The 72,089-nt window shown below is 40.6% G+C and overlaps 1 protein-coding gene and 1 long non-coding RNA gene across 4 annotated transcripts; one reads left to right on the top strand and one right to left on the bottom strand.

Annotated features, from left to right (window-relative positions):
• Positions 1-41,827: 41,827 nt before the first annotated feature.
• LOC105526105 lies at positions 41,828-46,822 on the top strand. Its single transcript, XR_001004021.1, has 3 exons — positions 41,828-41,925; positions 43,464-43,589; positions 45,218-46,822. It is a non-coding gene; the product is annotated as an uncharacterized LOC105526105 (long non-coding RNA).
• Positions 46,823-48,468: 1,646 nt separating this feature from the next.
• VSIG4 (V-set and immunoglobulin domain containing 4) lies at positions 48,469-66,688 on the bottom strand. 3 transcript variants are annotated; one of them, XM_011961994.1, is made up of 8 exons: positions 66,507-66,688; positions 60,213-60,569; positions 59,210-59,491; positions 54,782-54,844; positions 54,185-54,262; positions 51,764-51,868; positions 49,568-49,589; positions 48,469-49,228 (listed from the first exon to the last, which is right to left on the bottom strand). In XM_011961994.1, exons 1-8 carry the CDS (start codon positions 66,574-66,576, stop codon positions 48,991-48,993), a joined length of 1,215 nt encoding a protein of 404 aa, XP_011817384.1. In that variant the 5' UTR covers positions 66,577-66,688; the 3' UTR covers positions 48,469-48,990. The 3 variants fall into 3 exon arrangements, with proteins under 3 accessions (XP_011817384.1, XP_011817385.1, XP_011817386.1); XM_011961995.1 differs by having other exon boundaries at positions 48,469-48,894; XM_011961996.1 differs by lacking the exon at positions 59,210-59,491.
• Between the last annotated feature and the right edge of the window lie 5,401 nt (positions 66,689-72,089).

Below are 72,089 nucleotides of genomic sequence, written 5' to 3'. Positions count from 1 at the left end.
AAAAGAAATATTCATTGCACTTTCTTTTTAGAATGTGTGCTATTTTTCAACTTATCTATAAGCTTGAAGATTTTCAGAATTAAAATATGGAAAGTGAAGAAGGACCTGTAAATTGCATTCTACAGTGTTTGGTATATGATAGATGGTCAATAAATACTGCTGAGGAGGAAATCTGCCAGGCTGATCTGGCTGTGGGTGATACTGTACTGCAGAAGAGCATAATCTGACACTTTATAAAGAATAAATAGCTATATTTTTTAATAGCTATTTTAGGAAAGTTAACCACTCTTAGCATTATTTTCTTAATCTGTAGAGTGAGATTGTTAACCCCCATCTTTCCTTCAGGGTAGTTGAGAAGTTCAGTTTGAAAAGTACTAAGTCCTTTCTAGGCATAAAGTATGGAAGTCTCACATGCTGAGCACACAGATATCATCTATTTAATAAGTGCTACTCTATGCCTGTGCATCAAAGTGAGGTAGATTTGTCTCCTGGGTTAGCACGAGAAATTAACAAAATGTAGGGATCTTAAAGTTTTAGAGGTTGATGCTAACACGGCAGAGGCGTCCACTACTCCCTCTTTCAACTAGAAAAGGTGTAAGATTTTGAATCTTCCTTAATGGATGGTAGGAGCACCATAAGGTTGGGCTCCAAGGGCAACTAAGTTCAATTACTTTGAATCTTCACAAGTCAATCACTCTGCTCCTACTTGAACACCACCAGGATTGGAGAATTCATTTTCTGTCAAGGCAGCCTGTTACTTCATCATTCAGGGGACTCCGATTTTAGAAAGTTCTACATTATACTGAACTGGAATCTGCTTTCAGGTCTGCTCCACCTGACCCCTTCCTAACTCTGAAGACTGAAACCCATTCTCCTATGGCTTCTTGGCTTCAGGATAAATAGTCCCTTCTCCTCAGACCCTTTTACCTGAGACCTGGATTCCAGCCTCCAGTTTAGATTCCAAGTATTTCTCAGGATACAGATGCACAGGGCCAGAACCAATCCCCTGATGCTTCCAATACGCATGACTGAGGAAGTAGTACATCAACTGTTTTTCTTGTGGAGTCCGAGACCTAACTTGGGTAGAAGAAGTGACTCTGAAACCAGAGAGCGGCATGCATATATTATGTACCTTTTGCCTGCCTCCTTCCCACAGGGCCAGCCTCTGGAAACAGAAAGTGGTGGCGGCATCGTGCATGCCTCCGTTGCAGAGCTCCCTGTGTGCCGCGGGATCACCCCCTCGCCCAGCAGCGCTTCCTGGCTGGGTCCCAGGGGCCCTGAGGCTTCCCCCGGCTGCAGTCTCTTTCTTGTCTGAGGGGCAGACGGACGGCAGGGGCTGTACCTGAGCGCCAGCGGCCAGCCGCGGAGTGCTATGCCTCTGGGGTGAGCTTGCCCATGGTGGGAGAATCCTTGACTCTTCCTCCCCACTGAGTCCTGTTAGCTTAGTGCCTCTCCTTCCCTCTTGTAGTATTGTTCATGTTAAAAAGAGGAGAAGAGATAGGGAAGCAACTCTGCTTTCTCACCCTGGTTCAGAATACCCTGGTTAAAATGGGAAGAGTGTGCAGGAAGCAGCTCTAAGTTAGGGAGAAACAATTATAGATTGGCCTCTGCACTTTCTCTGCTTGAGTTGTGCCATCAGTCACAAACATTTACGGAGCACATAAAACAAGAGAGAGATAAGGAAGACTTCATTTATTTTTTCAAACATTTCACAGCAAAGGATAGAGGCACTGAGGGAATAACAGATATGCACACGGAATACAGTATAATCAATCTTCTTAAAGATGGATAAACTGCATTTAGGAGGAAGCAGCTAATTTACCCTGGGAAATTTGGGGAAGATTTAACACTTAATGTGATATTCGCAGTGGGTTTTTAAAATTGAGCTTGCTAAGCACAGAAGCAGGGATAGAGCATGCTGGTATACTGAGGGAACATCATGTGCAAAGAGACAGGTGAATGAAAGGACATAGCAAATTGATAGTAAGTTGTAATTACTTCAGATTAGGGCGTGTATCCAAGGGAAGAGGCAACAGGATATAAAGAATAAGAATAGATAGGAAGTTTGGGATCTAATTTTGATGCTACACTGAGAAGTTGGTCTTATCCTGTTGATTGGGAATCATTGCATTTTTATCAGAAAAGTGACATGAACAGAAATGTAGAGGATTAATAGGAAGTTGAAGTTGAAATTGCAAAAGGAAATTTTGTTAAAAATTAAACAAAGGAAAAAGGAAATAAGTATATAAATTATAAATACATGAAAACAGATAAATGAGAAGAGACTCTCTATCTAAAGAACTAAATTGTAGTCACAGATTGCTTTGGTTGCTCTAATACCTGGCTGTGTAGATCCTGAGCGGGTGGTAGAAGGGGGTTCTTTGATTCAGACAACCAAAACATATTAAGAAACTATTGTATACCTGTGAGCATGCTATGCAATTTTACATACATTAGATTATTTCCATTTGGTTTCTGAATATCAGATTTGATTGTTCCCCTATACTAAGTTAATAGTCATCTCTCTTCTGCATCTCTTGCCCCAACCTGGATGTAGGAACAAAAGTACTAGACCAAGAATCAGAAGGCCTATGATCTAGCCCCAGTTATTAATCTAATCTGCTGTGTGACCCTGGGCAATTCTTTTTCCCTGCTTTCGGCTCCAGTTTTCCTCATCAGTACAAGTAAGGGTTTGGATTAGTCTCCAAGGACACTTCCCACCGTGTTACACAATTTCCTGAAAAAGGGATACAGATTCAGTGACTGCTACATGGATTATAAGCAGGAGAAGAACCCTATGGGCTGGGATGGTCAAGAAAGACATCTTGAAGGAGGTAAAACATGAACAAGACCTGGTAGAAAGCTAGGTATGTCTTTCATAGATTATTTTCCATTTCCTAGAGCTGAAGGGCAGGGACACTTGTAATAACAGTATACTGTAGTGGCAAAAACATAGGCTTGGAGTTGGGCCTGGAGAGAGATACTGGCTCTGCCACTATTATGTGACTATGTGATTTTTCAGATTATTTTCTATAAAAGCAGTATAGTAGTAATACCTCCTTGAGAGGGTTTCTGAGAATAAATTTATAAATGGCAGTGCTTAACCTATCACCTAGAGTAGACGCCCAAATGCAGCTTTTCTCTTCCTTGCCCCTTTCCTGTGCTTCTCTGCTCCATGGTTTAGGCTGATACAGGGGGCACCTAGCAAGCTCTCTGTCAACGCTGGTTTGTTCATAATTCAGATTGACTGCTGTGTCTGTAGTCAAGCCTATGGAGGTACCTAAAATGTTTTTGAACTAGTAAGTGGGTGTGTGGTTCAGAGTGTAAATGTTCTCCTAGTACCATAACATTAATTCATCAAATTAATCAATTCATCACATAAACAAGGTCCCTGCTGTTGCTCATGGCTTAGCAGAGACTGGGAGTTCTTCCTAGCAGGAGAAGGATGATCATAACAACGAATTGAAATCCATATAGCCTGGAACTGAAAGTACAACCCTTTGTGATATTTTCTAAATAATGGCAACAATTTCATACAATTATAACACCCCATTGAGAAGGGAATATGATCCTGTGGCCATGTTTTGCTCCCCAAGCTACTGGATTCAAAAGGAGTTGTGCTGGAAAAAACAAATAGCAACAGCAATAATTACACAGGTAGGTTTTCTACACTTTGAATATAAATAGTTGTAAGGCTGAAGTCATGTGGCACTCTGGAGGACATGAAGGGTTGTGGGAGAAATTCCGTGAAACATAGGTGTCCCCACCCAACCATATATGTGCATAGTCCCCCTCTCCACCTCAATAGAGAGACATGTATGTATGCACATATGTACTGCCCTATTTCAAATAAATAAATGTGCACATAGATGTAGATTACAGAAAGCAAGGACTTTGCCATTGCACAAGAGAGGGAAACTGATTGGCTGAAACATCCCAATCCTGGTGCCAAGGTGCAATTGTCATCTGATTCTTCTTATTCCTAGCTTTGATCCAGACCAGAAGATAAACCTGGAAGGGTCTCTAAATGGTTGACTGCAAGCCTCTCATTGTACATATGGGTCAGCCGGAGTTCAGAGAGGGAAAAGGATTTGCCTAAGGAAACAGAGAATCAGTGACAGGGCCGAGACAGGAAGAATCCAATCCCTGACTACAATATGTAGCCCAACAGTGTTTCCTAAGTTGTTGTACCAGCACCACTGGTCTGTGATAAGCAAGACAATTTTAGGTGGTATATGGATGACTTTTTAATTTTCATAGTTATGTATATCTATTTGTGCTGTATTAGGAAAAAATCACTAGCAGCTCAGAGCAATGATTTCATGGATAGTATTGTTTAAGATATGGTAGAAATCATGAAGGTAGTATACCAAAATTTGTGGTTGGTGAAACACTGTGGTGGTATAAAGGGTCTTGGGGCCAGCAAAGCCTGGGTTTGAACCTAACTAAGATGCTTCCTACTATCATGGATTCTTGGTCAAGTTTTCTTCTCTCTCTAATCTTCCAATTCCTCATCTATAAAATAGAGATAATGATAGCTACCTCCAAGGTAACTGTGAGGATTAAGAATAAGCATCTATAAATACCTACTAAAGCTAAATATACATGTGATCTATGACCCAGAGATCCCCAGGAGTAGTCCTGGGGATGCACTCAATTAACGTGAGTGTTTATAGCTCCATTGATAATATATTTTCAATAGGCAACAGGAAATTGAGGCCCTCAGTCAGCAGCCTGCATGTAACTGAATGTTGCTATTAACTACCTGAATCTGGAAGTGGATATTTTCCCGTTCCCAGTTGAGACCACAGCCTTTGCAAATATCTTGATTTCAGCTTTGTGATATCCTGAAGCAGAAGACCCAGCCACGCCATTCACAGACTCCTGACCCACAGAAACTATGAGATAATAGATGTTTGTTATTTTAATGTGCTAAGTTTCTGGTAATAATGTTACACAGAAATAGATGACTAATATAATGGAACAATATAAATGGATTTCAAAAACATGCTTAGTGAAAGAGACCAGACCCAAAAGTACACATATTGTGTGATTACATTTATATGAAGTTTAGGCATTGTATGTTCATACATTATATGAACAACAAGTAAAACTAATCTATGGTGATAAAACTCAGAAAAAGGATTACCTCTAGGAAGTTATCGAATGGAAGGGGCATTAAGGAAGCATCTGGGAACAAACAAAATATTCTATATCTTGATCTGAATGTTGACTACCCAGGTGTATATTTTAATCAAAACTCATCAAATGTACATTTGAAATTAATGCACTTTACTTACCATACAGGTATTTCAGAAGTTCAGAAGAAAATAAACAAAATGCCCTTTTTAGGGATTAGAATTCAAATAAAACTGCAAGCATGCTCTTTAAGTGGTAAGCCAAATATAGGCTTTTATTAAAAATTAAAAATACGTTGTTGCTTAAAACGCTAACAATCATCAGAGCCTTCAGCAAGTTATAATCTTTTTGCTGGTGGAGGGCCTTGCTTTGATGTTTTAAGTTCAGGAGTACACGTACAGATATATTATATAGGTAAACTTATGTTGTGGGGTTTGTTGTACAGATTATTTTATCACCTAGGTATTAAGCCTAGTATCCATTAGTTATTTTTCCTGATCCTCTCCCTCCTCCCACCCTCCAGCCTCTAATAGGCCCCAGTGTGTGTTGTTTCCCTCTATGTGTCCATGTGTTCTCATCATTTATCTTTCACTTGTAAATGAGAACATGCAGTATTGAGTATTTGGTTTTCTGTTCCTGCATTAGTTTGCTAAGGATAATGACCTCCAGCTCCATCCGTGTCCCTGAAAAGGGCACAATCTTGTTCTTTTTTATGGCTGAATAATATTCCATGGTATATGTATCACCTTTTTTTTTAAAATCCACTCTATCATTGATGGGCATTTAATTTGATTTCGTGTCTTTGCTAGTGTGAATAGTGTGGCAACAAACATAAGCGTGCATGTGTTTTTATAATAGAATGATTTATATTTATTTGGGTGTATACCCAGTAATGGAATTGCCGGTTGGGTGGTATGTCTGTCCTTAGGTCTTTAAGGAATTGCCACACTGTCTTCCACAACGGCTGAACTAATTTACATTCCTACCACCAGTGTATCAACCTTCCTTTTTCTCCATAACCTCGCCAGCATCTGTTATTTTTTGACTTTTTAATAGCCATTCTGACTGGTGTAAGATGGTATGTCATTGTGATTTTGATTTGCATTTCTCTAATTGTCAGTGATGTTGAGCTTGTTTTCATATGATTGTTGGCTGTATGTATGTCTTCTGAGAAGTGTGTTCATGGCCTTTGCCCATTTTTTAATGGAATTGTTTGCCTTTTTTGCTTGTAAATCTGTTTAAGTTCCTTATAGATGCTGAATATTAGAACTTTGTCAGATGCATAGTTTGCAAAAATTTTCTTCCATGCTGTAGGTTGTCTGTTTACTCTGTTGATAGGTTTTTCTCTTGCTGAAGCTCTTTAGTTTAATTAGACTCCATTTGTCAATTTTTGCTTTTTTTACAATTGCTTTTGACATCTTCATCATGAAATCTTTGCCTGTGGCTATGTCCTGAATGATATAGCCTAGGTTGTCTTCCAGGGTTTTCATAGTTTTGGGTTTTACATTTAAGTCTTTAATCCATCTTGAGTTAATTTTTATATATGGTGTAAGGAAGGGGTCCAGTTTCAGTCTTCTGCATATGGCTAGCCAGTTATCAAAGCATCATTTATTGAATAGGGAATCCTTTCTCTATTGATTGTTTTTGTCAGGTTTGTTGAAGATCAGATGGCTGTAGGTGTGTGATTTTATTTCTGGGTTCTCTATTCTGCTCCATTGGTCTTTGTGTCTATTTTTGTGCCACTAACATGCTGTTTTGGTTATGGTAGCCTTGTAGTATACTTTGAAGTCGGGTAGCATGATGCCTCCAGTTCTGTTCTTTTTGCTGTCTCAGCTATTTGGATTCTTTTTGGTTCCATAAGAATTTTAAAATAGTTTTTTCTAGTTCTGTGAAGAATCTCAATGGTAGTTTAATAGGAATAGCATTGAATGTATAAATGGCTTTGGGCAGTATGGCCATTTTAATGATATTGATTCTGTCTATCCATGAGCAAGGAATGTTTTTCCATTTGTTTGTGTCATCTCTGATTTCTTTGAGCAGTGATTTGTAGTTCTCCCTGTAGAGATCTTTCACCTCCCTTGTTAGCTGTATTTCTAGATATTTTATTCTTTTTGTGGCAATTGTGAATGGGAGATCATTCCTGATTTGGCTCTCGGCTTAACTTGTTTTGGTGAAAATATGAGCTTTTGATATATGCCCTGGTCTCTCCTTGCCCAGGGCTCATTCTACCACTTTGAGCTGTTTTCTATCTCTTCCTCAAATGTCTGAGGGGTAGTGGGCTAGATGGGATAACCTATGGAGAATTAATCTAGAGAGGCCTTATTATTTTTGGTTGCAATTTCAGGCCACTCACAGGTGTTTCAGCCATCCTACCCTTTTCTTTACAGCTTTGAAAACCACCTGCACTCTCACTCTGGGTAATGAGTGGCTGAAAGATGTGCTAAACACAGCAAGGTGAAAGATCTAAAGTTGAAAAACCTCAGACCACTGGAGCCAAGTATATCAATCTTCCACACCATTCACCCTGGCTGGCCTCACACTCAGCCCCATACGGAGGCAGAAGCCTGACACCACACACATACACACACACACACACATACACAGAGAGAGTTGCCCAGCCAAATTCTTTTGGATTTTGATATAAATCAACAAGATGAATATTTCCTTTTGGACTTGCTTGATGCTCAACTCTGTATAAGGATCAGTGGGGTTTTCAAACCTCACTTTTGTCACACTGACCTTTAAGTATGGTTGGGAAAATTCTTTGAGATAATAGTTGAGGAAACACCTGAAAAACTGGGATATGAGATAGAAAGAGATGTGAGCAGCAAATCCTTGCATATTAAGTGCTTGGGTAAGGTTTTTACAAACCAAAAAGAATTGAGAACTGGTGTCTCTGGCCAGTTTTTTTTGTGAGGTACCTGGTAATGATGCCTCCTTGTTTCTGTCCTGCCAGCTTCTGAGTATAACTCCAGCTGAGGTTCAGGCCAACATTTAAGTTAATTCCTCCACAGTGATATTGTCCAGCTGTTAAATTACCTCCAGTCTTGGAGTCCTTCAAATTCTCAAGACATTGTGAAACAGAGACAAGCCATCTCCACTGTACCCTATTCCAATTCTTTGCTCACAAAATCCATGAGCAGAATAAAATGGTTGCTTTACATCTCTCTAGTTTTGAGGTGGTTTGTTAAGCGTCAATAGATGACTACCTTCTCCACCAACCTGAGGGATCCTTGTATTCAGTGATTGTCATCTCTGCAACTTTGGTGCCTAGTGAAAGGTCTGGCATGCATTCATAGTCGGTAACGTTTGATGAACTAATTTGGATTGAAATAGTTGTTGGATGGATAAGTGAATGGAAGAGATAATGAATGAAGAAAACCATACCAAGGGAGTGGTGAGCAGCAGAGCATAAGCGAAGCTGGTGATAGGAAGAGGCAGGACATATGAGAGGTACTTGGAAGTGCCCAGTCTCCCAGGGAAAGACACATCTGAGAAATAGAGGAAGGGTCAGATTGCCACAATAATTAAGTGGTGCTGGATTAGGTTTGGGCAAGCACTTATGATGGGTTAGAGTAATAAGGATGCATTGAGCATTCTACTAGAACCAGCAAACTTCACCCCAAAAAATTCTGAAAGGGCTTAGATGTCTCTGTGTAGTGTTGGAGCAGGAGGCTGGTCCTTATTTACTGAGACCTACACTGAGACTCAGATGGAAGCTCATCTGGGTACCAGACAGGGCTCAGGGAACAAAGCAAATTCAAAGAGAGGCTCATATTATCTCAATGAAATGCTAATAGAAATTGTGTGCTGCCTCTCACACAACTCTGCTCTTCTTGCTATACAAAGATGACACTATATATGATTCTACCTCTGTATCTCTCATCATGATCCCCCAATCCAAATCCACTGCCACTGTTGCAGTTCAGATTTTTATCTTCTCTCACCTAGCCTATTGTTATAGGAACTGCATTTTCCTCATTGAAAATCTACCTATCCACAGAATCTGACATGGGGACTAACACTTGAACTGAAATAAAAACAAACAGAACATACAAAATTAGGATTGCTCTGGAAAATTCAGACTAAATGAGGACCTTCATTGTTTATATAAATCATTAGCCAACACAGTATCCACCTTTCTTCATTTATTTATTTGAATATTTATTTATTCATTTCTTCAACATAGATGTATTGATCATCTATTAACTTTCATGAACTGTGGTAGGAACTGGATGGAGAAAGAATGAAGAAATAAAAGAGAAAAATGTAGCATCTAAGGAACTGATAATTTCTCAGTGAGCATAGACATTTAAACAAATGATCTTTATCAACTTTTTAGTCTTGGGTGAGTTATCCAAGTGCAGTTAACCAATAGGTATTTGGAAATAGAGAAGAGACTCTGGAGTGATACAGAGCTACAGGAAGATACATGGGACTCCTTTGAAAACAAGTAAAAATTAATACAATAGGAATAATGGGAGGGCCAGGAAGAGGGTTTAGAGAAAAGACAGGGGCCAAGTAGAGAACTTTGAGATGTGCCCACATTTTCAAAAGGGGAATGAACCAGTAAAAGATAAAAGGTGCAGTCAGGAAAATTGGTAAATGATGGGGAAATGAACATTTATTGGTAATGTTTATTATTTGCTTGGGATTTTGTCCTTTTTTTAAAAAAAATAACCCTGTGAGACAGGGCTTTATCCGTCCCATTTTATACATGAGGAAACTGAAGTTCAGAGAGCCTAAGTGACTTGCCTGACATCATAGGATAAACAGTAGGGATTTAATACCCTTACTCCATTCTTACAACGTGTCTAATTTTTAGCCTACTGTTAGAAGGAAGCTCACCTGTCTGGGTTCAAGACCTTGATAAGATATCCCAAAAACTTCATTAATTTGCTCTCATACTCATTTCATTCTCTCTGGCTTACTTGGCCCAAACACTAAGAGGCTTATGATTCAGGCATACTTATCCATGGTGCTAGTGAAATAATAACAGATTTAGGACCTGAATTTTATCCGGGGACCATAGGATCTTATTTTGTCTTTGAAAATGACGCTAGAAACCATCTTTCAGATCACCACACATATAATTTTATGTGTGTGTGTGTGTGTCTACATTTATTTATGGTGAGAGAAGTCAAAGAAGTCACCAAGATGGTCATCTGCACCAGACAAACATGGAATTCTGGAAGAAGAAAGAGAGAAACAGGAGAAATGTGCTAGAATAAGGGATCTTCAGACCCACAAATGTTTCCTTTCCCAGAAGATTTGGGGAATAAGCAAGAATGTTGAACAGCATTTGGTGTCATGGAACGAGCGATCAATTTGGAATCAGAACTCAAATGTTCGTATTTTCTCTGTAATAAACTAGTGAACTGGGGTACCTCTTGTCACTACTCTGACATTCAGCTTTCTCCCTATAAAATGGGGCAGAACAACTGATCTCCAAAGTTCCATATAAGGAAGACCCTGTTTAAAAATTTTGCTCACATTTGTATGGGATCCAGGTTCAGGGACTGTAGAGAATGTTTATCTTGGCTGGAATAACTCAGTCTCTGGTGCTCTTGTTAAACTGTGATGAGAATTTGGCTTAGATTTGCTTAAAAAAACAAAAAACATATCTTTGAGTTCAAGCCCTTGCATAGTACCTGGCAGCCCCAATCCTCTCTACCATTGCTCTTCCAAACAGTTCCATTTCTACTCCAAACCAATGTCTGAACATCGAGGACTGGTAGTTTCTGGTGCCCAGCTGCTTTTCCTCTGCCCAGCTCAGCCTCAATGCCCTCTGATCTCAGAGCTTCTGAAAGATGGCTTTTCAACTTGCAGAAAGAAAACTGCTGTCTGGAAATTATTATGTCTGTTGTATTTTCTTCTTTCTTTTACCCTTTGGCAGCAGTAGGGAAGAAGGGGAAGAGACAAATGGAGGGAGTGGGGAAACTTTTCTCTGGGTAGTTACAAATTGCTTAGAGGTCTCAGAGAAGCTCATTGGTTATTATGCTTGTTGCTAAGGCAAATGTTCCAGGCTATGAAAAGACTTATGCAAAAGTATACATGTTTGAGATGAAGATTAAACAACAAATGATGTCAGATGGGGGCCTGTTTATTCTCTAAAGTGAAGAGTAATCACTTGTTAGCTAATGCAAGGCATGATGTCTTGATTACAGAGAATGTATTCATTTCTCACCAAATATCTTATGAGTTTAGGCCCAAGTCTGGCTCCAGATCTATGATCATGGACCAGTCACTTTTCCTCTTTGAGTCTCAGTCTCCTCAGGTATACAATGAGATCTGGATCTTCCTTAGTGTTCCTTTTCAAACCAGCATGCCAGAGACATATGTCAGATCTCTACCGTTAGAAGTCTCAGCCACAATGAAGACTGTTGACAGTTTTGAGAAGTGATATGTTGAAGAGTTAAAAGAACACGGAACTTTAAGTATCTGGTCTTAGTTCTTACAATAGAAACTGGGTGGCTGCAATTGCTGCAAAAAGAATAAATTACCAGTGAAGACAGCTAACAAAGGATGTGAAGGACCTCCTCATGAAATACAAACCACTGCTCAAGGAAATAAGAGAGGACACAAACAAATGGAAAAACATTCCATCCTCATGGATAGGAAGAATCAATATCATGAAAGTGGCCATACTGCCCAAAGTAATTTATAGATTCAATGCTATTCCCATGAAACTCCCATTGACATTCTTCACAATTAGAAAAATTAGAAATTTTTAGAATTTTTAAAATTAGAATTAGAAAAATCTACTTTAAAATTCATATGGAACCAAAAAAGTGCCCGTATAGCCAAGACAATCCTAAACAAAAAGAACAAAGCTGGAGGCATCACACTACCTGACTTCAAAGTATACTACAACGCTACAGTAACCAAAACAACATGGTACTGGTACCAAAAGAGACACATAGACAAATGGAACAGAATGGATATCTCAGAAATAAGACCACACGTCTACAACCATCTGATCTTCAATGAACCTGACAAAAACAAGCAATCCAGGAAAGGATTCCGTATTTAATAAGCAATGCTGGGAAAACTGACTAGCCATATGTGGAAAACTGAAACGGGACCCCTTCCTTACACCTTACACAAAAATTGACTCAAGATGGATTAAAGACTTAAATGTAAAACTCAAAGCCATAGAAGAAAATGTAGGCAATACCATTCAGGACATAGGCATGGGCAAAGACTTCATCATGAAAACTCCAAAAGCAATTTCAACAAAAGCCAGAATTGACAAATGGGATCTAATTAAACTAAAGAGCTTCTGCACAGCAAAATAAACAATCATCACAGTGAACAGACAACCTACAAAATGGGAGAAAATTTTTGCAATCTACCCGTCTGACAAAGGTCTAATATCCAGAATTTACAAGGAACTTAAATAAATTTACAAGAAAATAAACAACCCCATTAAAAAGTGGGCAAAGGACATGAGCAGACACTTCTCAAAAGAAGACATTTATGTGGCCAACAAACATATGAAAAAAAAGCTCAACATCACTGGTCATTAGAGAATTGCAAATTGAAACCACAATGAGATAGCATCTCACGCCAGTCAGAATCACGATTATTAAGTTATACCTGATATAAATGATGAATTGATGGGTGCTGACGAGTTGATGGGTGCAGCACACCAACATGGCACAAGTATACATATGTAACAAACCTGCACGTTATGCACATGTACCCTAGAACTTAAAGTATAATAAAAAAAAAAAAGTCAAGAAACAACAGATGCTGGCAAGGCTGTGGAGAAATAGGAACGCTTTTACACCATTGGTGGGAATGTAAATTAGTTAAACCATTGTGGAAGACAGTGTGGAGATTTTTCAGGGATCTGAAACCAGAAATATCATTTGGCCCAACAATCCCATTACTGGGTATATACCCAAAGGAACAGAAATCATTCTGTTTTAACAATAACATGCTCACATATGTTTATTGCAGCACTATTCACAATCGCAAATACATGAAATCAAACCAAATGCCCATCAGTGGTAGACTGGATAAAGAAAATGGGGTACGTATATACCATGGAATACTATGCAGTCAAAATAAAATAAAACAAAACAAAACATGAGATAATGTCCTTTGTAGTAACATGGATCAACCTAGAAGCCATCATCTTCAGCAAACTAAAACAGGAACAGAAAACCAAACACAGCATGTTCTCACTCATACGTGGGAGCTGAACAATGAGAACACATGGACACAGGGAGGGAAACAACACACACGGGGACCTGTCAGGAGGGTGGAGGAGAGAGAGCATCAGGATAAATAGCTAATGCATGGTGGGCTTAATACTTAGGTGATGAGTTGATAGGTACAGCAAACCACCATGGCACATGTTTACCTGTGTAATAAACCTGCACGTTCTGCACATATATCCTGGAATTTAAAATATAATAACTTTCTTTAAGGAAAAAGAAACTGGGTGACTGAAAAAACCCACTTCATTTCTCATAGTTTCCCTTTCTTATTTGTGGAACAAAAACTAGATAATCCTTAAAGTCTCTTCCAATCTGGAAACTCCACAAATGCATAAACATCCAACAACAAAGGCCCTGTTCCAGGTGACATGGGGGCAATAGACATGTATTGTAATTGCCCCTCTTATCTCCTCTGGAATTCTTGGCCCAATTCACAAATCCTTGGCCCACTCTCCAATTCAAAAATCCCTTATAATGGCGCATTTTCTACTGGATTGAGTCAATACTTATTGACATGCTAAGTATTTGATAGAGCAGTTATCTGAAGATACACTCTCTGTTTTGTTATCTAACTGTTTTTTGGCATTCCAGTATGGCTGCAATCTAGCTTCCTCAATCCTTTGATGTGCCTTTGTTATCACATAACATGTGCAAAACTAATGTGGTGTTATATATCTGTCATTCTGTAGCTTGACACTTAGATCCTGGAGAGCCAAAATTAAGCCTTAGTCATTTATGAGCCCTTCACATGGGAACTGATATAAAATAAACAACCAATATATGCTAAGCAAAAGAATAAATAAGTAAATAAATGAAACAAATCTAACATAACATTGGCATTTGATCAATGCCAAAAGTGAAAGATATAGCTAAAACACAGAAGAGTCTCAAGCATCTGATAATTTGTGACTAGTAGAATTAAGAAAGCTTCTATGGGAATAATGTTGTGTGACAATGTCATTAAAGATAATCAGGGTTTCATCTCATGGAAGATTCCAAAGGAGGGAGCCAAGTCAAGTCAATAGAACTATGCAGAGGGATATGTTCAGAGACTAGGAAACAGTCCAGCCTGGCTGCTCCAGGGAGGTTGATGAAAGGGCAAAGGGGGACGCTGGTAAAGTTTGTTGGTACCAGATTATAATAAACCTTTAGAACCAGGCTGAAGGTTTTGAATTTTCTTTAGGAAGCAATGAAGAGCATCAGGTGGCTTCTGAACAGGTAAACACTGTAATCTAAGGTGTGCTTGATGGAAAGGTGTAAAAAGCTGGTGCCCGGGATGATCTTGGAGTTTGTGTAGTGACACAAGACAGCCTGACAGGCAAGAAGACAGACTCTAGACCCTGCTCTGAAGTGAAAGAAGTATGCCATTCCAGCATGCTTATGAGAACTCAAACACATTGTAACTTAGTGATAGACGCTAACTATCTTGAGCAGCCTTATTTTAACAAATAATGAATCACTCTTACCATTTGTGAATGCTAGGCAGCTGTGGCTCATATATATGTCAGTCATCTGGGGTGCGACATACCAAACCTAACAGGGGACTCACAGTTCTGACTGAGCTACATCAGGACTAGCTCCTGTGTGACCTGGCCCATCCAGTTGTGGGTTGTTCCCTTTGCTACTGGGAAAAATTTCCCTGTGTTAACATTGCCCTCTGGTGGTTTTTGTTTCCTACAACCAGAGGTACACTTACCCCAGCCTTAAACTTTTCCCTTTCTCAGGGATTGCAGTTTTCTTTTCTGTCTCTCTTTGTTTTCTCTTTCATCTCTACCTTGTCTTATATCTCACTCCCTTATTCCATGGAGTGGAGTGAGTGAAGCAGACAGGCCTAGAGAGAATTAGCCCAGTGTTACAGATAAGGAAATTGAGTCTTAGAAATGTGAAGTTAATTTGCTTTACACATTCAGCTACAAAGCATCTTAATTACAAAATGACTGGATTAGAATTCAAACCATATATCTTAATTTGGAATTCTGGTTTTTATCCAATTCACCTCCCTCCCTTCTTCCTTTCTGTTCTCCCTTCTTCCATCTCTCCCTTTTCATTCACCGTCCCTTCCATAAATTCCAGTTGACAATTCTGTGGCAGGAACAGTGTTAAGACATAGAAATAAATAGGTACTGTCTTAAAGGGAGCTCCCAGTCTCTTATGACAGACAGACAAAAATAATTATAACTCAATGTGATTATATTGTTGATAGAGTCATGTTGGATGTGCTGGGTCATGAAGGATATAGGGTAATTTACCTGTCAGAGAAGAGGGAGAAGGGAAGATTATATTAGGACAAAGAACCAGTCAGCACTAAGGTATAGGTTTGAGGAAAGAATAAGACATTTTCAGATACAGAGTAAGGGGATGAAGGAGTTGGGGGAGTGGGGCCTGGAGCCAGATTGTGGCAGTCTTTGTGTGCCAGGCAAAGTACTCTGGACTTTAGCCTCGTTCTCTCTTTTTACGCAATTTCTGAAGCTTATAAGTAAATACATTTTCTAGGCTATTACCATACCCCTACACACTAAGTTGTTTAGTTTGTTTGTCAAGCAGGTTAAAAATAACAAAATGAACTATTTTTAAGCCTGTCCAGGGGCATAATATGAGCCCAGGACCAAATGGGAACCAAACTCTGGTCTCCTGCCTTCTAGGCCTTCAGATGATAAAAATGAGGAGGGTGGAAAATGTGGAGAAATTAACTGAAAAATAATGGGATAGATTCCAGACATCTGGACGAACCTCAAACAAATCAATATGCAGACTACGTCCTGTTTTCTCTGGCTTTCTCTTAACTTACAGGCCTAGAGATTGGGTGGGAAGCAAATGTTTGTTTATCAAAGTATATTTATCCACTGACCTCCAGAATATTTTCAGGGATGGTTGCTGTTCCATGAAAAACATGCAGGTCACAATACATTGACTTCAAACCACACAGTTATTCTCATAATACTTACAAATAGTGCTTCTTCTTTCCCCACATCTTATTTGGGTGCATGTATTAATAATTATCAGCCTCCCACATTACTTCCTCACATGTATAAGGCTTCCCATGGACAAAGCCTTCTCACAAGCATTGGGTTCTTCAGCAGCCCTAGGAGAGAAGTAAAGAGGTGAGTTCAGTTCCTCATTTTTCAGAAGAAGAAACAAAGGTTTAGAGATGAACTTGCCCCCAACTAGGGGAAGGAGGCAGAGCAGGATTCCAAGTTCAGTGCTTTTGCTACCCCTCCAGTTCCTGTTAGGAAGTGTGCTTAAAGAAGCACTAAAGCCACAAGCTTAGTGAAGCCTCATTAACAACACTTTCTTTAACATACCTCATGGTTAATTTCCATTTCCTGCACAATTTCTCCAGACTCAGGGTCCTGAGACCTAGAGGAGTCACACTGAGCCATTGCTCTGGTCAGCGTGACATGTTTCCATTCTGAGCCAAATTTTCAATAAAGGTCCTTCTTCTTCTTTTTTTTTTTTTTTTTTTTTTTTTCAGACAGCGTCTCATTCCCTCACCTAGGTTGAAGTGCAGTGGTGTGATCTGGGCTCATTGCAACCTCTGCCTCCTGGGTTCAAGCAATTCTCCTGCCTCTGGCTCCCAAGTAGCTGGGATTACAGGCATGCACCACCATGCCTGGCTAATTTTTGTATTTTTAGTAGAGACAGGGTTTCACCATGTTAGCCAGGCAGATCTTGAACTCCTGACCTCAAATGATCCTCCTGCCTCAGCTTCCCAAAGTACTGGGATTACAGGCATAAGCCACTGCACCCAGTCAGAGGTCATTCTTACCCTACAAAATAGGGTTCTTTGGGAATAGAGAGAACCCTTGGAAATGCACGGCAAGTTGAACAACATTTATGCTTATGGATTCAGGAACTGGAAATATACCAAATAATTAATGTAGTTTTTCTTACCAGATAAAACAACCCTTGCAGCTTCTTCTGCCTTTAGCTGCTTTTCTTTGATAACTGACTTTCTCTTTGTCTGCTGTCAGGGAATGAGCCTCAATTACATATAATTTTCTTTTAAATTCTCACAAAACACTATGAGTTTGGTGTGTAGCATTATTATCCTTTTTAGCAGATGAGGAAACTGAGGCCCAAAAAGGTTAAATTACTTGCACAGGGTCATATGGTTTGTAAGTGGCAGATCTGAACCCAGACAGTCTGATCTTAGAGCCAGTATGCTAAATTGCCATTCATTTTGTCTTGCTTTTAATTTCAGCATTCAGGGCCTTTCACTCCCTACATCTCGCCCCAGTCAGTTACCCTAGGGAGCTAGGTTGATTCCATTCCTTATATCTTTGCTTAAGCTGCAACCCCCACCCCACCCTCATTCTCTTTCTACTTCTCTGCACCTGTGCAGATATTTGGAGGTTTAATTCAAAGTTCTATACAAAGCCTTTTCTTAATACTCCAGAACACCTGACATTTTGATCATGGTTAGCATGGAATATTCGAATACCTTTTCATTGTCTCTTGTTATTCAGGGATAAATATCTTTTCAATTCCATTTTCACTATTTCAAGAGCAGAGACACTTCTTTGGTGGCACTCACTTACCTTTAGTGCAATACCTAGGCACATATCTCGAATGAATGTATTTTCCAAATGTAAGTAAATACGGGTTTGACAATGGATCAGATTATCTGAATCTGGAATAAATGGTCCCAGTCCACAGGGTAGACTTTGGCTTGTGTAACAAACACTGGCTCAATTACATAATTATTTGCCTTACCAGTTAATCATCTCAAGCTTACCAGAATGTTATCAGCAGATTAAACTACAATATTAAGTGCCTACTACATGCCAAGCACTGCACTGGGCAATATTAAAAATATTTTTTATAAAACCCTCATATTCCCTGAGAATGAATTCCCACTTACAGAACTAGATAATTTTTATGACTTGCATGCAAAAGCACTGTTACATGTCAAGACACTTTTCATGGGAACGGTCTCACTAGGGTCAGTCTTTAATAGGAGTTCTCCAAAGCAGAAGAGTTGAATTCTCTTAGTATGGAAGGGCAAGAGTTCTAAGCTCATCTCCTTCTAAACAGTTGCAGACTAAGCTGGTGCTTTATTATAAATTAGGACTAAGGTTAGAAGAGGACTTTTAGTGGAATCATTAAACTAGCAAAAGGGCCTGAAGTTGATTTTTTTATTTTTTACTTTTATTAGGTACTTTAGAGAGAGAGATAAAAAGAAAGATAGATAGATAGGAAGGTGTAATTTAACTTATTTAAATGCTCTTTGTAAAGGAAATTATTTAAGAATTATTATCTAGACAGATAAATGATAGATGATAGATAGATATTTTAATGGATCACATTAAAATGTTCTGATGAGTGGCTAAATAAGTGTGGTGTAACTATAAGAGATATTATGCAGCCATTAAAAACCATGGTTTCAAAGAATATTTAGCAACATGGGGAAATGTCAGTTTTATGGTGTTAAGTGAATAAAGTAGAACACAAAGTAGCATGAAAAGTATGACCTCAATTAGAATGAAACAAAATACACACACACACACACACACACACACACACAGAAAAAGGTCTAGAAAGAAAAGCACCAAAAATATTAACTGCGATTGCCACTGGGTTATAGAATTATGATGGATTGTTTTTCTTTATATATATTTTGCTCCCTATCCTTTCAAAGTGTTCTGCCCCCAGCAAGTTTTAATTCTGCAAAAGCAAGGGAAAAGATAGGTATTTTTTAAAAAAGAAAGGTTTGTGCGTGTACGTTTGCCTAGGAGTAAGGGTAGAAAAATACCAATGGTGAATAAAGAAAATAAGATTGTTCCTGGGGCTAGGAAGGGAGGTGGAAGAGAAGGAATAGGTTAGAGTAGCTCACTGAAAGCTAGAAGTAGCTATTTAGAAGACTCAGAGCTTCTTTGCTGTTTTTCAGAAGGAATGTAGAACCTGTAATGGATGTATTGGAAATTATTTTTCTGTATTTGTATGTTCTGTTAACAGTGGGGGTTGAGGAGAGAGGGAATGGGTGTCTGGTTAAGGTGATTGCAGTGGGAAATACACTGAAGGAGCCTCAAGCACAAGTTCAACTTTAGGGTAGAGATTTGGATGTAGTCCTGCCACTCCCACTCTAATCCCCATGCTCTGTACAGGACCTGACAGAATAAGCTGTTCAGTGTTTGCTGACCAGAACTTTGAGTAACACAGAGACAAAGGCCCTTCTACCCAGAGATTTCCATCTAGCCATCTAGGATTTTCCTCTGCTTCACTTTGTGTCTGTGTGCAGGGGTTGGGGGAGGGTGCTATTTCCTTATTTAGGCATACTCAGGGACTATCATATTTTTTAAACTCATTATTTTTATTATAAAGATATTACATATTTATGGTAGAAAAATGCAGGTAAGCAAATTTAAAAAAATAAAATTATCTACAATTCTACCACCATCATGACCCAAAGATAACCCTGTAAACATTTTGGTGTACATTCCTTCAGACATTTTTCTGTGTGTATATTTATTATTTTTTAGAAAATTTTTCTACCAAGAAGTTTTTTGCTCTTGAAATGTGTATATTTATTCTTGTAATATGACCATGCTGTTTTGTAACCATTTTTTTTCACTTAGCAATTTAATATAAACATCTTTCCAGGTTATTTAATATTTTTATTTTGGGATCTTTTGAAAGTCACTTTTATGTACTCAAATAATACATTATCCTTGAAATTTGAAATCTACAAAACTTACAGATAAGATTAATGTATTTTTGATCACCTGTCATACCCCTATCTCAATCCTGGTCCCCTCCCCACTTCTGAGAAATAACCACTATTGTCATCTGTCATATATTCTTATATGTGGTTCTCTAAAGATTTCCATACACATATATGTATTCATAGGAGATGTATGACATTATTTTGAGTGGTAGGTATGGTGTTTATTTTCTATACAAATGGTATCATACTGTACATATTAATCTGAAACTTGCTTTTTTATTCAGTAACATAAATATCTAGATATATCTCATTCTATTTAACGAATGCATAGTATAGTGTAGTACAGATATATCATTGTTTATTCAATCATGTCACTGTTGATGTATATTTAAGTCATATCCAATTTTTCACTGTTACAAATAGCATTGGAAACTTTTTTTTTGTCATGACTCCTTGTGCATATGTGTGGGAATGTTCCTTTAGTATAGATAGCAAGGAGAAAAATTAGTAGGTCATAGAATGTATATTTTTTATTGCATTGCTTTAAAAATCTTTAATGAGGTATTTGATTTAAGCCAACATATTCAGAATACTGTTTCAATTGATAATATAAAAAATGAAATACATTTTTTGGTAATAAATGTGGAAATTTTCAAATACATGTTTTAAAAGGACAAAATTTTATAATGAACCCACATGTGTACTAAAAATCAGATTCTACAATTATCAATACATGGCTAATCTTGTTTCATTTATGCTTCATTTACACTTGCCCCAGATCACATTGGATTACCCTGAAGCAAGTCATATTATTTGGATGCACATTTTAAAATTTAGTATATCCTGAAAAAGTGTCTCCAAAATGATTATGCCAATTTATACTTTCATCAGCAGTGTTTCAGATTACCTATTTTCCACACCATTGCCAAACTTAAAACCATCAAACTTTAAATTTTTTGCTAATCAGAAAGAGCATTTTATTTTTTCAATTTGCATTTCTCTGACTACTAGTGAAATTGGGCATCTTTTCATATCCTTAACAACTATTTGTATTTCTCCTTCTGCAAACTGCCTGTTCAAATCCTTTGCCCATTTTTCCACTTTGGTTATCCTTTTCGCTCATTTTTTCTACCTTGTTGTTTTTTAATCACATTGAATGTTTATAAATGAAATACCACTAAGTAAATATGCACAGTGTTAGCTTGTGTTAACATTCTGAATGTTATTAGGAGAGTAGGCTTTACTTGGCATCCATTTTATTCACATATTTGTTGAATACCTGGTACCTGCCAAACTCCTGAGGATACAATGTTGAGCAAAAGAGAGATAGTTCCTGTTCCTTTGAAACTGATAATCAGTCAAGTCGGCAAGATGAACATTGATTAAACAATCACACATATAAATACATAATTACAAATAGTTATAAGTGTTGTAAAAGAAAAGTACCTTGATCAAAAAGCTTGAGGTAGCCAGGATGCTGGATCATTGGGCATACTGGAATAGAGAAAGGGTGGGAAGCAGATGCTCTTATTCAAAGGGCCATAGCTAATAAGAAAGGGTCTCATCTCTAATACTCCTTCCCTAAGGCATATTAGCTTTGGGATCACAATCTGCTTGAAAGATAATATTTTATGAAATGGAATAAGTTATAAAAACACTGGCCAAACACTTCAATATTAATCTCTGGCCAAAAATGCAGAGGTAGAGACTATCCTCTGTATCCCCAATGACTTGTTAGCCCAGTGCCAGAATTTCTCTAGGAAAGCCATAAGAAACGTGATGGATAGGCCAAGTGTCTTCTAAAGAAACATGGAATGCTATGACTTGGGGAAATCCAGTGGGACTGTGCACTCCATTAGATCACTATCAACTCCAGCAAGAGCAGCAAAAGCACCATTAGCAACATAAAAACTAGAGCAATGGCAAGAATATCAAAGTCCAGAAGAACAAAAGCAACAACATAAACAAGAGTGGAAATATTATCAGCCACATCAACAGGCAGTGTCAGAAGAGAGAATGATACAGACAACACAGACTTTTTGTACCTACTGTTTCAAGAAGACAGTAACACCATGCTCAAGAAAGCTCACCACCTCAAAATTCTCCAGGAACCACCTTCAACCTCAAGAGATATATTAATAGAATGGAGAATAAAGTGTGGTCTCAGAGTGTGATCTATCACATTGCAATTGATCCACTGGAGAGACATCATTCACCGTGAAAAATATCACAATACTGAGCAAGAACTGCTTCAAATAATAATATAAGGACAGATCCACAGAATTTGGGGAAGTGGTCCAGTTACTCTATTTTGTACCCCGACATTTCCACCCTTTTAATGATTGACTATGAGATCCCTAGGCTTGGAACCTAGCCTAGGCTTGGAATCTAGGAAAGCCTTTCTAAGGCCAAAAAGAGTTTGGACTACGGGTTGCTACTTACAATGCTTTACAACAAAACAGAATGGTCTTCACTTGAATTGATTAGTTATTTTAAGCTCCCAAAGCTAGAGAGGCATGAGAACATAAGATCCTCAGTTATTTAGAACTCACGGCTTCTGATATGGCTCAAGACTGGGTGACAAACAGGGTTGGGCTGTTATGACTCTGGAGGCTAGGGCTGCTCCAGAGGGAAGTTTGAACACACAGCCATCTCTAGGGAAATGTGGAATCTGGGGCTGTCTCACTTTGTTGTTGTTCTTCTCAGAGTGTGTTTCCTAGAAGGGAAAGCATTCTATCTGTGATCTGACCAATGCTAAGTAGAGCAGGATTGTCACCTCCCTGGTTCTGAACACTGCATTTTTATGATTACTATTAAAGATAGCATTAGGTTTTCGCCACCCTACCTCCTAACTGACACATATTGAGCTCACTGTCCTCCCAAATCCCTAGACTGTACAACACTTGCAGCTTTTAAGCCACATCTTCTCCATCCTGGGTGTGTGTGTGTGTGTATGTGTGAGTGTGTGTGTTTGTGTGTGTGTGTGTGTGTCTGTGTGTGTGTTTGTGTGTGTATAGCAAGTTTGGGGAATAAAGAAGGAGAGAACCAGGAAGAATTCAGAACTGAGTAAGAACTTCTGATCCAGAGGGGTTCCAACAAATTAGTCAAGTGTTTTTACCAAGAGATGACTACAGGCAGGGAGTAGGCCTAAGAGGGAGATCACCATAACTTCAAGGTCTGAATTCAACTTGGTGAGACCAGAAACTTAATTATCACCTCATCTGAGTTGGTCAGGCACAGGGGAACTGATTTCCATTCTCCAGAAACAAAGTTGAATAACCCACACCTGCCATTCATCCACGCTGCCCTGTCCTAGGGTGAGTATACTCAGATGTCAGACTTGAGAGCACAGGGGTGTTTGACGAATGGAAGAGTAAGGCAAAATGGCTTGGATGACATTCTGGAACATTTTCTTAAAGCTGGGGTAGCTGGATGAATTAGCTTTTAGGAGATTTCTGTCTCTGTGGAGCAGGTTGATCCATAGACTCAGTGGCCCCTCTCTTTGGATAGCGTCAGAGGAACATTAACACATTCTTTTGTTTTTGTCTCCTCTTTCTCTAAACTCCATGGAGACACCTCCACCCACCAGCCAGCCAACCACTCCTCTGTTATGACTACACAACAGTAACCTCAGCCAAGTCACAACATAATTGAGTAGGTTGCTGTTTTCTGTACACCAAATTCCATTCCTCCCATGTCTTACTAAAGATTGGACTTGGGACACAACGTGGTCCCTTGATGGAGACTTGAGACACATCCAGTTCCCATCACGTTAGTAATATGTGTCCAAATTCTTTCTCAGGCTCAACTCTTTCTGCAAAGGGCTGAGCTCATAGGTTCCTTGTTGATTTTGTTTTCATCAGTTTCCAAGAGCCATTTGGTCTAACTTGACCTCTCCATGAGCAAGTAGAGGAGCTGGGGTTGGGTGGATTTGTGGCAAATCTTGTGGAATTTGGCACATTATCACAATGACTATCCAGGGCTCAAGTCAGAACTGATAATAATCAGCTCTTACATATCATTTAATGTAGTCACCATAGGATATCAGTGAAATATATATTGTCACCCTGTTCATGAATAATAAAACCAATATTCAGAGAGAGAAAGGACCTTCTTTAAGACTTACATGACTAATTATGAGCAGAGCTGAATCCAAGTCTCTTGATTAAAAATCCAGAACTTTTCTGCTTTTTCCTGTGTCTTTACCTAAAAATTTGTAGGAACTCCCATCAATGCTACTCCTGCCAGGGCTTTCCTGTTTCTGACCATTTCTGGGGACCTCACAGAAGGGATAAACCTGCCAGTGACAAAATCACTTGCCACCTTTCCCAGACATAAAGTAGAAGATATAGGAAGCTGGCTTCACTGCTTAAGTTCTGGTGCCCATGAAGTGACCTGGTCATAGTGGTTAAAGAGGACAGAGACCATACTAGACACTCAGAAGACCTCCCTTTGCCAGGAACCCATGATGGTCTAAGAGGGGCATCAGTGGACAGCAAACTTAAAAAATGGTCTTTGTGTGTATGACTTTGCTAGGGCTACAATAATAAAATGCCACACACTGGGTGGCTTAAACAATAGAAATGTATTTGCTCACAGTTCTGGAGGCCAGAAGTCCAAGATTAGGTGTCAGCAAGTTTGTTTTTTTTCTGAGACCTCTCTCGTTGGCTTGCAGATGGCCACCTTCTCATTGTATTTTCAAATGGCCTGCTCTGTTCTTGTGTATCCTTGGCTTCTTTTTGTGCCCCAATTTTTTCTTGTTATAAAGATAACAGTTAGATTGCATTAGGGACTACCCTAACAACCTCATTTTAACTTAATAACCTCTTTAAAGGCCCTGTCTCCAAATACAGTTACATTCTGATGTACTGGGGGTTAGGGTTTCAACATATGAATTTGGGCAGGGGAACATTGTCCTTTGTTTCTTAGCACATGGACTGAAACTAGCTAATCTTTTAGGCTTAAATAAATAGAGAACAGCCAGATAAAGAGACAAATAAATAAGATACTTTTAAGATGAAGGTGATTGAGTATAATATTAATTACCATCTAGTACTTGCATCTCTTCTCGATCCACACCCCATGCTGTGTCATCTCCCTCATCCCTGGCAGTTCTAGAGTTTCACAGTTTCTTGGCAAACACCCATGGTCTGCTTGCTAGCAGAATCTTTGGTTTTCTGCTAAACTGGCACTTTCCTTCTTTTTGGCTAATATCTGTTCTCTTTAGAAAAATTTGGGCTCTTGACATTCTAGAGACAAGTATGAAAAATGAGAATTCTGACTATATCTACAGACCTTTGATCCAAAAATGGACAAGTTTTGTCTTTAAGCAGCAGCGGTAATAAATATGGTGAACATAGATATCAGATTTTCCAGCACAGTCCAGGTTCAAATATTTGGTCTTATTGCTTCTGAAACCACATGCACACTTATTAGACTGGTTGTTCTAATGTGGGCTCAGAAAATATACTTTGGAATGTGCTGAATGGGTTTAAGTATTCCAGTCAATTACTTTACATTGTTTTGGAGACAAATTCTAAACTCACCACACATTTAAAAGTCCTCATTAATGCAGACTTCCACATCTAGCCAGCTTCATCTCCTACCACTATTCAAGATAAGTCATGTACTCAAACCATACAGAATTTTAGTCACCAAACTTGCCTGTCCATTTTATATATTCATGCTTTTGCACATGGTGTGTTAGGACACTCTTCTAGAATACCTATGATGCTCCACCCACTGTCACCTGTAAACTGCCTGCTATTCTGTTAATCCTTCAAGTTTCAGTTCAAATCTCCTCTGTGAAACTGTTCCTGACACCCCTAGAAAGTCAAACACTCTTTCTGTTTTGCCACGGTAGCTTATACATACTATATTATATATTATACTTGAACCTGTTATAATGATGAACACAATGGGCTAACTGGATCACCATTTTATTTGGCTATTTTTCCCAGTAGACAGGGACCTGACTTACAGTCTGACTTATAGTAAGTACCCATGTGTTTATTAAATGAATGAAAGAACTAATAGGAAAAGGGCATTACCAAGGATGAGCATCTGCATCTCTCCATCTTCCAACTTAATTAATGCAATTCCTTTCTTCTTTATTTTTGAGGCAGCATTTCATTCTGTTGCCCAGGCCAAAGTGCAGTTGTGTGACCTCCACTCACTGCAGCCTTGACCTTCCAGGCTCAAGTGATCCTCCTACCTCAGCCTCCCAAGTAGCTGGGACTACAGGCATGCACCACTATGTCTGGCTAATTTTTGTATTTTTATAGAGATGGGGTTTCACCATGTTGCCCAGGGTGGAATTTCTTATTATTAAGAGGATGAGATGGGAGTGAGGTAGGGCTAGCATCTGGTTTATATAGCTCAGACTAGTCTTCTACTTTGTTTATCGGTTATGGGACCTGATCTGATCTAAACCAAATTTCCAGTGCTGGGCCCCAAAAGGACTAATCCCACTCGTCAGATTAACCTAAACCCTCAAAGGTATAAGTAGTTGTGGGAGGGCAAGATGACCTGACAGACATGTTCCTGGCAGACCAGTTATCATGTTGAGGGGCCCAGAGAACCTGGTTCCTCCCACTCCTATCACCACCCTAGGGTCCCTGAGGAAACTATGGGAGACCAGAACATTGCCACATTGATGGAGAAATGTCAGCATGGAAATTGCCACACATAGACTTTGGGGAGGCAGTATGGGAATGGGGTAGGGGACAGAATGGTACAGAGAGGCTGATGCAAAAACCCAACCGTCATTCTTGAGCAACTGAGGAGGTATGGGCTAGAAGTCCAGACTGTTGCTGCTGGGACTTCCCTTCCACAATGACTTTGCAGTCCAGAAGCTGGGGAGGCAGTTACAGAGGCCACTTCAGGCCAAGCCTTGGGTAGAGGTGGTGGCAGATAAGCCACCCACTCATGAGTTCCCTCCCCATCCTACTTTCCTTTTTCACATCTTTCTTACATCAGATCTGACAATAGCCCCATGATATAGGCAGGGCAAAGATTATGACCTCTATTTTATACTCGAGTATGTCAAGTTCCAGGAAAGTGAGCCATGAGGCCGTCTCTTCCCAAACTCAACTGCTCAGTTGCCCTTACCTCGTGGCCCCTCCATGTATAGAGTGTGAGCCTTGCCCTGACTAGAGTCTCATATTCATTCAACTTAACAGTTCCCCAGTCTTTCCATGCCTTCAACTTCTTAATTTCAACTCAATCATAACATTGACCTAGTGATGTCAACTCCTCCCATCCTAACTTATGTTGTGTCAGAGGCACCATTTACTCACTGAATATTATTTAATACCTCCTACCACGTACCAACTACTAAGCTAAGCAATATCCAATATAGCAGTGAATAAAACAGTCTCTGTTTATGTCACAGAGTTACCAGTCACAAGAATGCAGTGTTTAGAGTCAGGGAAGTGATCAGCAGTAAACATATAAATTGATCAAAAAATCAATTATTCCAAATGGTAGGGTGCACTATTAAGAAAATCAGTAGGGTTCCAAGCATATGAGTGAAAAGGGGTAAGAAGAGCTATTTTATCTTGGTTTGGCAGGGAGGCTATTCCATAGAGAGAATATTTTAAGTTAAGATCTGAAGAATGAGAAGGAGTCAACCATGGGTTGAAGGGAATTTCAAAGACCTTGTGATAAGAAAGTGCCAATGGTGCACATAGTCAAGCCAACCAGGATTCATAGCCATCTTAAGGCAGTGTGATATACAGGAAAGGTGAAAGGCACTGGATGCAACCTTAGGAAACCGCTTGTTTTTTTGACCTATCCCTGCTAAGAGGTCAGACGGGAACTGGCATGCACTGTATGTCTTTTTTTTTTTTTTTTTTTTGGCAAATTCTCACTCTGTTGTCTAGGCTAGAGTGCAGTGGCGTTGTCACAGCTCACTGCAGCCTCGACCTCCCATGCTCAAGAGATTCTATTACCTCAACCTCCTGAGCAGCTGGGACTACAGGTGGACACTACCATGCCAGGCTAATTTTTGTATTTTTTTTTGGAGAGACAGGATTTTACCATGTTGCCCAGGCTAGTCTTGAACTCCTTGGCTCAAGTAATCCTCCCACTTCAGGCTCCTGAAGTACTGGGATTATAACCACTGTACCTAGCCTACTATGTATCATGTTAAACCAGGCACAAACTAGTCCCTTTCTCACATGGATTTCTTTTTTTTTTTTTTAATTTCCCTGAACCTCAGCATTCTCATAGTTGTAACAAGGAAGTGAAACTTTTTGGCCTCTAAGACCTTTTATAACTTGGAGAGATTAGTTGATTTAATCTATGATCCCATCCTCCAGTTAGGAGGCTGAGGTCCTGGAAGATGAAGTGCTTTTGCCTCAGTTGCCCAATGGATAAGTACATTCCTTTTTAACTCTATGCCTGATTGACCAAGGTAAAGCTGAAAGAGTCTCATCTAAACTATAACCCAAGTGGGCAAGCCAGACCCTTGACACTGCCCAGGAAGAAGATATGGATGGGAGGACTACTCTTTCTTGAATGCAGAGGATAAAAGTTATCTAGGAGCTCTTTTATGGTGTGGTTGTGGCTTTGAATATGAGCAAAGCTTCTCCTGGCTGCAGATATTTTCGGGAAGAGCAGAAATTGCAGCACAGTGTTTTGGGTAGATAAGGCTTAGCCTGGTGGGGAGAGAGGCCCTGGAAGGGGGTGAGTCCAAAATCTATAGGCTTTCCTGGGAGGGGATCTGGTGTTTTAAATGCATTTTTAGAATTTTTTTTTAGTGCAGCAAGAACTGGAGAGAGATCAAATACATTTTCATTTGTTTCCAATAGCCCTTTTCGCTGCTGCTGCTGCTGATGGTGATGACGAGGATGATGTTTGTTCTGTTCCTCCTCCTCCTCCTCCTCTTTCTTGTCCTTTTTTTTTCCTTCTTCCTTCTCTTTTTCTTCTGGCTTTTGCAACTTAGAATGCACAAGGTGGCTAGATACAGTTATAAACCCAGTTCCATGCTCAGGCTCATCCTAGTGCTGGTTCTAATATCTATTCCAGATTGTTGGAGAAGGTAGGAGAAAGTGAAGAAGGAAAGGGGAGAAAAAAACAGAGAAGAAAGAAGGAAGAGAAAGTAGGAGAGGGACAAGTAGAAGAAGGAAAGGAGAGAAAAGGAAAAGCAAGGAAAGAAGATAACCTGCCCTCTTTGACTAGTAGGCTCACCAACTCTTCTTTATCATGGAAGGGATTTCAGTAGGACCCAAGGCTTTTCCCATGAAATAGTATTTTATCTTGATAAGAACCTAGCACATTGGTTACCAAGCTCCTTAAATTGATTCCCTCAAAAGGAAGAAAGTGTATCTGCAAATCCTCTGAAACTTTCAGAGTCCCCCAAGCCCAGTGCTATTTCTACCAGGGGAGAAAGCAGAGCTCTTTGTACATAGGGGTAGGAGCAAAGTAAGATTCTCCTCCCCCTTTCCCCACAACCCAGAACAAAAGTTTCTCCTGAGATTTCAAACAATAAAATCACCATATAATACATGAGACATCTGGAGATGTTCTTAATGGAACAAGAGCTCTCACTAATCAAAGTAGGAAATAACAGGGCTTTGAAGAAATCGGAAATCTAATTAAGGTGGAATCTCAAGAGGTCTGACTGAATGTTAAATAAGTTGTAGAAGCCTCATCAAAAGGATTAACTCAGCTGCAGAAACAATGCAGAAGGGCAGGTGGGGATTTTGCATGAAGACTGGAAAAAAAGTGCTAAGAACTGAAAGTGGTCATTGTGTTCATGGTGTGTCTAAAGGACAGATAAAATAAAGAGGTGCCCCGACCCCTCCTTTCATCCTATCTTAGTTGATGAGGTTTGGGGAGAAGAAGAGTTTGTTAAGCTCATTTAATCTGTTTTGTCTTGTCCATGTTTTCATCAAGCAACTTTCTGATTAATTTGGCTTTCAGAATATATTTTTCCAAGCAAGACAGAGACTGCTGCTCAGCCAACATGAGCATTCCCAGCTGTTTTTGGGTTATATTATCTCTGGAATTAAAACAAAACCAAACAAAAAAGCTCCTCTGTGTTATAGAAACTTTCTGTGAGTTTGAATTGTGTGGGTCAGTTCATGGAGTATGATCAGGTCAACTCCAGGTGTCTTCTCAAAACTGAACTGTAAGGATTCTGTAAAACTAAACTGTGTGGTCCACAGTAAGAGGTCTCTGCTTGAGAAGTAAGCCACATCCTCGAAGGGCATTTCTATCTCACTCTTTTTGTTATGTAAAGAAGCTTAGTCCTTTATTTTGCACATGGGAACACTGAAGCCCAGAGAAGGGAAGAAACTTGTCTAATTTTCCACAGTGGATCAGTGGTAAACCCAGGAGCTAAGTGTATGTCATAATCTTGTTCTACACAGGCTCTTGTCCTACAGCATTCTATGTCTAGATTTTGTAGTCTCTTTCTTGGCCCCTGTGAGATATATATATATATATATATATATATATATATATATATATATATATATATATATATATATATATATATATATACATACATACACACATACATACACACACACATATACATACACACACACACACATACACACACACACCACACACACACACACACGTGTGAGCCATGAGGCAGTCTCTTCCCAAACTCAACTGCTCAGTTGCCCTTACCTCGTGGCCCCTCCACATATGGAGTGTGAGCCTTGCCCTGACTATAATGGTAATCAATGATGACTGATATTTCTAGCTTGGATTTTCTCCATGGAGATAAGAAACACAGTATTATGACCAAGTTTGTTTTAGGTGTAGGGTCTAGGGCATAAAGACTTAGGCATTCAGGGAGATATGTTCAATATTAGATTGAATCTACAGATCTGGAGGTGGAGAAGATAGAAAAAGAGTAAGCAGGCATGCAGAGACACAATAAAAAGATCAAAGTGCAGAATATTTGGAAACACATTTAATAAAGAACAGGAAAGAAAGAGATGTCATTAAGAGAACCAAAGAGAATGGTTAGAAAGATAGGTGAATCAGAGGAGTATAGGTAAATTCAACAATTCTCACTGAGCACTATTTGGGATCAGGTGCTCTGCTAGGTATCAGGGACACAAATAGAGAAGACAGTCTCTGCAATTGGCTAGGATCCTCTGGCATGAATTTAATCTTTACATCTCATCTGAACCATACTTCTGTGGTTCTGGTGATCAAATTCAGTCTGGAGAGGGAGGGTATTCTCTAAGCCATCTGATGACAGGTTTTAGGAAAGAAGAAATGGCTGCCAGTCATCTGTTGCAGAGACATTGAAGGGGGTGAGGGCTAGTAGAGAGGCTTTTGGCTTTGTTGATTAGGAGTTCATGGTAATTTCATGACAACAGTTGCCAAGGTTAGTGCAGAAATGCGAATAAAGGACAAAAAGCTAAATTATGGCAGATTAGGAGGTTAAACCGTGAGGTAATCTATGGAAACTACTTTTTAGAGTGATCTGAAGAATGATGTGGTGGTCACTAGAAAGAGATTTTTTTAAAAGTTGGTTGTGATGTGATTACATGTACAGGCTCAGAGATCAACAGATGAGGGACAAAATAAGACAATGTCTGAGAACAGGCTATTTGGTTGATGACCTTTGCGAGAACAGAGCCAATGGAGTAGTAAGAAGCAAGTGAAGTGGGAGTAGTAGATTCCAGTTCTAAAACCCCTTTGCTTAGGAGTAAAATGAGAGGTTCCTGAGAGGTTTCAGGCTGCAACTTGCAGCTCAGAGAAGAATGTTCAGAAGAAAAGTAGGATAAAGGAAGAGGAAGTTGACTTAAACCACAATAGGCCTGGTTCAGATTAGATGGGAGGTTCAACTTCCTGCCAGAGGAGCACCAGTTCATGTGAAGAGAAGTGAGAGAATTTCCTTATTTGTGATCCCCCAAAACTTAGATATAATTATCCTGCTTTGGAGTAAAAATTGATGTGGTCCAGCCTGAAGGCAGCAAAAGACACTAAAATGAACCTTCCAAGTGGCATATGGTATGGAAGACAGTAGAAAAATTGGTTTGAACTCCAGTTTAGTGGATCAATTAATTACTTGAAGTAAGTAATTTGAGCACTCTGGGGTTCAATTTCCTTATCAGTGAAAGATATGACAACTCTCACTTTATAGAGTTGTTATGAAGATTACATAAGAGGATGTGCATAAAGCATCTAGCTTGGGACAGAGTAGTCCTTCTTCAACTGTTGTTTCTCTTCCCCCACTTCCTCTGGTTCCCTAGCCCTATCAACACAGTATGCTGGAGTCTCCAGTCCTGTTGGAGATAATGAGATAATGAGGGCCAGAGACAGTGGCTCACCCCTGTAATCCCAGCACTTTGGGAGGCCGAGGCGGGCGGATCATGCGGTCAAGAGATGGAGACCATCCTGGCCAACATGGTGAAACCTCATCTCTTCTGTAAATACAAAAATTAGCTGGGCGTGGTGGCACGCACCTGTAGTCCCAGCTACTCGGGAGGCTGAGGCAGGAGAATTGCTTGAATCCGGGAGGTGGAGATTGCAGTGAGCCGAGATGGCGCCACTGCACTCCAACCTGTCAATAGAGCAAGACTCCGTCTAAAAAAAAAAAAAAAGAGAGAGAGAGAGAGAGAGAGAGATAATGAGAAGGTGGGAAACCCTGTGTATGCTGGGAATTTATGCCACAATGTCCAAGAACTGATCATCTCCTGGATCGTCAAGGTTGCTAGAGAGACCCACGGAGCTTCTTCCCCTTTTCTGTCTGCCTCCATTGCCAACACTTGCAGATAAGTCAGGCAGCTTCTAAGATGTCTTGTATCACCAGTGGCTCAGGCAAATGAGCCTAATATATAGTTAGAGGTAGTTCCAGGCACCAAAATATATCTTTCCTTGTCAGAGATAGATGATGTCTACTTTGTATTAATAAGTGCACCAGCTGGTCACCTTACAAATCCCAAGGGGACTCAGATTTAGGTTCAGGACCTGTCTCAAAGACACCTTCACTGAGGGCCACCCATGGAGGTCCAAAACAGGTCAGGAGAAATCCCCAGACAAATGAGAAAATTCATCCCTCACAGTTGTATTATCACTTTGCAGTTTAGAAAGCTTTTTTCCGCTTGTTAGGTGAGTATTGATATATATATATATATATATACACACACACACACATATATATACACATATGTGTATATACTTAATATAATATAAATAATGTTTATAGTATCACTATAAATTATAGTTTATAGTGATAGATATATAATATGTAGTATATAGGTATAGTATATAGTATCATTATAAATTATCTACAACAAATAATCATATTCATTACAATAATGAGAAATTAACAAGTAACTAGTAATATAAATATAGTATAATTAATGTTAATATTATATATGTACACATATATACAAGGCCTGAGAACTTTACTTAGTCTGGATCATTCTTTAGGTCTTAAATATTTTTTGAAGAAACCCTTTCCTAAACTCTCATACCAGATTAGGTTTACTATTATTTGCTCTTATGATACCCTATATTTATCCTGTATAACACTTATATTTGTATTCCAAGATACTTTAGCAAGTGCCTGTGTCCCTCATTTTAATGTGAGTTCCAGGATGGCAGGGCCTTGGTCAGTCTTGCTATCTTTGGCACCCTTGTTACTAGACCACTTGACCAATCTGTGAATGGGAGAGAGAAGGGCCCTTTAAAGACCATACAGTTCACCCTATTTATAAATGGGGGGGTAAGGGAGTGGTATAGTTTGGATATGTGTCCCCACCCAAATCTCATGTTGAAATGTAATCCCCAATGTTGGAGGTGAGGCCTGGTGGGAGGTAATTGGATTATGGGGGTGATTTCTCATGAAAGGTTTATCTCCATCTCCCTTGGTACTGTTGTTGCAATAGTGATTGAGTTCTCATGAGATCGGGTTGTTTAAAAGTGTGTAACACCTCCGTCCTTTCTCCTTCATCTCTCTCACCATGTGATGTGCCTGCACCTTTTTGTCTTCCACCATGGGAAGCTTCCTGAGGCCTCCCCAGGAGCAGATGCTGCTATGCTTCCTGTATAGCCTGCAGAACCATGTGTCAATTAAACTTTTTTAAAAATATATAAATTGCCCAGTCTCAGGTATTTCTTTACAGCAATATGAGAATGAACTGATACAGGGAGACCAATACCCAGAGCAAAAAGGAAACTTCCCAAGGTCATGTTATAAGCCATGACATATTATAAGCTGGACCTGGAACTCAGGTCTCCTGACACTCTGTCTAGAGCTATTCTCAATGAGCCTTCAAACCTGATGGCTTCCAGGAACCAGGTCATCAGGAACCAGAGTCCAAGGAAGGTCAAAGCTTTCAGTATTCAGGTATCACCTCATTTTCTGGCCTTGCAGAACAGGAAGACTTTTTTCATCAACAAATATTTACTGAGCAACTACTATATAAGCAAGGCAGCTCTAGGCATTAGGGATATAGTTAAAAATAAAATAAAATAACTACCCTCATGGAGCTTACACTCTAGTAGGGGACATAAACAATAAACAAAACTACAACATGCTAGAGACAAAGACAAAAGGCAAATGACAAACTAGTGGAAATAATTACAATTCTCATTACATACAAAGGCAAATCTCTCTAACATACAAAGTATTCCCAAAATAAATTAAGAAAAAGAAATCAGCAGATCAATAGAAAACTGGGTATGACAGACATGGTTCCTGCTCTCATGGAGTTTGCAATTGAGTGAAATAACCCCCTTTTTTCTTTAAGGCTAGGGGAAACAGCTAGGCTGCAGGGTTTGAGGGGGCCAAAGGATATGGTGAGTCATTGAGTAGCCTCTCTTATGCCATCTTAGGGATAAAATTCTAAATTTTAGGATTTGGAATTCGAAATTCTAACAAAATTATAAATCTCATCTCTGCCACTTACTAAATATGTGACGTTGAAGAAAGTTGCTTAATTTCTTCATGCTTCAATGCCTCCATTTGTGAAATAGAAATTATTCTTATTTTATAACGTTCTTGAGAGTAATAAGTGATACAGTAGAGAGTGAGAGTAGGTGGTACATACTAAGCACTCAGAAAAGTGTTTTTCTTCCAATTGCCACTCCTTATTCTGCCTAGAACTGAGAATAGAGGGCAGTGTCCCTTCTGGTGCCAATCTGAAGATTTTCTGCTTTTTACCTTGCATTATCTGGCCTTTACAGGAGCTCTCAGGATCCCACTTTGAAAGCCCATGAGATATCACATTTTTAGGGATTGACTGATTCCTGAATCAGTGCCAAATCTAGTTCTAGCAAATGTTTAGCTGTGGTGAAAGCGCAAGCGTCTGGTCTAAATTTTCTTTTTGTTTCCCAAAAGGTACAATTCTTGCCCTTCCTTTACTCAGAAGACAAACTAAAAAGATGAAAATAGTCTGTGTGTGCCAAGTCAGTGATATCAGGGGCAACCACCCCAGTATGAAGTAGGAAATATCTCTATACTGATATATAGATAGATACAGATATAGATATAGATATATTTGTTTAATTTTTTATTGTTTAAGTTTATAGTTGTATTTGTGGGATACAAAATGATGTTATGATTTATGAATACAATGTGGAGTAATTAAATTTCATTAATATATCCATTGCCTCAAATACTTATAATTTATTGAATACTTTGAAATATACTCTCTTAGCAATTCTGAAACATGCAATATACTATTATTAACTGTATTCACCATGCTGTGCAATAGATCTCAAAAAAACCCTACTCCTTCTGTCTGAAACTTTGTACCCTTTCAAAATTATCTCCCCATTCCACCCACCCCCAAGCCTCTGTAACCGCCGTTCTATTCTCTGCTTCTGTAACTTTCATTATCTTAGAATCCACATGTAGGTGAGATTATGTGGCATTTGTCTTTCTGTGCCTGGCTTCTTTCACTTCACGTAATCTCCAATTCCATTTATGTTGTTGAAAATGACAGAATTTCCTCTTATTTATTTATTTCTGTTGCCTAGGCTGGAGTGCAGTGGCTATTCACAGGTAATCATTGTGCACTACAGCCTTGAACTCCTGGGCTCAAGTGATCCTCCTGCCTCAGCCTCCCCAGTAGCTGGGACTACAGGTGTGATGTGAATAGTGGGAGAGAGGGACAGACTGGAGTGAGAATATATATTTTAAATAAATGCACGTTTGTTCCTTCCAAATACACTATTTACAATAGGTTATTGAAAGTGCATTCCTCATTCCTTTCTTCGTTGTTCCTTAAAAACTGTTCCCAAGGGAGTGTATGTTTAGGGCAACTGGAATCTGTGCTCCCGAGTTGCAGCTCTCAAGCTTGGCCCAAATAAACTCTTTACTCATTTTAAGATAAAAACAACTGCTGCTTAGTAAAAACCTTTAGGTGGGCCATTATAGGAAATGGATTAAAATGGTTGGTTAGGGTCACTTCAGTTATTTCTGCCATAGATGGAAGCTTATGAAGGACTCTGACTGGGAGTAAGGTATGGAGAGTAAGTAGAACCAGTTTGACTTTCTGTCTTTAAACAACTCCTTGGAACTCCATTTTATTTACTTCACTTATTTTGTCTTTCTAAGAAGCTAAACAAAAGTCAGCTTCAGCTCAGACTTATCTAATGATCATAAATTGGAAATTAATGAGGTTTTCCTGGAAAAAACTGTCCTTAAAGACTGAGATGATAACTGACTTGAATTTGACATTTCCTAGCCAGAGACATATTATATATTTTTTGTAGATTGCTCCAAAATTTCTACCATTCATAAATTGTTGCATGATATTTAAATCCTACATCTGCCATTTACTAATTATAGCATCTCCCTCATAAGGTTGTTGTTAGGATTACATAAGCTAACATATGTAAAGGGCTTCAAACAGTGCCTAGCACTTAGTAAGCTTACAATACTTGTTAATTATTGTTATTCCAGTACAAAATGGATCTCTTGATAGGTTCAAGGTCTTTGCCAGGTTTCCTCCAGAGCACATTTGGTGTGTTGGATAGGCCTTTGGGCTACTATTATTCTACTATGTCTATAGATACTCAAAAATACTAAAAATACTCCTAGGCTTATATTTGCCATTTTGCATTGGTAGTCTCCCTATTCACACAAGCTCACCATATTCTTTCCTATCTCTGCACCTTTACTTGGGTCCTTTCCTCTGCCTGAAATACCTTTCTGTGATTATTGATCCTGTTATCCTTAAAGGCTCTTTTAAAATTCAGCCTCTTCTGTGAAGTATCTAATCCAACCAGTTGGAATTAACTTTTTTTCATCTTTGTTGCCATAGTCTGGACCCCTAAATTCCTGGGCCTGAATATAGAAAGGCACTGCATCACCTATATACACTTTCTGGCTTCTCATGTCTCAAATGCCCAACATAGCATACAAGGCCTTTCTTAGTTTGCCCCCCTGCTTATCTCTTCTACTTGCTTTATGCTATTTTTTTCCTTTTGTTCACTCTTTTTCAAGCCATACCAGCCTTTTATCTTCTTGGAATATGCCACATTATTCTCCATCTCAGAATTTTTATACATGTTGCTTCTTCTGCTTGGAACTGCTTTGTACCTATTATCCACTTGGCTCACTACTTTTTATTTTTCAGTCTCACTTTAAAAGTTACTTCCTTTGAGAAGTTTTCTTGACCTATCCAAGTCTGGTGGATTATGCTATCCTGTTATGTGTTCTCCCTGCTCTCTGATTGTCCCTCTTTCTTGACATGTTTAAAAAATTTGTTTAATGGCTATTTTCCACCACACTGTATATGTCAAGAAGGCAGGTGTTTTATATGTCTTGTTTACTTCTGCATCTTGAGTACGTTGCACCGTTCCTGACACTAAGAAAACATTCAACATATATTTGTTTCATGAATAAATTTAATCAGACTTATTGTAGAGATGGAAATATGGAGGCCCAGAAAGGGAGAGGGATTTGCTCAAGGTCACACAGAGAATTAGTGGCAGAGAAAAGAATGTAGCCCAGATCTCCTGACTCTTAGTGCAGTTCTCTTTTCCAGATATGCACCTCCTCTGTTGTACTCATTTTTTGAACATGCTTATGTAGCATTCTGGTTTCTGGACTAGACTGTGAATTCCTAGAGGGTAGAGACCATGTCTTATACCTGTTTTGGTCAATATGGTAGCCACCAGCCACATATGACAATTTAACACTAGAAACATGGCAAGTTCAAATTGAGTCGTACTGTTTGTATAAAATACATACTACATTTCAAATAATGTAAAATATCTTATTAATAAATACATTGTTTACAGGTTGAAATAACATTGTGGATGTATTGAGCTAAATAAAATATGTTATTAAAATTAGTTCTGCTTATTAAAAATTTTTAATGTGATTATTATAATAATTGTGGCTCACATTACATTTATGTTAGATTGTTGTATATTTCTGTTCTGTTGTATGTTTATTTTTTTTCCCCTTTTGCCAAGCATAGAGCTTTGTAGCCAGTAGGTGCTCAACACACCCTTGCTGAATATAGTTAAGCTGTAGTTATTGGGTTAATTGCTGCCATTTATCTTGTCAATGTCACTGTTTTGTGGGAGCCTCACAGTGAAACCTTTGTCCCCAGGCCCAGGTGTACAAAAAGTTCTTTAGTCCTGGCCTGCGGGTGCCCTACACATTGCATCAGCCTTTGTATTTCCTTTCAGAGAAAACCCCGATGCAATCCTATGCATAGCAATCACCAGGGTTGAGGTAGAGTGTGTGGACACCAGCCACTTGCACAGGAAGTGGCCTTAGCTTTGCAATTTTCCCTAGGGCCTCTTCTTGAAAGTCTTCTGAAAGGAGGTGGGGGGAAAGATAAACTCAAAGTGAAGGGTGGGGGCTTCTCAGCTCCTTCATGAAGGTAGGGTAAGCTAAGCAATGTGGGGACATTGGGCTATGAGGTCTCTTTCTTTTGCTTATGCATTAACTCATTCACTTATTCACCTCACAGTTCTGGGATAAGTAGTTTATTCCTAGGCTTAAGAAGACAGTAAAGATCAAGCATAGTTCCTACTTTGGGGAGTGCTTGGTCTTCTTGGAGAGACTGACACCTAAGTGCAGTGTGAATGTTTTTCAAGAGTAGAGGAGGGCAAGGTGGGAAGCAACTAATTTTGCAGGTGGTTGTCAGAGAAGACTTTCCAGAGACAGTGCACATCATTTTTTTCCTCTCTATCCTTTAAGATGTAGCCCAAATCCTATTCTTCTGAGAACCTTTCCAGTTACCATCACCTCCTCATCTTCTGCCCTGGGAGAATCTTATATACATATCTGATGGCACTTCATGCCTTTGTCAAATTACTTATCATATTCTGTAGGGTAGGATAGCCCTTGGGGTGCACACCTGTCTTCCATATCCCTTTAGCCTGAGAATCCTTCAATCTGATGTGGGGACTAAGACTCAGACAGGCTGTGTATGTTTGTTTAAGGTCACGTAATTAATGAGTTACAGAGCTTGGTCTATATCCTAGGGTCTAAGATGCAAGGACTCTGATTCAGTGTTCTTTCCATTCCAGTACTGAGGAAATAAATGAGTGTGTCTGCAGTGTGGGACCCCAGCACTGCCTGCTTGCTCCCCTTGTTGACTATTTTCCCTTCTTTCTCATCTCCCTCCACAGGCACAGGCAAGGCAGAAATCATACAAAATGGGAATACTTTGTGACTTTTGGTTACTCTCCGCAGAAGCCTGGACAACAAATCAAAAAGAAGAAGCCCCTTTGTGCTGTTATTGGAAATTTGGCCCTTCCCAGCATAGTTTGTGTTTGTGGGCTAAAGAGGAACTCTGAGCCCAGTTCCCTTTTCTCTCATTCAGGCCCTATGCATAGGTGGTATGATTTTCAGAGTCTTCTGGTTCCTAATGCTCTCTTTTATTGCCCTGTTGTTGGGCTCAAAATGGATACCATTAATTACTACTTTAGGTAAACACATTGTCTCCAGAAACCCCTGTTAAAAGGCCTGTAGAGTACTCTGATTGATAGAGGAGAAAAAAACATGTGTAGATAAACTTAATCTCCATGGTGTGCATAGGAAGAAGGGGGTCCCTTTTTAGCAAAGTGCCCACAGGACCACCCTACTTCTGCTCCAAGCTTTAGTCAGAAACCAAAAAGAAACAAGAACTGAATCTTTCTAGAAGCTAGATCTGGGGTCTTGAGGCCTGAGCCAATAAATTATTCTGATGGAAGGAAGCTTTCTACAGAGTGATGTTAGTGCAAGTGAATCCCCATCTCAGGTTTTCACAGAGCCTCAGGTCCTGCAACCACGGGGAAGCCCACAGTGAGTAACGAAGAGCCACAAAGGAACCAGGGAATGTTTGAGTTGGAGTGACCGCCAAGACCGTTTAGTCCAACCTCTGTTGCTTAAAGGAGAAACTAATGCCTAAGGTAGTAGAGTAGGGACTGGGGCCCAGGGCTCTTGGCTCACAGGATGTGGTCTTTCTTTGGACCTGAATTTATAAGAATGTATGTAGCTTGGAAAGATTATTTACCACAGCTTGAGTACCACTCAGGGCCATACTTCCACTAGTGTAGACAGAGGACTGTGGAGGGCACTGCAGTCATTGAAAGCTGTCAAAGTATACCCTGAAAACATTGCCCCTCCCATCCTTCATGCCATCAAGATTCATGGTGGAGGGCACTGCATGATGGGAATTTGTCATCTTCCTGGCTGTTAATAGGGACTTCCTGGAGACTGCAAACATGAGGCACTAGGAAACCACTCACCCTCTTTTCACACTTTTCATGTCCCTCATTAGCCTGAAGGTCACAGTTGAACTTATGGATCTGGCACTATCTTTTCTTTCTCAAAGTCAACTATTTCCTTCTCCCTTCCTTGTAGCCAGGGTGGGAAAGTAGAAGAAAACCTCAACATTTGGAGTTAGACCTGAGTGAAAAATCTGCCTTCTCTATTATTTTCTAGTTTTGTTTCCTTAGACAAGTCACTTTATTTCTGTGTGCCTCAGTTTCCTCACCTATAAATAAGAAGAATAATACCATACCAGAAAGTTGTTGAATAAATTAGATAATACATGTAAAAGAATATCATAAGTACTCTAATAAATGTGAATTTCCTTATTTATTTCCTTTTGCAAGCCCCAAGATGACAGAATGTGGCTTGTGGTCATAGCTGTGCCCCAGGGCCAGCTTCATAGGCATATGACCTGTACAGCTTCACAGGGCTCCATGCTTAGAAGGACCCCACACTTAGTTTAATGTTCTGCTGTCATCATCTTGATATTCTTAATTTTTAAATAAGGACCCTATCATTTTCATTTTTTACTGCACCTTGCAAAATATGTAGCTGGTTCTGTATGCCAGGAGAGATGTTGGAAATAAAATGATATTCCAGGACCAGGAGGTATTCTGGCAGAGTGAAAGAACACGTGATCTGGAGTCCATATGGATAGGTTTAAATTTCAGCTTTTCCACTAATTTGCTTTGTGATACTGGGCATTTCCTTTTATCCCTTAGGGGCTCCATTTCTCAATTTTGACTACGGGTTTTTTCATTAGATAATGTCTCAGTTTTGGCATTCCAGGTTTCCCTCAATTATTCTGGGAAAACCTCCTTGATCCACAGGCAGAGCCTGGGGCAGTCAGGTGCTTTCTACTGTCTCTCTCCGCAGCTTGGAAAGTTATTGTCTGTTGAAGGTCAGCTGGGAGTTGGTGGAGGCAGGGCAGTGGCCTGCTACTATTGCTGCAGTAGCAGACCCTTTCACAACAGCATTGTTTTGTCATTTTGCACCCAGATTTCCGTTGGCTAACCTCAGTCTTATCTTCCTCATTTCTGTTTCCTGTTGAAGACACCAAGGGCCCTTCAAAACACACAAGCTTCTTGCTCACGGCATAAAGCCCAATTTCCTCTGGCCCCTGCAGGCTGGCTCAGCACTGGGGAATCAGTGTCCCCTCCATGACCAAGGCACCACTCCACTGACAGGTATGGTATCCATTTGCCCTCTCTTCTTGGATTCCCCAGCTGGGGCAGTGTCCATGGCAGCCAAGGGTGGCTTGGATCTGCCCATCCCATTCTCTTTAGACCCTCCTCAGGAATCAAGGTCAAAGGTGGGAGGAAGAAGGTTTCCACTGGCCTTTTATTCTAGAGCTTCTAGTAGAGGGGAAAAGGGGATAGGATATTTTCTATACAATAGGATGTTTAGGAGACAGTCACATGGAAATGGAATGTTCTTTGGACCCAGGAGTCAGGAAATCTGAGTAGCAGTCCTGATTTTACCATTTACCCAATGTGTATCTTTGTTTAAGTCCTTTCTCCAATCTAGGACACAGTTTTTTTCACCCCTTTTGCAAAATAAAAAATTAAAAAGAGGAAAAGAAAGATTAGATAAATGCTGTCTAGAGACTCATAGTTATTAGATTCCTTATATTCATGATTGTCAGCCCTCTGTCAAGAAAGAAGATGAGTGTAATCTTTGCATATGTAACTGTGGGGCGGGGGAACTGAACACATCCAAGAGGAGAGTGCTGGTGGTAATCCATATAGCACTCTCTGAGAGGCATGACTCTAAGATGAAAGCCTCTTCTCTAGTCCCATCTTTGACTCCTAAAAGTTCAAAATTGAAAGGCTCTTAGGGAATAGGTACTTATGGAAAAAGCTGAGGTCCAGAAAGAGGAAGAAAGGGACTTGCCCAAAGTCATACAGAGAATCTGTAGCAGAGCTGGGTGGCTCCCAGATCAGTCCTCTTTCTGCTCTATCCTAGGAGGACTGAGACATCAAGCAGCAGGACCTGTCCTGTAACTGACCCAGTTGGGCCTCCTCATACTAGAGGCAGTCTGGAAGTTTTAGGCATAGTCCTGAAGACTTCTTCTTTTCTTCTATTTTTCTTTCAGGTACTTGGTTCTCTCTGAGTGTTCAGAGATTCCTAGACACCTACTTACCCCTCGTTCTTCTGATCTATTCCCTCCAATTCCTTCCATAAAAACTGACCCACCCTTTGTGTCAACAATAGAGGCTTGGTGAAGCTCTTCAATAGAGGATTTTGCATTTCATATGGAGAAAAATGATGTTATTCTAAGTAATATCTGCCCAAGAGAAGAGCTTTCAAATTCCCTTAATATCATCCCACATAGACATTTATCTCTTCTTTCTATGGGTCTGGTGAACATTTCTCAACTGAATCTGATTTTCTTACACACACTCCATTAGAGAGGCATGGACTAGAACAGCAAGAGTGGAAATGAAATCAGTTTAGTTTCAGCTCAGTCACTAACTCCTTCCATTAATACTGGAGCAATGTTGTCTATAAGGCTTTCCAAATTTCAAAGTACTAATAATTTTTTGCCCCTTTCATGCCTCCTTTCCAGGGTTTCTGGAGGTGAATAAAGTCAGAAAGGGCATTCAAAAGGCTGTGAACATCTCCACCTTATATAGGTCTTCTTACTGGAGCTGGCAGCCAATGAGGGTAATGATACAAAAAAGGTAACAATCCATTTTTTTCTTTCCTGCCACCCCCAACTCAGACTCTGTTAATCAGCATGCCTGGCTGGCCTCCAACCACAGGTCCAGGAGCTGAGACAAGGGTCCTTTTGAGCTCCTATGTGGGAGGCTCTGGAAAGCTTAGCAACACTTTCCAACAACATTGCCAGGTAAGTGTTCTTGTCCCCATTTCCAGAGAAGACAACTGAAGCCCAAAGAAAGACTTGACCAAGCCATGATTGGCTAGTTGATGGCAAAGACAGCATTAGAACACAAGTTTGTCTGATTCTTTAATGGCATATCTGGTGACCATGACTGTTGCTTTTGCTGCTGGGTGGCTTAGGCTGAATTGGATAGGTGGAAAAGGAAGTGAGGGGGTGAAAGAGCTTTAGTTTTGAGATTACTGCCAGAACTTAAATTGAAGGGGTATGTTACCCCCTCACATTCAATTAAAAGAAATGAGCAAGAAAAAACACAGAGTGTTTTCTTGCTGAAAGACAAGGCTGAATCCCTCTGTCTTGCTCTGGCTGGGACAGGGCTTTCTGGCCTCATGGGGACAGTTTACCATTTCTGGTAACCTTGGGAAGCTTGCAACTTTTCTTGACAATATTTAATGTAGACCAGCTACCTGCTCACAGATCAACTGCCACAGCTGGTAAGGGCAGTAATTTGATACCAGCAGCCTGGCATTTTTTAGCAACAGGATCTGATTGTTGCCAAGGGAATTCTCCCAGAAGTCTCAGACCTGACCCTGCTCCTGGCAGCTTCCTTATTGCCCTGGTGGCTTGTGGGTTCACTGATCCCAAATGCTGCATTGCAAAGCTATTGCCTGTTTTTGCCTTCTTTGTTGATGTGTCTCCCCTTTCCCAGAGGGATATACAGAGAAGGGAGGCAAAATAACCAATGAGGAAAGCTGTACAAGGCATACTGCTGAACTGTAAAAAACTTACTGCATAAACTTTACAAGTCTCCTCCCCAACATGAGCCTTTGTTCTCTCATTTATAACGTAAGTGAGTGAGACTAGATGATCTTTAAGGGCACTTTAATAACTGCCATTCTTGAGTCCCTATGGGACAAGAGGATCATGTTAGGCAAGGCTGAGACCACGAGAAATCAATGTCACACCTGTCCAGATCCTGCTAAATCAATTGCCAACAACTCTTTCTTTCATTTTAGTGGTACAACCACTGCTTTTTGAGCATTTGTTATGTATTGAATACTGAACCAAAGGCTTTACATGCATTATCTCCTGTCATTCTCACAATAATCTTATGAGGTAGGTACTATACTTAATACATTTTGTGGGTGTAGCAAACTTGAACTCACAGAAGCGAAATGATTGATCGAAGGTTGCCTAGCTAGCTAATGGAAGAACTAGGATTTAAGCTCATGTTTAACCTCAAAGCCTATGTGCATAACCACAACACTGTGAAAATACAGCTTGGGAGAACTGAGAAGAGGGAGCAAGGATGCTGTCTCTGGGGTCTGGTACTTTCCTCAAGTCAAGGAGGCAGGATGATGACCAAATTTTCCCCTCTTTGCTGCATAGAGGAACCCATTGAAGTTTGGGACCCCTAGAAATGCCATAGCTACAGGATTCAGGCCTGATGAGCTTCCAGCTGAGCACTGGGTGTCACTTGGGCTTTATCTGCTTATCCTCAGGATCTCTCTTCTGGTTAGGAACCTTATGCCTGTTTCGCTCACTTTCGTATTCTGATGCTTTGTCTGGTTCTTTCAGCAAGCCCCCTGGGGCTAAGGGTGTGACTTCATCACTCCTTTCTCTCTCTTTCCCTCTAGGGTCATATCTCCCAGGAAGATCTCACTTCCCCAAAGAATCGCCTGGCTTGGCCTCCTGCAGTGCCACGCTCCGTGTATTTGACAAGCTGAGTTGGACACTCCATGTGGTAGAGTGTCAGTTTGTCAAATACCCCAAGTGCGGCATATGCTTACCAGCTCCAGGCCAGGGCAGATGGCATATGACGAATGGACTGCCAGCTGGATTCAAGGATGCTCACCAAGCACCAAGTTTTCACAAGTTATTTTATGTGACTCTTCAGGAACCGAGGCATTTTTTTCTGAGGACACCAGAGGAAAAGTGTAGCATCTCTGGGAAATACAGCCCTGGGCTGAGTCTACACACACCATGAGAGTGCTGATGGTGGTGCAATAGACTTGAAAATGTATAATGGGTTCAAGAATGGAAGTGCTCTTTGATTCTTTATTATTTTCTTCCTTCACATTCCCCTCCCAGAGTCTCCCATGTAGGACATCAGAATTCTCACACAAGCATCACGGCTTATGTGAGTAAGCAGGGGTTAGAAATTCACTTTCTTGACACTCAGTCTTGCCTTCTAAACACTCCTTGATCTTGCCTACCTCTTCCCTTTTCCACGTGTCTTTTCCTTTAGGAACACTTTCTCCGTTTATTTCTGCCTATCCAGTTCTTCCCTATATTTCCTGTATCAGCTAAAGTCCAGAGTTTCCAGAGACTTTTGAAAGTCAACTTATACTTTTTCCTTCTTCATTCACAAAGCACTTCTTGCCTGGGCCCTGGAATGTGCCCCTTTCTCTCCTACTGTCTAACAGCACCTCTTGAATTGTCAATGAACTTTTCTAGGGGGTTTTCTTGAATTCCCAACTAGATTGTGAGCTTCTAGAAGACAAGGCTATGTCTTTGATTGCTGTCTCCCCTACCAAAACCCAGTACTTTAGTTACAGAAAATAATAAACGTTTACTGATTGACTGACTTTCCTCTAGTTCACTAGCTTTGGGTTTAGGCTTTGGGGCCAAATTGTGCTCTGGATTTTGAAAAATAATCAAACTGTGAACACCACAATGTTATAGAGCATATGAGGTAGTAGCCAGCATGAAGGATTTTTTTATTCCTGAGAAACAGTGTCAAGGGCTAGAGGAAGAAGGCAAAATAGCAGACTCAGAGGGCAAATAAATTTTGGTATTACTTGATTACACAAAGTTATACAGGCGCTTTCTTGTAGGATTTTTCAGAGCCTTTAATAGTCTAACGTTGCATTGAGAAACTCAAAGAGGAAACCATAGAATGAGGCCTTTGCCATACCTATCTGATCATGAATTTCTTTTCCCCCACAGGCCTTCTCCTGTGTCAATGTCCAGCGAAGCATGATTTGGGAAACTGTCGTAGAGAAACTTTATACTTTCCCTATCTTCTGGAGATCTCTTCCTCTTTTCACTCATCTACATTCCCCAACCAGCCATCTGCCTAAGAAAGGTCCCCACCTCATTTTTGTTTAGCCTATCCTGCAGCTGTGGACTATCTCTATTACATAGGAATTCTTTACTAGCTTGTCCTGTATTTAAAAAAATTCTCAGTTTTGAAGCAAAGGTGATCCAGATGCTGCAAGAAATACATGCACTGAGGAGTTCACAGGCCTGACTGTTGGTCTCCTTTCTACCACTAACTGTGTTTTTGTTTCTCTCTGAGCTTCATTTTCTCATCTTTAATATGGTAGTATTAGAATCAGTAATCTCTAGGCTGTTTAAGATGAATGACTGAGATATCCCTGGGAGTCCTTAGCTCTTATGGAGAAGCATCCCTGGATGTGTGGCTCCTTTTACCGGTGAAAATGCAACCGGGATTCTCTTTCCAACACCTGGAACTCATTTTTCTGTGGGTAGTAGGGAAAGATAATGGTTATTTTCAAAGGCTGTAGGGTCTGGACACAAAGTTGTTTCATGAAGGAAGTTGAGGTTTCCACTGGGTGGAGGCCCTATTTCAGAGGCTTGTAAGCACGACAGGGAAGAAAGAGTTGTTCCTTTCGCCAACTAGGAGAAGCTAGTGTCTGGAATGAAGAAAATGTTGAGATTTTTACCATGGATTTGGCATGTTGGGTGGTGAAGTGGAGGACTCCTTTTTGTTACTTTTGTGTACTATTTTGACTTCTATAATCATCGCAAAAGGGGAGCAACTCCTTGTGAAACATGAACTGACCTAGGGGCTGCGTGGGAACCAGAAGTAGCAACATGGCACTTCCTTGAAGAGTGCAGAAGTTGATTTGACATTAATCACATGGAGAAAACAAAGCTATGTCGACCTGGGTCAGAACAGGTCCTCCTCACAGGGGAGCCTGATTTAAAGGTGTAGGAGTAGGAACTTATGTACACATACAAACTCTCTCTCTCTCTCTCTCTCTCTCTCTCTCACACACACACACACACACACACACACACACACTCCTAGCCTTATTCTTCCTTGAAGAGAAAGGGTTTCTTGCTCTTATCCCCACCTCACATTGTAAGAAGGGGCCAGGAGCTAAAGCAGATAACCTGTGAAAAATGCAACTACCCCCAAGATTTTAAGCTTCAAAGAAGTGGAAGTGGTGCAGCCATACTTTGGAAAGAAGGAAATCCCTTCATCTCTGCATTCATAGTCCCCTGAGACAGAAGGACTTTTTCTTTTCTTTTTTTTCCTTTTTATTTTTTGTTTTTTTTGAGGTGGAGTCTCGCTCTGTCGCCCAGGCTGGAGTGCAGTGGCGCGATCTCGGTTCACTGCAAGCTCCACCTCCCGGGTTCAAGCCATTCTCCTGCCTCAGTGTCCCAAGTAGCTGGGACTACAGGCGCCCGCCACCACGCCCGGTTGATTTTTTGTATTTTTAGTAGAGACGGGGTTTCACCGTGTTAGCCAGGATGGTCTGGATCTCCTGACCTCGTGATCTGCCCTCCTTGGTCTCCCAAAGTGCTGGGATTGCAGGTGTGAGCCACTGCGCCCAGCCCAGGACTTTTTCTTTCTCAGGCTTCCAGTTGATGTGGGAAGAATCATCCAGGTGGACCTGGCAGGATGACTTGTTGGGTAAGGGAAGCCAGGGGAGTACTGTTTAATCAGGTATTCACTGTGCTCCAGCTGGGCTTACCAGTGGAGTGAAGTAGGAGTGGCATGTGTGGGAAGGGAAAAGACCAAAAAAGCAAAAGTGACATCCATACTCTCAGGGGCCCCAGCCTTCTTAACTAGTCTCACTTTAATTACTTTTAGTAGTTCCTACCATACTGTGAGAGAAGACCAACATGACTGAAGTTGCTGTTGTGATTATTTATTGAGCACCAGAAGAAAGTCAGAGCATTAGACTTACAGTGTAGGAGCAGAACTGAACCCTGGTCTGTGAAATGACAATTTCAATTAAAAACTGTCTGGCCCTGAAGAAAGAGAAATGATCCTGGATACAACTGGTCCTCTGAGCTGGCAGAGCTGAGCCTCCCTCTGGTCTTCTGGTGGCAAGATGCCAAAGTTGAATAGTGTCTGTAGGCATGATGACCAAGTCCCAGTGCTATGGGCATCTTCCCTCTGGTAATTTGAGAGGAGTACCAGAAGCCCCCAGCAGAGATACTAGAAGGGCACAGGGCCAAATCCAGCAGCTGGCTTACTTGAGATGCATCTGGCAAATTCTAAGGCAAAGCCAGTGACTCCCAGGGGCCCCAGTGTTGGCAGGGCAGACACTTTGGGCTATCCAGGAAGAGATGTAGCAGGGAAGAAGGCCATGCAGAAGGCAAGGACTGAATAGGCAATTATGTCAGCAGATCCTGGCCGAGTGGGGCATTTTTAACAGGCAGTCTTGCCCTCAGTGGCCAGAAACTCATAATCCAGAGGAACTGTATCCAGTAGGCGGGCGTAGTCGCCATTGATCTGGGCGATGATCTGGTACTCCTGTCCTATGCAGGGCTCATCAGAGTAGTTGTTGCCCAGATTCTGAGAAGCTGGTTCATCACTGGGGCAGCCACTTGCGAAGATGGCCACCCTCATGGTATCTCCAGAGTCGTTGGCCTCTCTGGCATGCACCCTATGGCCCAAGAGCCCACCACCCATAAGAAGGGGCTTGGGGCTGGTGTCCTGGTTTCCCACCCTTCTGCCTGAATTCTTGCCAATTAATTCTCAGGATCCTGCCACCCAGGGATTCTGGAAGCAGAAGGCAGATGGATCTAAATTATCCTTTGTGTTCAGGGGGCCACAACAACCTCAGGAGGTGCCTGAGAGAGGGAAGACAGCTATGTCCGGACTCTGAAGGCCTCTGGCCTTAGGACTGGATCTGTGCCACACCCCCCTTCCTCCATGTTTCCTGCCAGTAATCAAAGTTGAGGGCAGGGACGGGGTAAAAATGGAAGAGGAGAGGCTTTCTTACCTGGCCGCTTCATAGACATGCTCTAGAAAAGAAGGAGGAATCATGTCAAAAGTTTTTATGGCAAGTGGACAAAGGTCAAGCATGGATCCCAGGTACCAGTCAAAAGATGAGGAAAGGGTACAGAGGAGGGGATTTTAATATGTCTCAGCTTTCCAACACCTGGTAGGTATTGGGGAGGTGAATTGAAACACAGAGATGCAAATTTATCAGGTAAAGGAAGGGGAAGCACACATGGTCACTATCCCTTTTGTCATCTTGGACTCAGGATATTGGGCTGGAGCAGTTTCTGGGTATGGGTGCAGGGAGGGCACTGGAACTGGACCTGCTCTTTACCCATGAATCTCCCCCAAGGATCCCCAGAGAGTCCTTGTAGGAAACTTGACTGTAAGGCCGGATACCAGGAAGAAGGGGCTAGATTAGTCTGATGCCAATGACCATGACCCAAGCCACTCCCAAATGCACTCACTCCCACCATATACCCAGGAAAAACCATGGTATTGGTCACTATTGCCCCCTAGAGTCTGTGGAGGAGGAATGTCCTATATTCCGTACAGGTTCAAAGGCTTAGGTTGGTGCAAAGACAGATGTTTCTTGGTACTGCCCTCTAGGTGCTTATAATTTTTCGGGGATGCAACTGGAAATTCAAGCATTAAACAACAAAAAAGTAAACAAGAGAAACCACAGGAATTCTGCCTTATGGTAGAGCCCTGCATTTCTGTGTCTTGCCTCCCCCATTGGCCTATGAGCACCTGTACTGCAAGGGTCATGTCTTTTTCATCTTAATATGCCCAGCACCTATCACACAATAGGTGCTCAGTAATTATGTTAAATTAAATTGATGCCCTGAGGCCGTCTCCCTTATAGAAAGATAGGAAAGAGGAATTTTTGGAAATGAGACTAGGTATAAGGAAGTGGTGGGGGTTGAGAAAATTGGCTAGAGCCACATCACAGAGAGCCTTGAATAGAATGCTGCATTTTGACCTATATCCCCTGGGCCATAAGAAACCATGGAAGGTTTTTGAGAGAGAAACAATTTAACGTGGTTACCGTTTATGCCTAGCCTCATCAAGACTATAAGAGAATACTTTCATTTTAGTGCCCCTGGGGTTTGTGGTCATGTGAGGTATCTGCTATCAAGTTCAGCCTCATGGTGATAGCCATGCTAACTGGCAAAAGCCAGAGCTTATAATTGAAACCTGGGAGGAGATATTCAAGGACCCATGGTAGTAACCAGGCTATTTTGGAGTAAGAGATAGTACAGAGAATAAGACAAACTGACATTAGGCAAAATGACTAGTGCACTGGGCATTGAGAGATAGCTAGTATTTTTTTTTTTTTTTTTTAACAAACATCCCAAGTTTAGAAACAAGCATCCCAAGTTTTTTTTCCTCCTTGGTTGGTTCATAGTTTTTAAATGGCTCTGACAACTGTGCTGTCATTATGCCACTTCCATGCTTGAAAAAATTGGTAATTTTTAGTACCCTTGCAAAGCCTGGTGAAGAAAGTCCAAATTATTTAACCTGGCATTTAAGGCCTTCTATAATCAGGAATAAGCTTTCCTTTCCCATTGCACTTCTCTGTTGCCCATTTACAGAAGTTTTCTTTATTGATGACCCCACTCTTAGTTGTCTTTTAGGCCCTTACAACTTTGCTGATGTAATTCTCTCTTCTTGAAATATTGTCTCCTTACAAATTATTTTCATCCTCCAAAATGTGGTCTAAGATATTATTCCTTCTGAAATCCCTTGCTAATTACTCAAGCCTTAAATGGCTTTCTTTTCCTCTGGATCCCTTTAGCATTGATTTATTGTCTTCTCTAGTTTTTGAGCTTATAGCCTCTATTGCTATATATTGTTATTGATAAATTCCATGTTTCTACCTTGAATCTCCTAAATAAATTGTAAGCAACTTGAGGGCAGGGATTGTGACTTCTTCTTCTCTTACATCATTACAAGGTGACTCATTAGAAAGATGGCTGTACTTGACTGAGTACCAAAGCCTAGTGCTTTTAGTTCCATACGTCTTATGCCATTGTTTGCTTGAACATCTGTCTCCCTGCACCCCAACCTTCACTCCCAAACTAGGCTGGGAGCTTCTTGAAGTGCCTAACACAATGCCTGATACAGAATTTAGGCTCAAGTATACTGACAGAAAGAATAAATGAGCCAAAGCCACCTTCTCATATTCATGACTAACCTTGTTGGGATGTCTTCCGACAGAGCATGATATAGGCCATGGTAAAAACCACCATACAGCACAAAGAGATGATGAGGATGATGGCAAAGATAGGCAGGCTCTTTCCTAGATGGTAAAACAAGATCAAGTGGTATTTGGTTGAAAATAAGGCCAGAAACAAAAACTCTAAGGAATAACCCAGACTAGGCCAAGCCTTTTTCTTTTTCATTTTCCATATTCTCTTAACCTTCTTAGCTAGCCAGAGAGAAAAATCTCCAGGCACATGAGAAAAACTTGAGAAAGGATGCCATGTGTAAATAGGTTCTTACAGACTCAATGGTGGGCTGATTGGCCTGGGCATTTGAGCTAGTTGTCCATGCTTTCTATAGGGCCAAGACAGAAGGTTTTCACCTTCCCTTAGAAAAAAGAAAATAATATTCTGACTTTCCAGCTTCACCAAAAATGCTGCATACCTTATTAAGATTCTGATCAGTTACTTCTAGCCACAAAGATTCTTCCCATCACACTCTCTGGTCAAGTCCCCAGCTTCCTTCTTTATCAAAACATATTTCCACTGAGCCACTTGAGACACATATTCCCATTATGCTTAAAAGCTGAAAGAATCAACTGAACTGGGCTTCCAGTCCTAGATCTCTTATTTACTTGCTATATGACTATGGTAGGCAGAATAAAGGTCCTCTAAAGATATTCACATCTACATTCCTGGAACCTGTCCGTATGTTAGTTTACATAGTAAAAAGGAATAGAGATTTGAGAATGCTACATTGTTAGTTTTGAAAATGCAGGAAGGGGGCCATAACCCAAGGAATGTGGGTAGCTTCTATAAGCCAGAAAAGACAAGGAAATTAATTCTTCTCCAAACTCTCCAAAAGGAACACAGTCTTGCTGACTGACATTTTGATTTTAGCTCAATGATAATTGTGTCAGACTTATTTCCAGAAGTGGAAGATAATATATTTACGCTGTTTTAAGATATTAGGTTTGGGTAAGTTTACAGCAGCCATGGAAAAATGAATACGGTGACCTTAGACAAAACTTAGTTTTGTCACTAGGCCTTAGTTGCCCCATAAGTTCAATGAAAAGATTGAATGATGTCTAATGCACTTTTAGCTATAATATTCTGAATCTAAGAAGCTAAGTCAGGTGATAGAGAGGTGTAAGGAAAGGAACCTCAGTGTACTTAGGATTTGTTGCTGCAACTGGCTTGTTTTCATGAGACTCTAAGATATCGTGTCCTAGGAATCCAGTATTTGTGGTCCTCAGAGTGTCTTGTTGGAACTGAGAGAACTCAAGTTATAAGCTGGTACAAATCGAAGAAATATTCTCTTTTGAAGAGAGTCAAGTACTAAAAACTTGGTAGAGAAAATAGGTCGCAGACTTAATATCTAAGAACTTAGACTTTGCCCAAGGTTATTTTCTCATTTTTCCAAACCAACTCCCTATGAGGCATTTTCTAACTTCTCTTCTCCCAATAGACGTTCTTCTGGGACAGGAATGGAGCTATGGAAGTCTTGAAGCCAAAGATGGCAATGCAAATGTGGCACATAAAACAGGTTTGAGTGCTGCCCAGAGATAGCCAAAAAGCTCTACAGTCAGGAAAGGAGAGGTACAAAGAGCATTTGGAAGTCCACTCTCAATTATGCACAGGCAGAGAATGAGTACCAGGAGTGATAGTTATCAAACTATTTAATTCCAACCAATCGCAACAGATGCTTACTGTAGACTTGGAGTCTTAGAGATTCTTTGGTATACCTTTTGTTGCATGACCATGGGGGTGGTCTAGAGAGTTCTGAGGAATGGGACAAGGCGGCCCCAGGTAATAATGGAGGGTTCAGGGGTTAAGGGGAGCAGCTAATTATCAACTGGTGTGAGAGTGTTCTATTATTTCAGTAGTCAGTGTAGTCATGTCAATGCACACCAACCGACTATCAGATGCAGGTGAAACACAAAAGATTTATCTGGGATTTGAATCTCTGAGACCCTGACTTGGGAATCTTCAAGGCCTTGGAGGAATCAGAAATCAGCTTCAAGTGGCTTGAAGAGCCCTGGTTAAGAGCTCAAGCAATGACGCTCTGCCATTATCTTTACCTGGCTGAGGTCATAATGTCATAATGTCTCTATCCCTATTTCTTTCTCAGAATGTTTGGAAAGTATATTACTATGGCAACAGATAACTAAATAAAGGACACATTTATCACTCCCCTTAACCTCACTCTGACTTCGCTCATCCCTGGATCTGTATCTCTCTCTCTCTACATCCCACCCACCTTACCCATCCTCGGTGTCTTTGATCATTGCTTGGCACATAGCAGGTAATGACTTGCAGAGTTCAGTGCTGTAGAACAGTGTGCATAATGGAAAGTTTTGGTCACAAAGCTTAGAGTCAAGAAGAAAAGATAGAAATCCTGACAATATTCTTACCTGGCCCAGCACTGGTTGCTCCAAGGTAGCCATCCACGTCAGTGGTCCAGTCCCAGGATTGCTTCACTGTAGATGTTGCTATGAATATAGAGAATAGGGTCAGAGATCTCTCTTCTATCAAAAAGCTGAAAGGTAGGAGATGGTTGCAAAAGTTGGAGTCCTTCTCTGGCCATTTGTGCTGTACTTTCCAGAGTGCCTGGCCATGTTATCAACCACTAGTACCATGAGATGAGGCATCCTCGTTTCTTACTTTAGGTGTGGGTAGTGAGAAGAAGTCCCATAGAGGGGAGATAATATACCCAAAGTCACACAGCAAGTCAAACTAGGAGCAGAATAGAATTTGGTGCTCTCTTTTTATTGTATTTCCAATGGGAGTATTCTAACTCTCTCTTTCCTTTTGCCTCAGAAGTTTTCACAAAAAAAAGTATATATTCATCATTGTTGCCTTTCTTTTGTTTCCATTCCTTTACTGCTATGTTCTCGCTGAGGAATCAATTGACTGTTTATTAGCCATTCAATGGCATTGTGATTCCTTCCTTGGCTACCATGACACCATTTTGGACCTCTACTACTTCCTCAAACAATAGTAAAACTCACCTTTCAAGGAGTGTCTCATGGTTGTAGGTGCCTCAGTCTTGGTCTTGAGTAGTTTTGGGGAGTCTGCAAAGAAAAGGGAACTGATTCAAGGGAATTTATACCCTTAGGTAAATAGTTTAATGCCCTAGGGAAAGAGGAAGTAAGTTAAGGCCATTCAGTTCCATACTCGGACTTGTCTCAACACTTCTGTCATGACGCTGGTAAGTCCTGTGTTGCTTGTTCACTTTTCATACATCAATCAAGGACAGAGTTTTAAACCCAGGATTAATAGATCTGGAAGGAACTTGTATCTAGAGATCAGAGGGTGAGTCAACTTGGATGGGAAAATATATTTTATTTTTTACTAACTTCTAACTGAGACCTAGTAGTTAATTCTCTTGAGAGAAACTTGGCAAGTATCATAAAGAAGGTGGCAATGGGTGACATCAGTGAAAATGGTGGCATAATAACCTCCAGAAATTTACCGTTTAACAACATCAGTGAAATAATGCAAAATTTGACATAATCAACTTTTTTTTAGAATTTTGCAAAATAGCCAAAGGTTTGCTGCACCTTAGAGAGAATTTATGGAAGAAAAATATCCCAGTTTTGGTAAGAACAGCAAGCTTTATGTTGTTTTAACTTATCCTTGTCCCCTTACCCCTTCTACCTCAGAGGTAATCTTGAACATACAACCCCATTCCAGGTGCTGGAGTGGGCCCAACAAACTTCATTTTTGAACAATTGCCATTATTTGGCCTGTCTGGTGGTTCCCTGAAAGACCTGACTCAAAAGACTTGTTTTATTGGTCACCCAGTGCTAAGAGCCTCTCCCCAGGGATGGGGTAGCATTTGTCACACAGCTGCCTGAGACAATGGATAATAGGTGAGAGAAACAAAAACAAAAGCACAAACAAAACAAAACAAAAAAACAAAAAACTAACCAAAATAGCCTTAAAAACGGTTGAGGAATAAGATTTCCATAGGGATTTTGAAGAGTTCTGACACAGTTCTTGGAAAGCAGAAGGCCACACACAAGCACAGGGCCATGTATCTGCTCAGGAAAGACATGAGAAAACCATAAGCTCCTCCCTCTTGCTAGCAGAGGAAACAGCATGCATGTGGAGAAACATATTAGTAGATAAAGCTGGATAGGTAGGCTGAAAACAGACTAAAAGTGTTTGGGCTTTGTTCTTTGGTTGGAAGGAACCATGGGGTGTAACAGAAGGTTACACCTTTTGAGAAAGGTTTACTTTCTTTTGAGAAAGGAAGCAAAAATTGTTCAGCCTCTTTTTCTGGAAATAATTCTGACAACAACGTGGTAGGATTTTCAAAGATGAGGCAATAGCATATTTTGCCCATTCATTAATAAATACAATATTCGTCTAGTGTCTAGTGTCTTCTTTGTGCCAAATACTTTGCTGGGCTCTGGAGAACAGTCATGAAGTAGACAGAATTCTGCACTCTTGAATTTTATAATCTAGTGACATAAAATATATACTCAATAAATATTGAATAAGTTGATGATTTCATAAGAATGTATGAACATGGGGAGAGCATTTAGAAGACGATTGAAATTGTTTTTTAAAAGAGAATATGAGACCATGAGGGTATAGGAAGAGAAAAAAAGAGCCTAATAAGATACCTGATTCAGTAGGTGAGTTCACAGCACTTGGTAATCTTGATGATTATTTGACCACGCGAGGTAAAAGAGAAGGAGGAGTCAAAGATACTGCTGTGTTTTCTAACAGGTTTGAGGAACAGGTTGGGTGAGTAAAAGGTACATTCAGTTTTGAACAAGCTGAGATTAGAAATGAAGCTGTCCAGAAGGTAACTAGACACTGGGATCTAGCAGTCAGGAAAAAAAATTACAGATAATATTATGGTTTGAGAGTCATCAGCCTGCAGGTGATATTTGAAGCCACAGAAGTAAATAAAATCTCCTGATAATATAGAAATACATGCAGAGATGAATAAGAACTGAGTCTTTGAGAACATTTACAATTAAGGAGTGAATGAAAAAAGAGCCAGCAAAGGTGTCTCAGAAGGATCATTCAGGAAGGTCTTAGAAGAACCAAGAGAAATTGGTGTCATTTATAGCAGTGACTGAAAGAATACTGAGGAGGAATAAATGGCCAACAGGGACCACTGTCACAGAGATGTTGAGGAGGAAAAGTATGAATGCAGAGGCCTTGGGATTTGGTGATACAGAGGTTAGTGATGACCCCAAATTACAAAGTTATGTGTGGTGAATGAATTGAGAGGTTCAGCTGGTGGAAGCTATCTTCATGAGAAGGTTGGTAGTGACCATAGGAGAGATTAGGTGGCAGATGGAGAAATATTTTTTAATATAATATATATATGTATGTATGTATTAGGCTTGCATACTGACATATATACATATATTATGCATGCATATATATTTGAATTAGGTAGAGGATAAAGGGTGTTGCCAGGCATTGGAGTAGCTGATGTTGAGTTCAGGAGGAGGGGCTTGTTGTGGAGAGGAGCAAAGCATACCTTACTCTGAGCCAAGAGGAAACGGATAGGGAAATATCAAGGCAGAGAGGAGGGTAGTTGATAAAATTCACATCTGAAGAGGGCCTGGACCTTCTTACAGAGGAAGGAAGTTACCTTATCTTTTAGGAGTAGGGCTGGGGGCCTTAAATAAGGTAGAAATGTTCTGAAAAGCTGCTACAAGGAATGAGACAAAGATAAGCAAATAGATAGACACACAGTATGGGGGCAGGCAGTGGATGTTGCAGAGCATCAAATTAAAGTGGAGTCAATTCATATCTTTGTTTTGTTTTGTTTGTGAGCAAAGCTCAGCAGTCCAAGAACATGAGCAAAAGCAGGGCCTCCAGAGTCCTTCTAGAACTAAAGAACAGTGCATAGTAAGGTGGAAGGGTGAAGGGCTGAGAGTTCCATAGGGCAGAGGTGAAACCGCGAGTCAGACTCAGGGGACAAGGTTGGGTGGACAGGGAGGCAGGTAGAGGTAGCCAGGTAAGATTACCTTGGCTCACAGAGCAGGGAAGAGTGGAAGGCGGAGAATAACTTCCCTGAGCCTCAGTTTTCTTATCTATCAGTAGGGGGCAATGGCGAGCACTGCTTAACAGCACTGTGATAAGCATTGACTGTGAGAAGGAATAGGCAGGCGGGTTTACTGTGAGCAAGTTCTTGCCTAGATGGTCTGAGGAGTAACTCACAGAAAGGCGAGAATGTTCAGTTAGTCTCTTTATGAAGTATACATTCATGGGTTTTCTGGTCATGCCCTGCCCTCTCTGCTTGACCAGACTGTCAGCTCTTAGAGAACTGGGACACTGTTCATATAACTGTTTCAGGGCGGACCACTCTTGTTCCTCCCCAAACTAACAAACCATGATCTACAGCACATACATCCTCACTACAGCTTAACTTTGGGAAACAAATTCCTCCAGGCAAACACAAGAGTCTCAAACCAACATCAGTCTCCTAGCCCAAATGGTAATAAGCCATTTGGGCTAGCTTTACGTCCTCTCCTTATACAGATCTATCCTCAGAAGACAATAATTTTCAGATGGTTCTGAGGGCAATTCCCTAAAATCAGTTAGTTTCCAACATGTTTTGGGCAATGGTGATCTTGTTGGGGTGTCTTTCTTTCCAAGGAGATCTCTTGAAAGCTAAGAAAACTCATCTGGACACATCACTGCTGGATTCTTCATTTAAGCCTCAGCTTACAGTGTTTATATGCATAGTTCGTAGTTCTCCCAGGACAGTGCTGTAAGAAATAGTCCAATCTTGATGAACCAGAACTCATCTTCAAGGATACTTCAACCAGAACTTGTATTTGGCTTTACAATGAAGTGGGGGAGGGAAGTTAAAAGAAAGCATGTAAATATATTAGATCAAGCCTAATCAAACAAGCAAAATAATAACCAAACAAACAGAATACACAAACAAACAAAAAACAACAGCTTTCGAAGGGTGCTCAGGATCTGATATAGATTCAACCATGAGAAACAATCAGACATAGTAGAAAGAGCATGAAAGCTGAGTGCAATTCCAGATTTATACTTCCTTGCTGTGAGACCACGGGCAAGTAGATTCCCCTTTCTGACTCTATTTCCTCTTCTGTAAAGTAAGAGTAATGATAACTATCTCATGGGACTGTTGTGGTGATTCAATGAGAAAATATGTGTCAAGTTCTTGTACTTTGTGTCTGGCAAATACAATGTGCTAGTAAATCTCACTCTTTCCTTCACTGTCTTTATCTACTTAACCTATGGCATGATGGGCAATGTCTCTATCCCTGTTGTCCCCAGTCCCATTTTTTTTTTATTTGGGATTGTACAACCATTGCCTGCTTGGGACCCTATTCTCCCAATTCTTATTTTGCATAAGGGCACATTTTGAGGTGTCTTTGGTTCAAACTGGTCTGTTAAGATGCTCACCAGGAGAGAGGGCCACTCACCTTTGACCACAAACTTCACAACGTCGCTGTGCTGCTCAGAGCCAACCCGGCCCTTGGCAGTACAGAAATAGGAGCCCGAGTCAGCTACCACCGCAGGCTTGAAAAGTAAGGTACTTAAGGTTGCTACTTTGATGGGTTCCTGGTTATTAGTCTGTTCCTTATACCAAATATAACTGATGGGAGGAGAACCCTGAGCCTGGCATTGAAGGCTAATCCTCATTCCCTGGGGCACTGTGAAGCCATAACCGCTGCCAGTTGTCACTGTGGGCTTGGAGACAGAGACTGTGAAGAAAAGACAAGACAGGAAACTCTGGGCAGTCATAAGGATATGGGACCACAAGACCGAGTCACTCTTGTTGGACATAAGAGCATGCATATATCTGCAATTGGAACTAAAGGGGGCTTCTGACTTTGGAGGAAATAGGAAGGAAAGGGCAATACAAACAAAATGGCTTCCTTTGAAGGTAAGTACTTTTTGGTATTACCTGGGATTTTGGAATATTTGGAAGTAAAAATCAACTGACCTTTAAAAATAATGTAGTTTGTTCTGGGGCTCAAGTTTTGAGTTTGGATTACCTGCAGTTGTGGATTTTCAGGGCCAGACCTTTGTAAAATTGTCCACCAAGCAAACTTATCCTGGCTAACCTCTGCCTCCCTTTCCCCAGAGCTTCTCTATCAGCATCTATCTACAAATTAAATATACTCATTTTTGAGTTGTAAATCCCAGAGCCCAAGCAGTGTAACTAGGCTATGGATGCTGGCATTTCTGGGACACTTGAAGGGATACAGATTTGCAGGTCAGGAACCGTTCCCAGCATTTCTTAAATTTAACCATGGGAATGCTAACCCTAATAATTCTTTGCCTGTCCACTTTCTCTGATAAGCACATATACCTGTGGAGAGCCTCTGTATAGATAAACAAAGGCCTCTGGGTTTTTCAGGAGTTTCTAGAATTACATCCACTATTGATTCATTGATTATCAGTACCCCCATAGTGACTCACGTTTCTGGACACGGAGCTCAGTAATCTCATCTCTCACTACTTGGTTGCCGTCAGGAGTCTGCCAGGTGACTTCACATGTGTAGTGGCTCTGGTCATCCATCTCCAGGGTGCTCAATTGGAGGGATACATCTCCTGGAACCTTTTGGCTCACATGCAGGCGGCCCTGGTACTTTGCCTGCTGGATATGGTCTCCAGAAGAGTCACGTAGGAAGATGGTGACAGGGTCTGAGCCACGTTGTACCAACCACTTCACCAAGACTTGGGTGTAGCCTTGCAGGGGGCCATAGGTGCAAGGAATATTCACATCCCCTTTCCAAGGTCCTGTTATGCTCTCTGGCACTTCCAGGATGGGACGTCCTGAAGAGGCAGAACAGAGGAAAGAAGCAAACATAGATGGCATACCTATCTGGCAACTAAGGTGGCAACGACAGACCTCAAAAGGTTTCTGAGAAAAAACACTCAACTTTCTTTCTATCACACTTTTGTGTACCTGTGCCCTTTTGCTCTTTGCTAGCCTTCTCGTCAATCAGAATCAGTCTTCAGAATGAAAGCCTTTAACATTGTTTAGATTTGTGAGTTTCAAGCCCTTTTTTTATGTTACTGTGTTGCTATGGAGGTGATCCTAGGTAAGTCACCTCCCTACCATGGAAGATTCATTTACTTCATCTATAATGTGGAGAGTTTGGATGGTAGGTACCCTAGATATTCTATCAACTCTGTCATTCTGCAAATCCATGAAAAACATTTCTTTTCACATTTTCCAAAAGAGATGTGGAAGCAAAAATGCTAAGCATTTGGGTCTGGACTATTTCATTTTGTGTAAATATGCACCTGGAGAAAAGTGTAGGCTTTTGAGATCAGCAAGAAAGGGCCCTCTGCCCTGTTATTTTCTCTTGTTCCCTTAGAAATACTCAGTGACTGGGGTCCCAACCCTAAGCTGTTCTCTGAAAGACAGGAAAAAGTAAATTCTGAGGGTAGAACCAGCTGAGAGGAAGAAGTCTGGATATACATTTCTGTTTAACAAAATCATTAGTTATTGTTAAATTTGAAACCTACACTTTGTAAACCTGACTTTTTTTCCCCTGATTTCTTTTGTTTATTTTCCTTTTGATTTCTCTTAGTTCCTAGCAAGGATATATAGGAAAATTTCATCTTGAGGGGGAAAAGATTGCATCCATTCTTGGTCTAGAGAGGAAAAGGTTCTGAGTGAAATCCTGAAGCTGGCTGTAGTGGGGATGGTGATAGAAACAATGGGAGATTGCTCCTTGGCGTGCTTGAGAAGGAAACACTTAGCGGTGGGGATGGGGTGGGGGAAGGAGGTGGGGATGTTGAAACAACCATTGCCCTCCCATCAGAATTTTCCATCCATAAGCTCTTATTTTGAAGATTTTTTTGTTTTATTTAACTGGGGCCAGGAGTGTGGGGTGGGTATATTTAGGCAATATATTCATGTCTCTCCTAAGAGAGGTGGTTTCGAAGATATGAGGTATTACTATTCAGTCATATTTATTCAAAAGCTTTTAATTGAGCCTAGAATTCCCAGTATTCAGTCAAGCAAATGGAAGATGACATCTTTTGGATGGGTTGAGTGTATGCTTTCTAACTCCCAGAATGTACTGTCCAGCATCAGGGCTTCTGTTAATAGAAATACTAAAGTCAAGCCTCTAGCCTGTGCCTTCACCAGGGACTCTTAGAACATCAATAGCATATTTTACCCAAGAAAAACCCTTGAGTAGAAAAGAATAAATAAACATAAGTCCATGTTGCTAGATCCACTACATACTCCCTTGAATGCTTCAAATTTGGCAGAGAGCAGAACTCAGACCTACAAATGGGAATACAAGAGGGGTAGATTTTGGTTAGCCCTATTTTCCTAATTCTATTTCTTTTAATGATATTCTTTTCTGCCTTCCACATCGCAGAAGGGATGGTTTGCCTTACAATGGACTTTGTGATTAATCAGAGCTATCTATGGATGAATTAAGCTGTCTGGGGAAGTTCTAGGCTTTGTTTGGGTCTTAGCATTGCTCTTTAAGGTCCCTTCTAATCTTAGGTGGTCCAGTGCTAATAGACTATAATAGAAATAGAAGTTATATGATTATATGTTCCAGCTGGTGGTGAATTTTCACCAGGTAGTAGGTTTCATTGTGCTATAGACAGTTCATACCTCCATGCAATTGCAGATGCAGCTTTTCATTATCATCGACACACATGCCCATGCATATTTTTGGCCACATGCAAGCACAAATATACCATCCTTAAACCCCATGAAAACTATCTAAGCCTCTTGGTTTAATAGGCTATTCCCCATTAATCTTCCTCTGGACTTTCCCAATGTCTCTCCTCTTCTCTGAAAAGCACTCTCACATTCCCCTCTTGGGCAACAAAGCAGCATTCTGCTGTGAGGACATCTGGAGCAGTTGAAAATGCCTTTGTCTATGCATATGCATGTCTTCCTTCTGACCTTAGAGGAGCTGCAAGGCCTGGCTTGTGTTTTCCCTCCCTGGGAATTTGCTGGAAATTCTCACAAAGCTCAGTGTGGCCTATCAAAAAAATTGTTAGTTAGTTTCAATTTCTCAGTTTTGAAAAGTAGGTCAAGCTTGACTCCTCCGTCCCAGAATGAATAGTACAGAGTTTGTAACTAGACTTCCCAAAATGGCATGTTTTCCCCCTTACTTATTTTTCTTTTCCTCTCCCTTCTTCCTCCTTTATTTCTTCCACTCTTTCTTCCATTATGCTTCTGTTCTTTTTTGTTCCTTCTCCTTTTTCTTATTCTTATCTCCTCTTCCTCCTCCTGCTTCTTAGTTGCATAGAGATTGGATTATAGGTACAGGGCATCACAAGAAAAATGACATTGTACTATTCCTGAGGTTCTTTGATCTCCAACGTGAAGTAAACCACAATACCACTGACTTTTACCTTCTACCTTTGCTTGTAGTTTTCCTAGAATCAAGTAGGAGCCGCTAATGAGAGCAGGAGGGTAATGAAGGACTGTATTATATAGTAGGAATACCACTGATGTAAGTGCAAGGTCTGCCTTACCACATATCTCTCTGTGTGACCTTGGGTAAAATAGCAAACTTATCTGAACTTCAGGTAATTATCAGTAAACTGGAAATAATAATAAAGATTCTATAGAGAATAATTGTGAAGGCTAAATGAGTTCATACATGTGAAAGCACCTAGCATGTGGCTGGCATTCAGTGGGTGCTGGATAAATGTCAGTCTTGTCCCATGCCCTAGGTGAAACTTGTTGTAGTTGTCTTAAATTATTCCTATCCTATAGCAGTCTTCAATATGTCATTCCCTGGATAAACAGATTAATGAGGTTGGAACGTCGTCAGCTTTAATATTGACATGAAGGAGAAGTCATCATATGATATGTAACCGCTCTCTCTTGTCTGATACAATCTACTGAGTTATGGGCAGGTACTAGGTTGTCTGTGGGTTGTAAGGCAGCCAGAGAGGACACAGCAGCCTGTGTTTCCAATAACAGGGCTGTCTTAGCAACCAATGTAAAATGTTGGCCAAATTAAACAATACTCTTGGTTTTCCTGGAAGATTGGGTATGAAAAATCCATTTTGGGAAACCCCCCACCTCCTGGCAGAACACTGTGCCCATTATGGATACCTTAAAACCACCAAATGGCAAGTCACTTGGTATAACAGGGGTTGAGGTACAAAAGAGGATAGAATTTGGAATCTTCTGGAATGGCATAGCTGGAAGAGCTTTTAGAAATCACTTAGTTACATTCCCTTATTGTACATATGAGTAAGCTGAAACCCAGAGATACGAAGATGCTTACTCAAAGTCACACGGATAGCAAGGTCAAAGCTAGGCCTAGAGGCCTAGAATACAGGTTTTCAGAAGCTACACTGCTTTCTTACCTTCTTAAATTATTAAACCATCAGTCACAATAGAAACCAGCAACCTCTTACCTGGGCCTACCTGACATGGCTTCTGGATGTTATCTCAGGGTTAGATATTATCCCATGATTGTCTGAAAAAAAAATATGCCCCCATCTGCCAGCTGCTTTCTGAAAAATCTTTCCCATAATGCCCGAGCTTTGCTCTCCTCCCTCAGGAAATGTTTGTTTTTCCTTCAAGTATTGGCCTTCTTCAGGGGAAAGACCAGGGCTGGATACTGACTCAAGGAGCTTTGTTGAGGGAGGATTTGGCTTGAGAAAGAGGGAACAGTATTGAGCTTATTGTGGTCCTGGGTCCCAGCCTTATAAAAGCAAATGTCTGACGCCTGTGTAATGGCACTGAAGAAAAGAAAGGCTGAATTTACTAGGTGTGTGCTCCTTTATAAGACCCATTCTAGGTCTCTTTCTGAATCCCCTTCCTCCCGTCATCACAAAGAGGGTGACATTTTCCATGTCTCTATCCCATTCCCCTACATGACTGGCTTCTCTCCCTTTCCTGGAATGCCTCCTGGATAGAGGATTAGCTTATATAATACATGTTTATAAAATGTTTCTGAAATATTTAAAATGTGTATAAAATATGAAGATTAGAACTTTTAAAATTTTGATTATCTTGACATATCTCTTAGCCCCACAGGAAGAGATCAGCAGCTTATTCTGGCCCCTACAGGCTTTTTAGCAGTGAAGTTGCAGTCCCACAGAGCTGTCCAGTTGAGAAACCCCTTTGCAGCCAGTCAAGTCAATCTCCTCACTGTACAGATGGGCTGGGAACAATGAAGTCCAGGGAGAAGGAAGGTATTATTTACAGCTCAGCATAACCTGAGCCTCAGGTCTATAGTGTAAGATTCTATACACAAATGGAAGGCCTGCTTCCAGGTCTAGAAAAGCTCATAGGTTGGGGAAGTAACAAGAGTGCTCTCCTCTCTCTCTCTCTCTCCCACACATACACACACGCACACAAGCACAGTATTTAAATTTAACATTTCTAAAATGCTCCCTCAAGCCCCAGGCTTGAGCCCTAGCTCACACCAACAGACTTGGAGAAGGTAGAGAGATACATTATAAAACCTACTAGAGAATGAAAATATGGTAGTTATAGAAAGAAAAATGTTTTTTTCAGGAGCATTAACTCTGCCACTAATGCTCTTTGGATTGGGGGCAAATTATTTTTTCTTTTGGTTGACTTAATTCAGAGTCTTTTCTAACTCTGAGGTTCCAGAGTCTGATGGGTCACAGAGCCCCAGGATAGGGTGATCTAATCAGAGTCAGCTATGGAAAGCTGGATTCTTTCTGACCTCACAAGTGACACCAAACTAACACCTATCCAGCTTTTTTCTCTAAGGATGATAGGGAAGCAGCAAAAACCCCCTTTACCCTATATTGGATCTCACTTAGCTGTTACCCAGGTTTAGTTTCCTGAAAATCCATCTCACTTCTCAGGAGTGTAAATGATGGAGCTTCCCAAGCTCCAAGGAAATAATGCGACTATGGAATAGTCCATCCTCCTTTGGGATTTGTATCCAACCCATAAATAGCCCAGACAAATTGAGCCATGTCTATAGGGAAGTGAGTGAGCCCAGGAATGTGTAAGAAACCGAGTCCTATGAAGACCAGTTGAAAAAGCTGGGGCTGTTCAGCTTGGAGGAGAGAAGAGTCAAGGAGATATAGTACTTGTCCTCAGGCCTTTGAAGGGCTATCACAGGGCAAGGAAGCATCTATGTTCTGTGTAGCCCCAAGAAGCAAAGTTGGGGCTTTTAGATGGAAGTCAGAGGGAACTGAATTTAGTTCAACACAAATAATAACTTTCTAACAGTTGGAGCTGCTCCTGGATAGACTAGATGGTCTGGGGAGGTAGTGAACACTGAAATCTCAATCACTACTGAATGTTTTTGAGCACTTATTCATGACAATGAAGGGTGGTATAGGTTACTTCTACAATCCTATCCAACTCTTAGAAAACACTCCTTCTTCAGGGGCTATATATTTTGACAGAGACCAAAGCTTGGAAGCAGAGGGGTTAAGTCTAATGGTAGAATTTTAGATGAGAGACAGTAGATGGAGGAAAAATTCGGGTGTCACTGGGAGCCTTCTTGATGCCCCTGAGATACAAGCCCTAGAAAATCATGCAGATGTTTTCCAAGAGAAAAATCCTTTTTCAATTTCTGCCCAAACTTGCCTTCTGACTTCTTCAGCAGACTTCAACTATGTCTGTCCCTTTTGCTCAAGGCTGAGAGAACCTGCAGAGTTTGGTTGAGAACACTCACCTGCCCAGCAAGAATAGGCTTTCCTTAGTAGACATTGAACACCAACCCCCTAGCCTTTTGCCTAAGCCAACAATGGCAGCCAGGCCCCCACTTTCTGCCTTACCATAAGTGTCCACTGTTAGGTGCCCCAGGAGTAGCAGGCCCAGTAAGATCCCCATCATAGCCAGAGCCATTTCTGTCCTTTCTTCCAGCCTCCAGCTACCAAAGAGGCTCAAACTTCTGGTGGCCACCAGTGTTTGTGTGTGTTTACTTCCCCTCCTTCCCTATATCTCTCACTCAAACTCCTAGTCCCATCACACACTCCCCTTCCTTCCCTATTTCAGCACAGGTCATGTGGGATCCCCTCCTTCCCCCACTTTCCTGGGGTTGGAGGTTCTAGAGTGAGTGAAGCAATTCTTCTCCCCTGCTAGGGTATTGACTTGACTTTCCCTGGAGCCAATGGGGCTCTCTGGTCTTTGATCTCCCAGGCTGTATTTATTTTGAGTCTCCTCCACAAGACTCAGAGGTTGTGGGGGTGACCTTTGGGATGAGTCTTCTCACTCCAGTATGGGAGTGTTTTCCTTTGTGGTGAGCCCAGGGAGAAGGGAACAACTTTGCTGGCCTATCCGATTTTCATCAGTTGTACTGTTAACCCTTGCCTGTGCAGCCTATGCAAATGGACAGGGTGTTGGGTCTGGGGTGCCTTTGGGCTTAAGAGTACAACAGCTTAGTGTATTAAAGGGATTTCTACACATCAAAACTTGAATAACTGGCAAACCAATAGATAAAGCTGTTATGGGTGAATATGCCTCATATCTCATATTGGGGAAGCTCTTTGAATCACTTTCTACAATGGCTCCACATCTCTGGTGGTAAGGGAGAATTCATTTTCATTAATATTCTCCATGCTTTTTCATAAGGAATTTATTTATTATTTACTTCTTTTAAGGGAAAGTTAAGCCCAGCCTCCAGTGCAGCAGCCCATTAGTAGTATGCTCTATTAGGTCAAATTTTTCATTGACTTCCAATTGGTACAGGCCCTTGACCTACAATAGAGTGATATTATGCCTCCTAGCAAAGCTCAACTGCTCCAGAAATTACTCCCCTTCACAGGCCCCAGAGTGACTGTAATTTCATCAGCAGTCTAACTAGGTTTGGCACTGCTCTTTGTCTACTAAGCTTTGAAACTATAAGCACTTTCAAAAGCACAAATGCATCCAAAAAATTCATACTGCACTGTAAGTAGCATCTAAGCTTAGTTTACTTTTTGATTGAAGGGATAGGAAAGGCCTTGGTCAGGGGAGGGAGGAGTTTGTGCAGAGATGGGGAGTGGGAATATAAAGAAACATACTTGCCAAGGGGTGACTGCATACAGATGATTTGGAGCTTGCATGGGCTAAGGAGACATTCCAGCATTTCAGGACCCATTATTACATGGAATTCTATCAATCACCTCTGCCTCTAGGGCCCAATCCCCCTTGACTGGTTGTTCCTTGTTTTTTGAGTACTGCACTCATTCCATCTCACTGGAACTTTTAGCCATTGTTTCCCACGGGGATTCTCACTCAGGAAACCCTGAACTTTGGAGAACCTTCCTTTGATAGTTTTCAACCAACACCCTATTGCCACTACCACTACCACCCACCCCCCCAACACACACATACCCCTCCCCTTCCCCACTAAAAAGCCTACAGAACTGGTGTCAATTTTTGCCTGACCAGGTGATTGTGTATGTTTTGAGCTGCCTCTTGCATTTTGTTAGGACCTCCTGGATCTGAAGATAAAGAAATGTCCTCGGGAGTATGCACAACATTACTTCAAGACTGGGAAAGACTTCCAGTCTTGCAGTAGGCTCAGTAGCCCTCTTGATTAGTAAAAGAATTGGACGAGAAGTCAGAAACCTGGAGGTAAGCCTGGCTCTGTGTCTACTTCATTCTGAGGCCTTGAACAAGTCAAATCTCTCTGAACCTCAGCTTCCCTAATTGTAACATGAACATAATTAGACTTAATGCTTGTATCTTCTCAGATTTATAAAATCAAACTATACTATACATACACTAACAACTATATAATCATAGTTGCTATTTAAAATCTTTTACTCTTCCAGGCACTGGATTAAGCACCTTGCATGGGTTATTTCCCTTACAACCCCTCAGGTGGGTATTATTGTATGTACTCTTGTATCTCTCTCTACCACACTGAACTCCCTTATACTACTTTTCCTTTTCGTTGTAGAGCTCACCACTACTTGACATATTGTATATTTACTGTCTTACTTGTTTGTTTTCCATCTCCAGAATGTAAGACTGGAGTGTAAGGCTTCTGAAGGCAGGAATTTTTGTATGTCCTGTTCATTGTTATATTTCCAGTGCCTAAAACGGTGCCTAACATATAAGACACTCAATAAATATTTGTTGAATGAATGAATTCAATATAACTCCATTTTGCAAATGTGTCTAAAACCCAGAAGAGTGAAATCACTTACTTGTATAGAGGGTGCCTAGACAAGATTCAAACTCCTATTTATGTGCCTCCAGAAATGATACTATTAAGTAACACACTATTCTGCTTCATTGATACCTTTAATGACCACTTCTACAACAGTTCCAGATTTTCTATGGATGTTGTGAGGGAGAGAAAAGAAATGTTAGATATGGACCCTGCATAAGTGACATTTTAGGGTAAAGGAAAAACAAGCACATATGAACACACTAATACAAGGTGAATTCTTAACTTAGCTGTAAAACTTGCTGTTTGGGCAGTATTTAGTGAAGGCAATAGTAGCGTGGGAAGGCTTCCCAGGTAAAGTGATGCTAAAACTATCATTTGTAGAACTCCTGCTCTGTGCTGTGCACATTATTCCTAGGCCTTACCTCACAAGGAAGGCATTATGAATAATCTTTCCTTATTGAGAGAACTTAGATCTGGGGGTACCATGGAACCTGCCCATGGTCACACAACTGATAAATGACAGAAGTGCCACTTACCATCCAAGTTGATGTTTCAAAAAATTGTACCTTTGATCCTCCATGCACCAGGGCATGAGCCAGAAAAGATGAAGTGGTTGAAGAGGAGAGAGATGGGTAGTTACTTTAATTCAGGGAGTCCAACTTTTTCTTATTTTCGAACTCAGTGCTTCATGAGATGATAGTGTGCATGTGGTAAGAGTTCATAGGTTGTGGGTGAGCAGCAGAGAAAACGACTCACACCCTTTGAGGTCCAGTATTCAGAGGTCACTGTGGCTGTATGTCTATTTCTACCCCCATAGGCCACCTTTCTAGACAAAGGTTGAAAGGTCAGATTGGAGAAATTTATCAATGTGTAAACATTATCTGAGACCCTCCTGTGTGTATGTGTACCTTGGGCTTACTGAGCTGGAGGGAAGCAGTGGTACAAAGAGGAAATCCACACAGGCCCTTCTCAAGGACACACACACACCCACACCCACACACACACACCCACCTATAAATACCACAAATAAACATAAATGCACAGATACATATGGTCACACTTTTGTGTATAGCTATACATATGTATATAATATGGCCTTAAGCACAAACATGAGCACATTGATGCACAATACACAAAATATACACACAGAGACATGTAAGCACATGGGACACAGATATACAAAATATGCAGGCAAACACACAAATACACATAGACCTGCACATAGACATGAGAAAACAAGCAATGAAACACAGATTCATACACTGAATCTGGACATAGGCAGATAAAACATGCATATAAGCATATGAACACTTAAATAAAAACACAGATGTAACATACATATACAGAGAAATACACATATAAATATCAACCTAAAGATACATAGAAAGATAAACATGAGGGTTTAGAAGAAAACTAACAATAACAGACCTTACATATTAAGGGACAAAGGAATGGCAGAAACTCTTTTGTGCAATGGGAGTTCAGAGGTGGTAGCAACCCCTATGGACTTCAGTGGTTTAGGAAAGCTCTCTAGAGGAGCTGGAGTGTGGGCTGGGATGTGAGATTTGGTTAGCATTGGATAGACAAAGAGGATGGGGAAAAATTCCAGGTAAGTGGTAGGGAAAGAGTCAAAGTCCACAGGCAATCAAAGGCAAGAATGAATCTGATGAACAGGGAGAGTCAGTTGGACTCTAGCTTGGTGTATATTTAGAAAGGCGGGAGAAGAAAAAGCTAAACCAGGTTGTGGAGGGTCTTGAAAATAAGACCAAGATGCCTAGACTTGATCTTAAAGACTTATATGGGAGCTGTGGAAGGTTCTATAGTAAAATAGGGGCCTGCTGTGGTTGAAAGCAGTTTCTTGGGACCAAATCTGTTTGCAGAATATCAATGGAATAGGATGGGGAAATTGGAAGCAGAAAAATGAGAGACTAATTAGACTATTGGTTGTATAATGCAATGGAAAGAGAATGGGAATGGGCATTAGGAGACCTGGGTTCATTCACCTCTCTAGGTCTCAGTGTTCCCATCTATACTCTAAAGGTGTCATACTCACCAGTGGATTCTCAACTTATGTTCTTGGGATCCCTAGGAGTTCTGTAGCAGGGAAGAGGAAGGGAACAGAGAGAAATTGAAGTGACTGAATTTCAACCAATGGTGTACTTAAATGGCCAACTTAATTCTTTAATAACTTAAATGGCCAACTTAAATTCTAAGAGCTGATTTTGTGAATTTATTCCTAACTCTGTTTTTAGTGACATTGTGTTGGTAGTTTGAAAGAAGCCATGATGAAGATATTTACAAAACCCTAGATGTAAGACCAGGCACATAATAGGTATTGAATAAATGCATATTATGCACTTTTGATGTTTCTGACACTGTTCTAGGTCCTGGGGGATATAGTAGTAAAGAAACAGACGTGAAACTTAAATTTTAGTAGGAAGAAAAAAGTTTAAGAAACAATCAAACAAATATGAAAAGGAAAATCAATAGTTATATAATTATATATTATGTGGCTCAGACATGATGTACCAGTAACATAAACACTGAATCTTGCTCTCACCACCAACATTGTCTATAAATAGTTTATTTATTAATAATAAATTGGGGAATATGAAGACAGGAAATACTCATATGTGTATGTGCAGTATTTGGGTGAATAGAGGTGAAGGAGTGAATTAGAGTTAGATTCTTAAGAATGACAATAGCAATATGAGCATGTTTTTCAGAGTTATGAAGTCAACCCTTGGCCAAAAAAAAAAAAAAAAATAGCTAACAAAGTTGAAAATGATTGTCTTGGGGAAAGGGAAATATTTTAACAAGCTTCACAGAAAGATCTGATTTTCTTGACTATGTCTATCTAACTAACAAATATGTATATTGTATGTAATATGTCAAATGGTGATGAGTACCATGAAGTAAAATAAAGCAGGGCTATGGGATAGAGAGTGTGAGAGTGTGATAGGCAGAGTACTGAACCCCCAAAGATGTCTGCATACTAATCCCCAGAACCTGTGAATAAGTTAGGTTACATGGCAAAGGAGAATTAAATTTGTAGATGGAGTTAAGGTTGCAAGTCAACCAACATTAACATAGGGAGATTATTTTGGATTATCCAGGTGGGTCCGCTGTAATCACAAGAGTCCTTAAAAGTGGAAAAGGGAGGAAGAGGAGTCAGTTAGGTAGGGGGAAATGTGACTATGGGAGAAAGGCACAAATAGGTGCAACACTGCAAACTTTGAAAATGGAGGAAGGGAAA

Source organism: Colobus angolensis, unplaced genomic scaffold (assembly GCF_000951035.1).
Source record: "Colobus angolensis palliatus isolate OR3802 unplaced genomic scaffold, Cang.pa_1.0 Scaffold576, whole genome shotgun sequence".
Lineage (NCBI taxonomy): Eukaryota > Metazoa > Chordata > Mammalia > Primates > Cercopithecidae > Colobus > Colobus angolensis.
The sequence above is the reverse complement of the archived record's forward strand: the minus strand, read 5'-3'. Positions and strand labels throughout refer to the sequence as shown.

Coding starts and splice junctions, on each gene's coding strand:
- VSIG4 (XM_011961994.1), bottom strand. CDS start 66,576: ATGGCTCTGGCTATGATGGGGATCTTACTGGGCCTGCTACTCCTGGGG. Junction 60,570..66,506: donor CCTAACAGTGGACACTTATG/GTAAGGCAGAAA, acceptor CTGCCTCTTCAG/GACGTCCCATCCTGGAAGTG. Junction 59,492..60,212: donor TGAGCTCCGTGTCCAGAAAC/GTGAGTCACTAT, acceptor TTTTCTTCACAG/TCTCTGTCTCCAAGCCCACA.